This window comes from Felis catus, chromosome C2 (assembly GCF_018350175.1).
Source record: "Felis catus isolate Fca126 chromosome C2, F.catus_Fca126_mat1.0, whole genome shotgun sequence".
Taxonomy (NCBI): Eukaryota; Metazoa; Chordata; class Mammalia; order Carnivora; family Felidae; genus Felis; species Felis catus.
In genome coordinates, this window is record NC_058376.1 from 106,090,665 (window position 1) to 106,162,753 (window position 72,089).

Below are 72,089 nucleotides of genomic sequence, written 5' to 3' on the forward strand. Positions count from 1 at the left end.
AGGCTTTAACCCTAATGTTAAACCACATGACTACTGACCTGAGAAACATGGTTAGAAGGAAACATGGGTGGATAGAAGGTCTCTCCCAAAGCAAACTTCTCATGCAACTGACAAGACTGAGGAAAGTTTTCACAGACAAATAATATAAGATGGTGGGCAAGTAGAGGATAGGAGATGGTGTTTAAAGTCAAATTCACGAGAGGACACCAAAGTCTGATCAGAATCCCCAAACCCCAAGAGACAATAAGCATAACACTGGGGACTAAGAGATCATCAGAACGCGAATTTACTGCAAGATCCACGTAATCAGGGACAGAGGGTTCTCAAGAGGTCTCAGATATGAACATTACCAAATTGAAAGTCCTAATACACTGCAGTCAGGGTCTTGGTCACACTTCAGTAGAATTTCCAATTTGCCCTAGCCCAATCAGCCTAAGACCACTGTCTTGGTCCATTCAGGCTGCTACGATAAAAATATCATAAACAGTCGGGGTGCCCAGGTGGCTCGGTTCGTTGAGTGTCTGACTTCAGCTCAGGTCATGATCTCTCGCAGTTCACAAGTTCGAGCCCCATGTCAGGATCTGTGCTGACAGCACAGACAGAGCCCGGAGCCTGCTTCCAATTCTGTGTCTCCCTCTCTCTGCCCCTCTCCTGATGGCACTCGGTCTCTCTCTCTCTCTCAAAAACAAATAAACATTAAAAGAATACCATAAACAATATATTGGCTTATAGAAACAGAAATTAATAGAAAGGGAAAGGGAGCTCTCTGTAGTCTCTGTTATAAAAGCACTAATCCTATTCATGAGTCTGTACCCTCATGACTTAGTCACCTCCCCAAAGCAAGATCTCCAAATACCATCATATTGCCACATTTAGGGCACCATCTGATTCCAGTGTGCTCCTGCCCTGCCCTGTAATAAAGGATAATGGAGTCATGAAGGCAGAGTAATGAAAACCTATTACTGAGACTGCCAGGTACCAGGAAAAATTCTAATGTGGCAAGGAGCCTAAGTAAGCAACTTGGCCTTATTGTCAAGGCCACATTCACCGAATAGTTACTATCTTTCCATTCCCAAAAGATCCAGGGTTCCAGAAAGATCAATTGTCATCCCCAAAGAAAAAATAATATGAACTACAAGCTACAGACAGCCTTCCTTCCTATACTGGTTGGCCTCAGCAGTATATGGTAAAAATAATTCTGAAAAGAAGCGATTTCAGCATCATGTGAACATAAAGAATTGACATTTAATCTCCATATGTCACATATTTTTACAAGTGGCCCCTTATGAAGCACTGTGGCATAAGAAGAAATATATAATTTAATTTTTATTTACTCTCTATGGTAAACAAATTGGGGGGAAAAATAGCTATGGATGCTCTAATTGCTATATGATGTATAAAAGTTATACTGTTTTAATGTATTTATTAAAATGTGTTTTCATACTTGAATATAATGATTAAAGTTATCACCAATGTAAGATTTAGGCAGAAGGAGAATAATTACAGTGTCGAGTCTATTGGGATTTTGCTCTATCAACTGAATTTACGCAAAAGTGTTATTTCAAATTTATGCCTTATGACAACTTCCCAATATGTTATATTATTAGTACACTAAATTACGCATAACAGGAGAATGTTAACATCTTTAATACACACTCACTTTTTGTTATAAAAATGAATTGACATGTATGCATCTTATTTTGGTAACTAATTAAAAGTATGAAACACCCTGACTGATATAATACAGACAATCAGGAGAGCATAAGCACAATCACATAGGTCTACTTCCAAAGTTAAAAAAAACAAGATGCTAAGATTATGAAGTGATAGTGGATTTTCTGTTCTTTTTTTCCCCCCTTGAAACAGAACTTAAGAGTTAAGATTTTATATTCTCGTAAACTTCAAATCTAACTTCTATAAAAACAGATTAATGTTTGAATTCTAGAATAAAAGAGCTAAAGCTGAATTTTTAAATGGTATAAAAGAGAACAACTGATTTACTAAGTACCTTGCTCAAACACACAATCTCCTGTCTAAGAAATTTTGAGACAATCAATCATTCAAGTTTACAGAATACCAAATGCATTTTTCTAAATGTCACAAAAGGCTGAGTAGAGTTTCTCCAAGGACACTCCAACTTTAGAATGTTAACTGTGGAGACAGATTAAGCTGTTTGTAGGAAAGAAGAGCAGAAATATGCTACCTTAATAAGTTAAAGAGAAAGGTCAATATAAAGTCTGATGAATGTTAAAAATGTAATCTAGAACAAAAAAGAATATACTATAAAAGAAATTATAAGCCTAAAACTCATATATATTAGCAATTTTAAATCTCTTGAAATTCAGAATTGATTATTTTTCATGTAATTTATCAAAATAATAACTAATTTCTCATGAAACAGTACTAGGGTGCTTTGCTTTATTTTTTTTTTAAATCTTTAAGCTAGCTGGCTATATAACATAAAATTTGATTTAAATAATTTTATCTTTATTAACATCACTGTAGTATTGTTAGTGAAAACCAAGACTATTTTTTTTTACCATTTTACTTTCTTAAAATTAATACATATGACAAAACTAGTTCTAAATTCAATCTGGAACATATAAAAGAACACATAGCCAATAGGAAGATAACTGAGAAAGCAAAATCAGCTTTAAAAATCAGTATGTTTTAAAATAAAGAGTTTAATAAAAGTTTAGCAACTTACTTAAATTGTTGAAAATCAAAGTTTTATTCCTAAAGTAGGGACAATATAAAGCTAGCACTTCCAAGATCATTCAGATATCAGAAGAAAGTTGTTAAGTACAGTACTGATTTAACAAGGGATTGGTCTTATGTGTATTACCCAGCACCATTACTTTCTCTGTTAAAACAATCAAAACTAAACAAATCAACTGCAAGCCTATTTATTTTTTGTTGATTTTCACAGGTGATCCTTTGATGTTGAGTTTGTCCACAAAAACATTTGATCTTCTTCCATGTTCAATGGCTGGACTTTGATGAGGTTTCTCCCTGAGAAATATAATATGAACATTAATAACATTTTTTAAATGGCCAATGGTTTACAATTTAATACAAACATGATAAAACCACTGTAATTTATAGAGAGTTTTATCTAAAAATTCAATAATAGCTTTCAAAAACACATGGGAGGGGTGCCTGGGTGGCTCAGTTGGTTGAGCGTCCGACTTCAGCTCAGGTAATGATCTCACAGTCTGTGAGTTCGAGCCCTGCGTCAGGCTCTGTGCTGACAGCTCAGACCCTGGAGCCTGCTTCGAATTCTGAGTCTCCCTCTCTCTCTGCCCCTCCCCCACCCATGCTCTGTCTCTCATTCTCTCTGTCAAAAATAAATAAACATTAAAAAAATTTTTTTTTAAAAAGCAAAACACATGGGAGACTATTTCATTAACATTTAAGAAAGCAACAGCTACTTTCCTGAGATGTTTTCCGACATGCTAGCCACTAGCCACGTTATTTAAATTTAAATTAATTAAAATAAAACAAAGTTTAAAATTCAGTTCCTCAGTTGCCTCAGCCATATTTCAAGTGTGGTTTAATAGCCACATGTGGCTAGAGGCTACCATATTGGATGATATAGATACATAACATTTTTGTCATCGCAGGAAATCATTTCAGAAAGTTCTATTAGACAATACTAGTTTACAAAAAATGCCACTGATGGGGCCACAGATGTAAGATCATCTATAAAGAACATGTTTTCGGGGTGCCTGGGTGGCTCAGTCGGTTAAGCATCCGACTTCGGCTCAGGTCATGATCGCACAGTCTGTGAGTTTGAGCCCCGCATCGGGCTCTGTGCTGATAGCTCAGAGCCTGGAGCCTGCTTCAGATTTTGTGTCTCCCTCTCTCTGACCCTTCCCCGTTCATGCTCTGTCTCTCTCTGTGTCAAAAATAAATAAACATTAAAAAAAATTAAAAAAAAAAAAAAAAAAAAAGAACATGTTTTCTCTAACAGGGACCTGGATTTCATAATCATAATTAGCACTGTGAAGTTTTTATCAACAAACTTTTCAAAGTGAGACAAATATTGTCTAAAAGTAACATGGGAGCAAATTTTCTATAGAAAATATTAGGGCTCTAAGTTCCTAAATAAGTAATTTAAAATAAAAGATGCTGGCACATGACACTCTGCACAAGGCTTCTGATTTACTTGGTACCCACTTGTCCATCGCTGGTTCTGTGAAGCCCTCCACCTTCTGCAGCAATCCTCCACTCTCTTATGGCCTAGAATAGATTTCTGTTTTAAGGCCTGGTGAAGCCTCTCTCTCTCTCTCAAGTGTAATTTTAATAGGAATTAGGTATTGTTTTCCATTTTTTCCCCAGAGAACCAACTTAAATTCTAACTCTACCATACACATTAAATGTACAAAAATCTCTAATCTTTAAGGTATGGCTTCAGCATATTTATATTTCACAGCTATTCCAAAAGGTAATCCCAAAGAAGGCTAAAGTTTTTGAAAAATTCTTCCAAAATATCTAATATCTAATACCTAATATAGGTGCAGATATTGTTTATAATACAAGTGTCTAAAAATGCATTTGCCATTGACTTGTTAGGGAAGTTTGTTAAGCCTTTCCAATAGAGCCCCTCTCCCCTTATCATATCTCTAGACACCAATATGTTCACCTGGCATGAAATATATGACTCCTACTCTATCTAGACTAAAAACTGTTTTACAAAAATAACTATAATATATCACACTTCCTTAGAAGGATTTTAGCCCCTATCTTCTGAGGCATAATTTGCTAGTGAGTTACTAGTGATACAATCTTAAAATATTATTGGTTTTTAGATACAAATTCAAATTTGTGTGGCATACTCAGATATAATGTAAAATTATTATATTCTTCACAAAATATACTGTTGATATAAACAACAGATGTTAATCAAAACTTCCTGATACAGAGGTAAAATTTCATAACTTTTCTTCTAATTCTTCTTTAAAAAGCACAATTTATTTTAGAAATAACTTTTACCTTCTTTTAAGTTCTCGAGAGCCTGAATTCTCATGACCAACACTTCGCATCTTAGGGTTTTCCACATGGCGCCACTGTCCCGCTGGTCTGTACTTCAAAATCTCACTCTGCCATTCATCATCAAAAGCGTGAGCATCACCTGCATTAAATATCAAAATAAAGGGGCAAGTATTAAGATATCAACTGTCAGTAAATGCTTTGTTTCCACATACTTGATTCTGGCTTTGTGCTTCTATCATCTAACCTCAAGATAGATGCAGGGAAGTGCTCCAAATATAAAGGTCTTTGACTCAGGGTAATACTTCCTTTTTTGTTTGTCCCTCTTTTATTCCTATTGACAATTTGGTTATTGACGATCTGGTCTTTCATGCATCTGCCTGGATATCATATTATTCCACCCAGTGGACACTTTGACCAAATCATACTGATTCACAGTCTTTTCTGGGGGGTCATCTCCTGGTGAACATGCTTTTCCTCTGTACTTGGAAACTCCTTCAATAACAAGCACTTCCTATTAACCTCACCATTTTCCTACATAACTTGGCCTAACACACAAGCTTCTGTTGTCAGTTTCCTGATAGGTTGCACATCTTGACTGTCAATTTATGTTGCTATGAAGTAGGTAATCTGACTTTGATAATAACAGCTGTTAAATGGTAATACTGTTCTTCCAGATGGCCTTTATAATGTATGTGTTCTTTCACTAAATTTTTCCTCAACATGTTAATTATTGTGAAGTACTCTTCATATGTTTAACTGTGACAAAACTACAAAGGTTAAAATTAAAGAAAGGTTAAGATGTAACTTCCATCTTATCGCCGAAGAATAATTTTATCAACCCAACATTAAGAGAATTTCTTTTACTAAAATGGTAATTTAAACCCTTTATTAAAACAAAACACTTTTTGAAAATGCTTTTTGAAAATGAGAGATGAATATAACCCAAAAACTACAATGACAAGAGTTAGGACACTGAAAGGACTTAAATGCATTGAAGAATGAATATAAAATCTAGAAAATGTAAAGACTTATTTGATATATACATGATATACTATCTAACAGTACAAGGAATTAAAATCTTATCTATACAAAACTTCAAGTGTCTGCCAGTAAAGAATGGTTTAAATAAAATATAGCCTATTCAGGATAAAACTTTTAGGTAACCATTTAGAATATTTTTGAAAGACAACATCATAGGTAATTGCTTTCACAATTATAATGGTGAATTAGGAGCGCTTGGGTGGCGCAGTCGGTTAAGCGTCCGACTTCAGCCAGGTCACGATCTCGCGGTCCGTGAGTTCGAGCCCTGCCTCGGGCTCTGAGCTGATGGCGCAGAGCCTGGAGCCTGTTTCCGATTCTGTGTCTCCCTCTCTCTCTGCCCCTCCCCCGTTCATGCTCTGTCTCTCTGTGTCCCAAAAATAAATAAACGTTGAAAAAAAAAATTTAAAAATATAATGGTGAATTAAAATAAGCACAATATAAACTAGACAATAAAATACTAATTAAAAAAAGTTTATGTGTTTATATATACATAAAACTATTAAGAAGAAATATAGTAAAACAGTAATAATGGTTATTTGAGGTTGTGATTATAGATAATTTTAATTTTCTTCTTTCTTCATTTTTTAAATATACCCCAGAAATATTAAAAAACTCATTTTGCCTACTGACAGTCTTACCAAATGACAATTCAAAAGATTCCATTTCCAAGTATAAAACAAAAAATAAGTAACATTACCAAAACCACTGTAAAAAACAGATCTACTATGAAACAATGAATACACAATTTCATTACTTTGATAAGGTAGTCCATACACGTACTATTCATAACCTACCTCAAAAGGACATCTTATGAAATGTTTCTACAGAAAACATTCAAGTTCTACCAGTATAGCTGCTGTTTTAAGAGGAAGAATGCTACTTTCTGTGACAACTTACTTTCATTCATATTGATGAACTCTTGATTGACCTCTTCGTCTCCAGTTTTGTTGTTCTTTGACTTTTTAATGACATGAGCTCTGTCGTGAAGATGATGACCAACAGCCATTTTTTCTAGTCCACTGTCAGAATCTCTCAATGCTCTCCTAGTTTCCTTTATCTATAAAAGTGAGTTATTATTTAAATATATATAGAATATTTATAATTCTAAATTTCTCAGGACCTCTTTACCTATAGAGGTAAGACCATAAATCTACAGCTGCAAAAATACTGGGTACTCAGTTCGCCTGCTAAGTTGCAGTGAAACTGTGATAATAGTTCTCTGATATTTCCTGGACTGCTCAAAATTAAAATGTCTAGGGCAAATAGAACCAATATAATCTAACCTTTTTTTTCTAAATTGTAATCAAATATTAAAACAAATAACTTAATTACATAAAACTTAGTGCCTTAAACACTGTCCTTAACAAAGTAATAGTTAGGAGTACATGCTAGCATTCCTACAAATAAAGGCAACTAATTATTCAGTAGTCATGTTGATGGGCTTGAAATCTCATGGCTCCTACATATCAACTTTATGGGTCATTAGAATATTAGTGATAGCCAAAGACTATTAATAGTAGCATGGTTTGCTGTAGGATGTCTATAAATAAATTGCTTACATTTAAGATGCATGTCACTTATAGCAAGTTAAAATGAAAATGTCTGCCCTATGGCAAGAGCATTATTAAAAGGTATGTCTTCATATGTAAGAACTAAAAAATGAACTACTCACACCTATTAAATAGGCAAACCTAATTTTTTTTTTACTGTAAGTACTAACAAGGAAGTGTAGGAATGGGAAATCATTATCAGACTTTCTGGGAGCCAACTGTTTCAATCGCTGTGTGATAGTAACTTAGTAATTCCTAGGTAAAGATGAAGGCACTCACCTCCTACAAACCAACAATAACATTCCTAGACCTTTTGCACAAGGAGACATGTATAAAGATAAGTAAGTGAGAAATTAGAAATATCTATCAACAGAAAAATAGATTCAAAACTGTGGTATATTCATATTTTAGATAATATATAGAAGTCAAAATAAAGAAACAGCTGCACGTATCAACTCGAATAAATCTCAGAAGCATATTACTGAGCAAAGTCAAGTTGCAGAGGACACACGCAGCATGAACCCATTTATATAAAGTTTAGAAACCCATAAAATAATTCATTATATTGTTTTTGAAGCATATGTAAGTAATAAAATTGTAAAAATATACATCAGAAAAAGTTCCAGATATAGGAAAATGGTTATTTTGGGGGGAGAAAGTAAAAGGGAAAAGGAACCAGGGAGGGATGAGTGCATGGAAACTTAAACTGCATCTGTAACATTTTTGCTTAAAAAGAAAACAAAGCAAGAGACAACGTAAAGCAAATAGAGAAAAACTTTATGATTTAACTAAACTGAGTGGAAGGAATATGGGTATTTATTATATTATTTTCTATATATTTTCTGTACACTTGTATTTTATGAGTTAAAAAATTCATTTACTTCAGATATAAATTAAAAATTGACACTTATTTCACAAAACAAAGACTTTTTTCAGGTCTACTTACCTGGTCAAGATGTAAAGGTAATAACAAACATCAATAATAGAAATTTACATGAAAAAGGCACCTGAGGTGGGGTTGGGGAGACAAAAATTGCCTTAAACTAAGGAAAGGCAGCTAGCATTACTGTTTTTCACAGTGATATGGTGTCTTCTCCCCCTCATCCCTACTCCCAAAGAACTGTATCAAGCTTTAATAATTAAAATATGATATAGGTGATGTATCATTCCAAATTTTATAAAGCTCCAAGAATGCTCAGAAAATACTTACTCCTCCTGGAGCCCTACGGGTTTGAGTTGAGGCCTGGAAAACCTTTGGTGGTTCATCTCCTACTTTGGAATAAGTCATAATTGAGGAAGAACTAAATGAATGTCCATTTGGATCCACTGAAAGGTGACCCTAGAGGTAAGTATAAAATGTAAATCCAGAGAGTTTAGTTAAATATGAAGACTTATGTCAGAGGATTCAGGTAAGTAACAATACTAGCTAGACATTCTACTAAGGCTATGGTGTATCCAAATAGCACCTCCAGGAAGGTCCTAATCTCCTTCCATTGTAGGTACCAATTTTCACTCTTCTTGTGAGGAATAATAACAAGTGATTCACTCATAGACCCCGAAGTCTTTGAGATCACAGACTTGTAGCTTAGATTTAAATATAAATGCTGTGCCCTGAGGCCTATGATACTATTATAGTTAGTGGTTGACCCTTGTGTGTAATTTTGCCAACAGTGAACCAACTAGCCATATACCAAGAAGTTTTACACCTCCTGTGGGTACCAGATTGCTAGATTACTAATGTCATTAATAATGCCCTAGATTTGGATATTCTGAAATGATCCTTAGATTATAAACTGGATGACTAAAATAATATGAGTCTTCTTCATCAATATGAAGTTATTATTTTTTTTTTTATGTTAATAGTACAAGTAGAAAAGTAAGAGTATTAGTACTAGCTTGTAACTATTTGGATTGCATGGATCTAATCCAGTGATTAACATCACTCCTAAAATGTCTGTTTTCAGTTTTTTAAAAAAACAATACAAAACACTAAAAATTTCCTAGGTGCTACAAATCCTTTTAAGTAGACAAGTTACAAATAATTTAAAAATCTAAATTCATATAAAATGTCCATTTACAATAGTGACCTTCAGCAGAACAAATGTTTTTGAGGTTGTTTAATTTTGAAAGTTAATTAACGCTATTTTTCAAACTCATAGTTTGTAAAATCAATTTGGTAGGTTGTGACCAGGATTTTTAAAATATGAACTAAAACAGAAAATATTGGCACACTCTGTAAATAGTATGATCATTTTCTCACAAAACTTTTATTTCAGGTATATTTTTATAGTACACAAGTATTGTGTACTGGGTCATACTGTAAGATATATTTTTCAACCACTGTGGACCATGACTAAAAAAAAGTTGAGGGGTGCCTGGGTGGCTCAGTCAGTTCAGCGTCCAACTTCAGCTTAGGTCATGATCTCATGGTTCGTGAGTTCGAGCCCCATGTCGGGCTCTGTGCTGACAGCTCGGAGCCTGGGGCCTGCTTCAGATTCTGTGTCTCCCTCTCTCTCTGTCCATCCCCCACTCATGCCCTGTCTCTCTGTCTTTCAAAAATAAATAAACATTAAAAAATTTAAAAAAAAATTGAAAGCCACTATAATATGGGTACCAATAACTGAAAATAATGTTCTCATCAATTTTTTAGTACTTACAAAGTTTCTTTGTAATTCCTGCATACTGTTTCGCATATTTAACATCATTCGGTCCATTGCCTGAAAAGGGTTGACATCTGTACGCTACAGGATATTAGGAAGTATGTTATTAACTATATGTACAACACAAAAGAAGCAAATTAACCTTCCCAAAACAGCTGAAATTTTTTTTTCTTGATTTTTGCAGTGGGATCTCATGCAGTAATCAACCAGGCAAAGATAATTTAAGGACTATACAAAAAAGTGATTTGTTAAGGAAAAAATGGAAGCATATATACAGAATCCCAAACAACCAACATATAAATAGAGAGTTGCAACACTATAAATTCATGCATACATACATGTATATATACATATACACACACATATATAAATGCATGAACATATACAGATAAACACACATTCATCAACTTTCTCAAAACACAATTTAGTTAATATTTAAATGCCGAGCAGTGTCTGGGCTGGGACAGCTCTAGAATAGAATAGTTTTCAAGTTTTTCCTTCCTCCCTCTCAATACATCAACATGCAAATAAACAAAACTTGGGTATAAGATACCAATGTCACTTCCACTAGTACAACACAGGTGACAGAAACTGCCTGAGGGTGCAGGCTGTCCTTACATCATAAGAGGATCCAAGGGATAGAGGTTAATTCACTCTACTAGTAGGCCTGGAATTTGCCACCTACCATGGAAGACTCAGTAGGGCATTCCCTTGAAGCATGACATATGCTTCTTTAGAATAATTAAGAATTGCTCTAGAATAGTGGTTTCTCAGCCAAGATTGACTTTGACTCTCTGGGACATTTGTCAATAATTATACTCATTTTTGTGTGTCACAACCAAGGAGGTGTATGACTGTCATCTACTGAGTAAAGGCCAGGGACACTGCTAAAATCCTACAAAGCATAGGACAGTCCCCTACTCCCTAGAAAAAGAATTATCTGGCTTCAAATATCAATGGTGTCGGGTTGAGAAGCTCTGCTCTACAAAAATCAGTCACTGATTTTAGTTTTTATCACTAGAACACTCACCAGAACTTAAAAAATGAAGCACACATTTTAGTGTGTCACCCAATGCATTATTTACTATTATAAAACAGAAGTGTTTGATTCAAGGAACTTCTCCACTTAAACGGGAGTCTTCTGAATTCTGTAAGGGACTATAGTTTAATGCTAGTATTTCAGTCCCTCTGGAGATTCTTTTGCTGTGTGCCAAGCTGGGACTCAATAAAGAATTATCAAAGGCCTGTCTCTATCTCTGCCTTCCATTGGGTTTTTAATACTTGTAACAATGGGAAATAGATAGGAAAACTAAATTCTTCTTTAGAACTTGCACTTATCACATCAGGGAACAAAGACACATTTGTGAGATACTGATACATGTATCTTTGGGTACACAATGCACAATCTGCGTTTCAGGGATTCAACACAATTCAGGAAACATTCTGAATATTTTGTTTCAACACCAGGTTGAGAAATCAGGGCTGTATAAAAGACAAAATTCATGAGCGTTAGAAGGACTAGCCCAAGTAAGAAGACGAGAAGGAAGAAAAGATCAGATGTTTGGGTACATTCTGCCGTTTTCTCAATTCACTGTCACATCAGCCATTTAAAAATTTATCTGTACTTGCTGTGGGGTGGCCCAACACCTTGGAGTGACAAAAAGTGGGGGGTACAAATTAGAGCTAAGATTCCAGTGAGCTCCTAAGGACTTTGGGAACTTTGAACACATGCTCTTCTCTCTGCCTGTAATGTTTTTATACTGGCTCTCAGCATATCCTCTCATGATTCAAGTATTACCTCCTCAGAAAGGCGACCGGTCTAAAGTAATCTCTGCTTCACCTTCCATCTGTCACTATATCGTTACCCTGCTTCATCTCCTTTAGTGTACTTCAAAGTACTTTATCTGAAATTATTTTGTTATTTATTGCCTGTCTTCCTTCTATAGAAATAATTTCTGTGAAGGTAGGGTTATCTTCTCTGTTTTATTCACTACTATATTCTCAATACTTTCAAAATAATTCCTAGCACACAGGAGGACTCCCTAAACATTTGATGAATAAATGAACAAACTATCTCTAACTCAGCTCAAACTCATATATTCAATTGATACCAGATAAATTGTAAACCAGATAAACTATTGCCTCAAATGCAAAATATCCCAAACAGAAATGATCCTTTGACCACCCCTGTTCTCTTATCTGTTCATATGAGTATGAATGCTCTGTTCCTTAGCTCAATGGCATTCCCATCTAGCTAATTTCTCATGTCAAAAAATGGGCATAATACTTTCCTTTTCTCTCTTTACTGTTCCTTCAACACAAGAAATCCCCAAGTTCTACCCATTCACCTCTTTAACTCTCTTTAAAACGAGATTATTTCTCTTTATCACCATGGGCATTACCCAAGTAGAAGCCATTAGTAATATTTCCCAGAACACTTTAACAGCTTCCTGGCCTCTCTGTCTCCACTGTGGTCCCTTCTAGTCTCTTTCCCCTATAGGCACAATAATCTTTCAAAAATGAGAACGTGACTCTATTGCCATTTTGGTGAAAATTCATCAACTGCTTCCTTATTCTTCAGATAATATCCCCAGTTCTTACCAGCACAAAAAGAAGTCCCTGATTACCTCCGTATCTTTATCTGTATCTACTCTCCAACTCGTGCTCCAGGGCCAAGTGATCCTAAACATCTTCGAGCTTCCTAGCTAACAGGTCTTTGCACATGTGTTTTCTTCTGTGTTGAACACTCTTGTTCTCCCCCTCTCCCTGCTTTTCCTGGCTAACTCCTAATAATCCTTAAGGTTCTGGAAATCTCTGATTAACTTCCACCCCAACACCACAAAAGGTCTAGGTACCAGGCTTTTTTCTATCTGTGCTTCCACAGCACGCTGAACTTCTTGATCATTTTACTGATAAGTGAGCAGTTATAGCAGAGTTAATTTGTTGTTTGTCCCACTAATAACTCTGGTGAGGAAGGACAAATATGGTATGTCAAACTTTAAGGAGACAAAGGGCTAAAGTCTAAAAAAGAAAATAAACAAACTTTTGCATAAGAGCATAGATGCGTCCAAAGGAAATGTTCTAAGGTCATGCTATTCTCTGCTACTCCTTAGACTGCCTTTAAGTATGTTAGAAACTAGCATCACAGAAAACAAAGAAATAGCAGGAGAAAAGCTGGTTGCAGAGTAGCCATACTTGGACATGGGAAAGGAAAGCAGCATGAGTAAGTTAACAACAGAGTGCTAGAAAAAGCAGCCAATCTGAGCTTCTGCAAATGTGCTCTTCTAGCTACAGTTTGGTACTTTTTTATCTTTTGGAAAGTCACCACAGCATATGGAAGTGTCCAAACTTTCAAACACAACTATGGGGATCCCTTTTGTAAATCAAATGAATATTCATCTATTAAAATGCATTTTTTCTCTTTGAAGACTGATTTTATTTATGTTGATATGACTTAATTCAGAAAAAAACATGACTGAACACTCTAAGATCAACACATGAAACAGGTTTCAGTACAAATTCTCAAAAGCCATTTTGAAATTAAGTGAAACTGCATGCCAATTCACTTTGCTTGAGTTAATGAAAAGTACTTGTCAGAAAATACTGCTAAAATGGTTTGTGTCTCATGATACGAACCATACCACCAAAACTGCCAAAAGGCATAAGAGAATTCATTACCTAGGAAAAAAATCCAATTAATTTTGGTTATGATATGTATAATGATAATCCCTGAAAAAGAAATAAATATACTACATAATCACATAGTTCTGAGCTGATAAAATTTTTAAACCATTTAATAAAAAATCCTCAACATAGATTTTAAAAATTACCTGCTTATTATTGTTATTCAAAACCATATACCACTCTTAAATATGACTGCTATATACTATTTACCAAAAACAGTTGAAAGAAAAAGTCTTTGTTATAGATTAAGACAAACATTTCTCAAAGGAAATGCAAATTCACACCAAAGGTATAATGATTAAAGTATCATTCTTCCTTTGCTCAACTATTCCATATTTTTAAAAGATGAGTTGGGGCGCCTGGGTGGCTCAGTCGGTTAAGCGTCCGACTTCAGCTCAGGTCATGATCTCACAGTTCATGGGTTCGAGCCCTGTGTCAGGCTCTGTGCTGACAGCTCAGAGCCTGGAACCTGCTTCTGATTCTGTGTCTCCCTCTCTTTCTGCCCCTCCCTGGCTCGCACTCTGTCTCTCTCTCTCTCTGAAAAATAAATAAATATTAAAAAAAAAAAGTTAACCTACCTATAACTGATTAAAAATAAGCAATTACCTACATTAATAACATTTCAAAAGATAAGTAGAGACATTGGGCAAAAAAATTAATGAGAATCTCCCAAGAACTAATATATAGAATAAAAAATATAGACTTCAGAAAGGATCACAAACACAGATTTAAAAATATATAGGGTCTTTGATAAAAAAATGTTAAGTATAATAAATGGAATTATCAAAACTAATAGTTCACATATTGTATTCCTCAGTAGGTACAGATAAGTAAAAATAAAATTTAGGCAGATAAATATAAAAATTAAAAATTTTCATTACTTGGAGGTTTCAAATATTGAAAGTAAAATTTGAATTTTTGGGTAAATGGTATATGTAAGGTTTTACCATCATTCAGTGAAAATTTTCTCCCTATGTAAGTTATGGTGAAAAATAGAGAAAATGTGTATTTATGTTAAATTGTATAATAAATTCTATCAGATGATATATATGTATACTATATATTTAGAAGAGTAATCTCCAAAGTGCACTGAATGCACAAATAAAATTTCTCTATTTCTTTTCGCTTCAAAGAAAAATATTAAATTTTTTTTATGTTTATTCATTTTTGAGAGACAGAGACAGAGTGAGAGCAGAGGAAGGAAAGAGAGAGAGGGAGACACAGAATCAGCAGGCTCCAGGGTCTGAGCTGTCAGCACAGTAGCCCTATGCAGGGCTCAAACCCACAAACCATGAGATCATGACCTGAGCTGAAGTCAGATGCTTAACCGACTGAGCCACCCAGGCGCCCCTAAAAGAAAAACATTTTAGATTGACTCTGGTGCCATCACTCAATCTAAATGTCTGATGGTCACATGTCATACCTTGAATTATAAATTGCTTAATTAAATATATTTACAGATTAAATTATCTAGTTTTAAACAAAACTAATCCTCCCAAAATGGACAACTGGCTTAAAAATATCCCTATAGGAGCACCTGGGTGGCTCAGTTGGTTAAGTGTCCGACTCTTGGTTTCAGCTCAGGTCATGATCTCAAGGTTCCTGAGTTTGAGCCCAGCATAGGACTCCATGCTGACAGTGCGGAGCTCGCTTGGGATTCTCTCTCTCCCTCTCTCTTTGCCCCTCCCCCATTTGCTCATGTGCTCTCTCTCTCAAAAATAAACTTTAAAAAAAAATAAAAAATCCCCATAAAATTATCATGAACTGAAGAAAATGCTAATACTATAAATAAGAAAACAGCATAGTTAGCTTCACTTACTTTTGTAGGAGTCTCTACTTTCTTCATAAAATGGCTGATACAGATGACAAATGTCAAGAAATGGGCCAAAAATTAAAAAAAATATATCAAGTAGCTGAAATGTAGATTTTCATCCACCATGCTTAAAAGCAACAGCTAATGGCTCACTGCTTAATCAAAAAATTTATAATTTCATGAGAAGAGAGAGAAGCTTTATACGAATTTTGATGAAAGTTCAAATGGACTAGGATAGCTAACATGCTCAAAAAGCCTACTGTTTTCTTGGCTGTGCTCTTTTCAGATAGTAGCAGTCTTTTCCATCTTCTGCAGTCAATTTCTATTTGTTCCTACCTTCACATCTAGTTATAAAACACTGACTTAGAAAAGTTCAAGCTGGCAGAGAGGTCTTTTGTTGCTACTGTTTGTTTGGTTTTGCTTTAATTAATTTATTTTTGCTATTACATTTAGTCTTTCACACTTAGACATACACGTGTCAAATATATACACCCTACAGGATATAAGGAGAGCCAATCCTCACCAATATAAGTTATAAAGGCACACACACAAAAAAATGAGTCTTGGCTAAAAGAGAGGCTAAATGTTCCTTGGAAAAATCTGCTGTAACCAATTTTATTTTTTTTTATTTATTTTTTTTAACATTTATTTATTTTTGAGACAGAGAGAGACAGAGTATGAACGGGGGAGGGGCAGAGACAGAGGGACACACAGAATCGGAAGCAGGCTCCAGGCTCTGAGCCATGAGCCCAGAGCCCGATGCGGGGCTCGAACTCACAGACCGCAAGATCATGACCTGAGCTGAAGTCGGACGCCCAACCGACTGAGCCACCCAGGCGCCCCACCAATTTTATAATTTATAATTATATTACAACTTATAAATTGTAATATTTTAAAAATTATTACTTCCCTAGGAAAATATTCAGTACTCTTGGCTAGCAAAGGATTTCTATACAGTTTGAACAACAAAAAGTGGATTGGTGTTAGCATTCTAAGATAGTTGATAGGATATAATGTCATTTTCCACTGGGAATAAAATTGCCACTTCTTCCTTCTTCTATAAAAGCTACAAATAGCTCATTTATGCACATAAATACAAAGTACTATATACAGCCCTATTCTTGTCTTGCTATGGTTATAGCAGATATACAAAATATTTCAATGCTCATATGAAAGATAAAATTTCAGAATGTGTTAATTGATTTTCTCTGCACTCCTTGATAATTTTTCCTTTGACCTTAATTTTAGACTTTCATAGAAACTGATAACCCTAAAAGTAAAGTATATATATATATATATATATATATATAATGTATATGTTAAATGTATATATTATTTATATATTTAAAATATATTTAAAATATATTTATATATTTTAAATGTATATATATTTATATTTTTTAAAAATATATATATATATTCACTAAATGAAAAAAAGCAAATTGGAATAAAAGTAATATATATTGGAATAAGATGAAAAAGAATGTGAAATTTTCATTTAAATGGTAAATGTAGGAGTATCTGGGTGGCTCAGTCAGTTAAGCTCACTCTTGGTTTCAGCTTAGGTCATGGTATCTCATGGTTTCGTGGGTTCGAGCCTGCACTGGGCTCTGTGCTGATGGTGCAGAGCCTGCTTGGAATTCTCACTCTCCTTCTCTCTGCCCCTCCCCTGCTCACACTGTCTTTGTCTCTCTCAAAATAAATAAATAAACTTAAAAAATTAAAAACAAATGGCAAATGTAATTTTATCCTTCAAACCCCTTGAAATATTCAGCCTCTCTTTTAGCCAAAACTTATTCTTTACTACATATTTATAATTTATACTGGTGAGATATGGCTCACTTTTTTCCCCTAGGTTGTGACACATATGATATGTTTATATCTAAGTATGAAAGACTTATGTAATAGCAAAATTTAATTAATAGAAAACAAAAACAAACTGCTGTGGACTTTTATTCTAGAACTGCCATTCTGAAGGAAAAAGCAAGAGAAATGAAATTAACAGGGAAGAAAGTAGTTAAGGTATGTAAACATCCTAGATTTTTTAGTTGAGTACATTTGTAACCTCCTAGCTTTGCTCTCAGATAAGACTTATGAAAATATACTGCAGTTATGCAAGATTTTTAGATACAGTTAAAAGTTAATCTAAGTTTTGAAGGTCCAAGGAAGCCATGCAGAAGTCTGTTTTTTCCTGGTCCTATAAAGTATTACACTATAGCTTTCGCTGCTTTTTTAAAGTGGGAAAAAAAAGTATTGCATAGGTTAGAAAGGATAGTCCCCTCACCTGTTCTAACTTAAGACACGGGAGGAAATTCTAAGATGACAACAAACTATATGCACATATGAAAAATAATGCTTTAAGTTTGGCTTATAATATATAACCCTATGGTCTTAAAGTTTTGGTAGCACAGTGGAATTCTATAGAGTTAACAATTCATTGTTAAAAAATTTAGCTTTCCAACAGGTTCCCCCTTTTATATATAACAATTATCTCTATAACACAAACATTATTAATAGCTTAACATCATAGATATATTCTTCTGTAATAATTTTCCTCAAATTCCCATAGGACTTTCTCGCTAAGTTTAAAATAAAGAACTTACAGTCAAAGAATTTTCACCATCATCATGTCTCATGTGATTATGAGCTCTTCCTCTGCCATCAGAGATGCTGAGCAAATCTCTTCCAAAAGGTTCAGAAAAACTTCTCATCATCTGTCGCATACTTTCTCGGTGTGCAATAAAAGAATCACTATTGAAAATACATATAATCATTCAAGAGTAAGTGTTGGAATTTAAATAATTAATACGTAGGCAGCTAAATACTACAAAGAATTATTTTGGTCTAATATTCTTGTTGAAGAGACAAAAGAAGAGTTTAGGCAAGTAGAATTATCTCGCTAAGACCCACTAACTCATAAATACAGAAACTGTTCCATTTGCTATCTACTATAATTCATCTATGTATAAATACACCTTTATTTATCCTTTATTGTATAAAAATGACAAACACAAACTGACACATCGTGGGTAGCTTAAGCCAGCAATAAGAAAAATGGCAAAAAAAAAAAAAAAAAGGACTGGAAAATTTTGCTACCAGGTAGAGGTCATTCTAGGTAGCCACCAATATAACTTCTACTGAGAACTAATAAAGAACTCTGGCTTGGGGCACCTGGGTGGCTCAGTCGGTTAAACATCTGACTTCAGTTCAGGTCATGATCTCATGATTTGTGGGTTCGAGCCCAGTGATGGGCTCTGTGCTGACAGCTCAGAACCTGGAGCCTGCGTCAGATTGTGTCTCTCGGTTTCTCTGCCCCTCACCCACTCACACTCTGTCTCCCTCTCTCCCTCTTTCTCAAAAATAAACATAAAAAAAATTATGCTGGCTTATTTTTTAACTCTTACTTATGAAATATGAGCATTGAGAACTATAGCTATGTTACAACACTGTAAATATACATTATCTTAATAGTCAAAAATAAAGCTACAGATCACCTTTATGAGGATAACTTTTGTTTCTAAGAACTCTTAAGTTCTTAGAACTCTTTTTTTTTTTTTTTTTTTTTTTTTTTTTTTAGTTTTAGAGAGTGAGACCATTCATGAGAGGGGGAGAGGAGCAAAGGGAGAGACAGACAGAATCCCAAGCAGGCTCCACACTCAGCGTGGAGCCCGATGCAGGGCTGAATCCCACGACCCTGGATCATGACCTAAACCAAAATTAAGGGTCGGACGCTCAACTGAATAAGCCACCCAGGCGCTCCTGCTAAGAACTCTTAATATCAGAAATCACCGCATAGTAAAAATATTTTCTAGTCTTAAGATAGCTGTTCTCAAACTTTGAAATTACCAAGCAATTAATGAGGTTTGAAATGCAGATTTCTGTCCTCCCTCCCTCCCCCACAACATTCCAATCACATTTATTAGTTCTGGGTGTGATTTGTGGACATGCATCCCTGGTGATCATAACTCAAGCAGTCCTTTCACCAACCTTTGAGGAATAGTATCCTTTCTGTGTACACAGTACCCAAATTAATTAGAACCCAAGCCTGCTTTCTGAACCTGTTTCCATAGCTGTAAAATGAGGATAATATTGCACATCCCTGTTGCTGAGATTAAAGCATGTAATCTGAAGGCACAAAGTACAGTATCTAGCCCATATAATATGTTAAATGTTAATCTCCCTTACCTTCTCCTCTTCTTAGCCCATGTATGAATGCTACTTCCTATTATTCTATTATTAATATTAAATACCTCTCATTGAGAAAAGATATGTATTTTATTTAAAAATACATATAGCAATAACCATGTTCCAGGCTGTTTTCTATTTGTATAAATATCAGTGTTCTTAATCTGATGTTATCCCAATCACCCCAAGTCCCATTCAAGAATGTAAAATTTTAGGGGTACCTGGGAGGCTCAGTCGGTTAAGTGTGTGACTTCGGCTCACAGTTTGTGATCTCACAGTTTGTGAGTTCGAGCCCTGTGTCGGGCTCTGGGCTGACAGCTTGGAGCCTGGAGCCTGCTTTGGATTCTGTGTCTCCCTCTCTCTCTGCTCCTCCCCTGCTCATGCTCTCTCTCTCTCTCCCAAAAATAAACATTAAGGGGCGCCTGGGTGGCTCAGTCGGTTGAGTGTCCGACTTCGGCTCAGGTCATGATCTCACAGTCCGTGGGTTCGAGCCCCGCGTCGGGCTCTGTGCTGACCACTCAGAGCCTGGAGCCTGTTTCAGATTCTGTGTCTCCCTCTCTCTCTGCCCCTCCCCCACTTGCTTTCTGTCTCTCTCTGTCTCAAAAATAAATAAACATTTAAAAAAAACATTTTTAAAAAGAATGTAAAATTTTATTGCCTTATTATAGTGGTTTCTTAACCTCATTTCAGTTTGAAAATCACTGACCCACTGTTCACTTCCTTACTGCTCACTCTAGAAGTTAAGGCACATCACCACTGGAGTGTACTTTACCAAGGCAATCTTACTCTTCCCTGTAGTCTACTGGAGCCCCCTAATAGTTTGTCCCCCTTTCAGACTTCCCCACCTTAGTTTCATCCTCCTGGGGTTACCCTTCCCACTTCTCATTCTAAACTCCAACCTTCTAATGTCATCATGAGGAAGCTCAAAAATTCTGTCTTCCTTCAGTAGTCTCAGGCAGAAAGAGCTTTCCTTTGAATTGTGCAGTATTTGTATACATAACCCTATCTCAAAGGAGCTCAGATTGAGTCATATTGTCACCTTGGAGGTTAAAAAAATAATAATAAAAACTTCAAGTGCAAATGATTAGTAAACCACTCAACTGGATTATGCTTATGTTATAAAAGAGGTTTTCATTTTAATTCAGCTTTGTTTAGGTTTAATTTAAATATGAAATTTATCCATTTTAGTCATACTGTTTGATGAATTTTGAAAAATGCATTATAGTAACAACCACCACCACAAAGGTGTAGAACATTTCTACCCCCAATGTTCCATCCTGCCTCTTTGCAGATAATTAGCTCCTTCTAACCCTAGTTACCACTGACAAACTTAAAAAAAAAAAAAAGAAAAGATAAAGAAAGCCTATTTATTTATTTTGAAAGAGAGCAAGTGGAGTAGAGACAGAGAGAGAGAGAGACAGGAGAGAATCCCAAGCAGGTTCCTCATGGCCAGCACAGAGCCCGATGTGGGGCTCGAACGCACAGACCGTGACATCATGACCTGAGCTGAAATCAAGAGTTGGATGCTTAACCTACTGAGTCACCCAGGCGCCCCACCACTGACAGGCTTTCTGTCACTATAGTTTCACCTTTTCCAGAATTTCATATAATGGAATCATACATTATGTTGTCTTTTGTGCCTAGCTTCTTTTACTTAGCATAATGCTTCTGTGATTCATCCACGTTGTTCCATTTATTCAGTTTTATTGCTAGGTACATTGTATGTATATGATTATGTCACAATGTAATAATAAACAGTTTCTAGTTTTTTGCTATTATAAATAAAGCTTCTATGAACATTCATGTACTGTTTTTTATGTATATATGGTTTCATTTCTCTTGTGTAAAATAACTAGCAATAGGATTTCAGAGTTGTGCGGTGATTGTTTAATTTTATAAAAAACGTGAACTTAGAGTTCTAGTTGTGCTACATTCTTGCTTGATAATTGGTATTATCAGTCTTTTTGATTTTATTCATTTGAATGGTGGTGTAATAGTATCTCACTGGGGTGTTATTTTGTGTGTCATTCATATATCTTATTTGATAAAATGTGTTCAAATTTTTTCCCTATTTAAAAAAACCAGGTTGTTTGTCTTATTGTTGTAGACTTGTAAGAGTTCTTTATTTATTGTAGACATAAGACTTTTATCAGATGTTTGTCTTATAAGTATTGCTTCCCAGTCTTGGACTTGCCTTTTCATTCTCTTAACATCAACTTATTCAGCCACATGGATCTTTGTTAGGTCTTCAGTTTCGCCAGACCTTTGCGTAGTAGTTTTATTTCTGACTTAGTTTTCTATCTGTGTCATCATCTTTGCATAACTAATTTCCATTCTCAAAACATTTTATATATTTCTATAAGCTGCTTTCAATTATTTTTAGAAGATGAGGCATAAGTACAATTTTTAAAATGAAGGAAAGAATTGAAACAGGAAGTTAGATAGAAGTAGACAATCTGAGGGAAGTATAGTTAAAAAAAGTAAACTGTGTTGATTATTTTAATGTACCTTCCGAATTTCCTGCCTAAAAGTTAAAAGGCTTATTTGTATTTTATATCTTCTAATATGAGAAATTTATTTTAGGTTTTCTTACAAAAATTTTTGACATTATTGAACTTAATTTCAGTTAGGAATATTATAAACTTGATTATCTAGTCTCTGGTAAACTAATGAACTCACTAATTTATATGTGTGGTAGGCAGCTTCTAAGATGGCCCCCAATGATCCCCTTCCTTTAAGTATGGGCTGGATTTACTGACTTGCCCCTAATAGAATGTGGATTCTGCTTGGGCACTGTATTAGCACGATGACTCATTCTGGAGCAAGCAGCTGCTATGCTGTGAGACAGCCCTGTGGACAGGCCTACCTGCATGAGCTTAGAAGCAGATTTTTGAGACGTCAACAACCACGTTTAAGAACTTGGAAGTAAATTCTCTATCGGTCAAGCCTTGAAATGATGGCAGCCTTGACTCACAACTTGATGCAGCCTCCTAAGAAGCCCTGAGTCAGAACCACCTAGCCCAGAACAGCCCAGAAAGCTGTTTCTGGATTTCTAACCAACAGAAATGATATAATAAATGTCTGTTGTTTTAAGCTACTAAATTATAGCAGCAATAAATAATACCTATTACATCCCAAAGCACAGCATATAACACATCCAAAACTATCCTCATTCTAATTCTTCAATTTTGTTGGTTTTATCTAAAGACTAGGAGCAAAATGAATGCAAATCTATAAAAATAGTTTGTCTGTAGGTCTGTTTGGTATCATGAAAAAATTTTTTTTGATTTTCACCAAATTTTGAGACTATGTTTGGGATGGTATGAATTAAAATATAAGCTTCCACAAACCTCAGGAGGATGGGGTTTCTCGGACAGGTGGTCTTACTCTAGAGCAGTTGAAACAGGCACAAGAAGCCCTTGAAACTGTTGATTAGAAGACACAAGTCTCATGTATTAAAGCACTTGAGCCAGAGAAAACCAACTCTGGTTTAAATGAATACCCTTTCTCCAATCAAAAGTCACTAAGGAAAAGCTTCAGAACTGCAGATATTGATTGCAATACAGATGCTTCTTTATGTAGCATGCACCCAGGTGAGTGGAGAATGGTAAACAACTCTCCCCAAAAATGGCACAGACCATCTGATATAGAGAATGGTTCAAATTCAATAAACATTTATCATGTATACTGAGTGTCAAGGACAGAGGTTGATTACTGGTCTAGAGGAACATATAGTCTGACACAAAAATGAGACTTGACATGAGTCTGACACAAAAATGTTTTAAAATTAAGATTATAAAAGTTGGATATTATATTAGTTTAGTCAATGTAAGAAATTACCATAAATTTAGTGATTTAAAACAAAAAATTTACTTTCTGACAGTTCTGGAGGTCAGAAGCCCAGAATGGGTACCACTGGGCCAGAATCAAGGTGTTGACAGGGCTGCATTCTTTCTGCAAGGGAAAATCTGTTTCTTTCCTGTCTCTTCAATCTTCTAGAAACTGCCCATGTTCTCTGGCTTGTGGCCCTTCCTTCCATTTTCAAAGCCAGCAACAAAGCATCTTTAAATCTCTCTAACTCTTCTACATTCAAAGAATGCTTGTGATTAAACTGAGCCCACCTGGGTAATAAAGGTTACTCTCTTAAGGTTACTGTAAGGTGATTCATAACCTTAATTTCATCTGTAATCTTAATTCCCCTTGTCATGTAAAGTAACATATTTACAAATTCTGGGGACTAGGACATGGATATCTTTGGAAGGAAGGGACGTATTCTAAATACTTCAGATATAGTCCAGATATAGTCCTAAAATCACAGTATTTAAAACAATTTCCAACTGTTCCTCCTAGTCTGCATAAAATAGTCTCAGAAGATTAAAATGCTAGAAAATACAGCCTGTGATTAACCTGGCACTAGAATGCTGAATGGGATTTCTATGACTGACGATTAAGTTAGTAATACAGAATATAAACCTAAATTATGACAAGTCAATAGAGATCTTGAAAGCATTAGCTCCTGAAGTACACTCCAATGGCAGCATGCTCTCGGCACTAAATGGCCTAATTTGTAATTATTATTTCCTCTTATAATTCAAGGTGACTTTTGATGTCCTTTCTTAAGACTACTAAATGATCACATGGGGCACCTGGGTGGCTCAGTTGGTTAAGCATCCATTCGGCTCAGGTCATGATCTCGCAGTTCGGGAGTTCGAGCCCTGTGTCGGGCTCTGTGCTGACAGCTCAGAGTCTGGAACCTGCTTGGGATTCTGTGTCTCCATCTCTCTCTGCCCCTTCCCCACTTGTGCTCTTCTCTCTCAAAAACAAATAAACATTAAAAAAGATTTTAATAAAAGACTACTAAATGATCACAAAGTTAAAAAAAAAGTAAATAAGAACAAAATCCATACTGATGAAAACTACTTTCTGTTCTTAATGTAGCAAAGTAAGTAATCTACTATACTTCCCCTCCCTACCCAACCCAACTCCTGATACTCTTTGAGCTACTGTCTTCTTCCCTTTAGCACTTAAAATCTTCCAATAGTCATCTATACTTGTATCCTTTACTTCCTTGTAGCTTTATTTTTTTAATTTTTTTTTCAACGTTTATTTTATTTTTGGGACAGAGAGAGACAGAGCATGAACGGGGGAGGGGCAGAGAGAGAGGGAGACACAGAATCGGAAACAGGCTCCAGGCTCTGAGCCATCAGCCCAGAGCCTGACGTGGGGCTCGAACTCACGGACCACCAGATTGTGACCTGGCTGAAGTCGGAAGCTTAACCGACTGCGTCACCCAGTCGCCTCTCCTTGTAGCTTTATTTTTTTACAAACGCCTCTTTCCTTCCCTTCACTTTCACATTAAAACGCCAAAGATTCCCTCAACCTTCCTTCCAATTACTGAAACCCAAAGGTCATTCCGGTTCCTTGAATACTCAGCAGCATATCTAACTTTGGAGACTTGTTTGACAAATGTCTCCTTTAAATTCTCCTTTGATTGAACATTTTCCTTCTCACCCCTGACAGAGCTTCCAGAGAGTCAAACGTTAACTAGCGTGTCAAGATGTTGACACGCTCAGCCTTGAAGCAGCTGGGTGGGACCCAAGCCTGCCAAAGCCACTGGCGCGGGTTACTTCCGGCTTCCATCAGTCTTTCCTTCTTCTACCCCAAGGTGCTTTGTAAATATTTTCTAATTGTATATGACATTAAAATGTTGAAAAGTACCGTCTCCTAAAGACATATAGTCCCCGACTTATGATGGCTGGACTGACGATTTTTGGAATCACAATGGTGTGAGAATGCTATGCATTCAGTAGAAGCTGCCCTTCGAATTTTGATCCTTTCCCGGACTAGCAACACGTGGTACCATACTCTCTAGTGATGCTGAGCAGCAGCAGCAGCTTCAGCTCCCAGTCAGCCTTACAATCACGAAGGCAAACAACCTGTACACTGAGAACCATCATGTACCCATACAACCATTCCATTTTTCATTTTCAGTACAGGATTCAATAAATTACATGAGATATTCAACAGTTTATTGTAAAATAGGCTTTATATTAGTTGATTTTGCCCAACTGTAGGCTAATGCAAGTGTTCGGAGCACATTAAAATAGGGGAGGCTAAACTATGGTGTTCAGTGGGTTAGGTGTAGGAAATGTATTTTCAAATTACACAATTTTCAATTTACAGTGGGTTTATGAGGATGTAATTCCACTGTAAATTGAGGGACAGCTGTACTTTCTCTAGGCTTTACCCTTTATCCATTCTTGTTTTTTTCTGGCTTCTGTGGGACTATTCCTTTTAACTTGAACATTCTTAAAAATCACGGGAGGTAAAATGCAGAGTCCTGAAACATACACCCAAGGATTTTTGATTTATTGTGTCTGGGGCATGGCCCAATAACCTGCATTTAAGCAAGGATTTCTATTAACTCTAATTCAGACATTCCAAGAACCTCACATGAATAAACACTAATCTATCCTCTTCAACCATTTCATCAGGAACTTCTAAGTTCAATTTCTGCTTGTTTTGATACAAATGGTCTCCATTTATTTTACAAATATTTACTGAATACCTATGTAAAAGGCACTGTGCCAGGCAGTGGGGATAGAGAGCTGATCTTTGTAGGGCTAAAGCCAATTTTCAACTTCATATTGGCCAAGACATTGTAATACTTTCCAAAATACTCAGGAGTATAAATTACAAATAATTATAAAGTAATTATTGGACATTTGCTTATTTCTATCCTGGTAAGTCTTTAACCTAACATTTCCAACACTTTTTCCTTAGTCTTTCCCCCCCAACTTTTTCCTTTCTTCCTCTTTACGTCCCTGTTTCTATTAAAGGCACAGTCATTATTCTCCAAGTCGTCCAAACTCAAAACTTCAGGAATGGGCTGGATATTAGTTGGGTTTTTTATCTGTCCTGTGCAAGCTTCAAGAGACGAAAAGGGTGAACTTTGGTTCCATAGGAAGAATAAAGAAGATGGCAAGTGCCATCAATCTCCCTCTACCAAGAAAAGCTGAGGTTGGTTTGCTTCTTAATTATCATTACTTCTTGAATTTTACTATTTCTTTTCTGGATTCTAACATCTATTAATTTGACCACAGTAAATTTTTAGTAGTCATGTCTAGTTTTCTTTCACACTCAAACAATGGGCATCTGGGCACACAAATCTGACCATTTCTCATCACTAGTTTGAGGATGTTGCTTCATTATCTTCCTTACTTAGTGTTAAGAGAAGTCTGATGACAATCTGGTTTTCATTCTTTCTAAGGGAGCTATACTCTCTGGAAGGTCTATGATTCTTTATATATTTTTTAATGTATCAAAATTACATTATTATTGGTCCAGGTATAGAATTTAAAAAATATATCCTGTCAACCCTCAAATTTCCCTTTTCAATATGTGTTCTAAGGATTTCAGTATTTTGTTAGTTTGCTCTCAACATATTTCTTTGCATATTTGCCATTCTATCCATTCCTTCCTTGTAGAACCTTGAACCCTCTATGATTTTGTCCTGCATATTGGAAGAAATCCCTTGGCTCAGTTTCCCAGGTTACTAGTCTTTGTGAAAATTCTCCTTATCTCATTTTTTTTCATTTTAAGATCAAAAATTTAATTTCTGGTATCTCTGGTTATTTTTAAATGACTGCACTATCCTCTGACATATCTAAAGTTTTTCACATTCAATACATTTCAACCTCTTATCAACTGCCTTTCCATACTTCAGACACTAGAAAGCTTAAGACTTGGGGTACCTAGGCGGCTCAGTTGGTTAAGTGTCCAACTCTTGGTTTTGGCTCAGGTCATGATCTCATGGTTTGTGAGTTTGAGAGCCCTGCATCGGGTTCTGCACTGACAGTGTGAAGCCTGCTTAGAATTCTCTCTCCCTCTCTCTCTGACCCCACCTTGCTCTCTCCTCTCTCTCAAAATAAATAAATAAAACATATATGTATATGAAAGCTTAAGACAATTTTGTGGACTCTACAGCAAAGTTTCTGGATTTAGGTTCTGGCACTTACGGGCCATTATCTGAGAATTGGAAGGTAGAAGTGCAAAAGAGTCTGTATGTACTATTCTCTTTTTTGGTAATCATGATCACAGAAGTACACAGTCTTTCCGTAGCAGTGTTAGCAGAACTCCAAGTGTCTGATCACTAGAGTTTATGAGTACTGGGGAACAGGAAAGGGAAATCCATTTTGCTAGTATGGGTCCTAGCAGGGACACCATGGCTTTGCAGCCAGCAGCAGTAGCAGCAGCCTTCCAATTCAACAATTCCTAATGGGAGAATTGTCGATTACGCCCTTGGTGGTCTAGATCTGTGACTTGGCTTTAGGAGTCATTCTTGAAAGTTTAATCTAGAGTCTGTTTCTTAAGCCATCACAACGATTCTCTAAGCTGTTTAATGTCCTGTGATAAATTCTTCCTAAAGTTTCTTCCTAAAGTCACCAGAGTAAATTTGTTTTCTGCAACTGAACTAATGTAGGTAGGAAGGTTTACTTTTGTCAGCTTTAATCCCATTCCAGCACTTCTAAGTAGTATTGACTATTCAAACTATTTTATCATTTTTCTTTTAAGTAGTCTTCACTATCTTCTTTTCTACTTTCTTTCCCTCAAAAAGAAGGCATAGGTTACCATTATTGAGAGTCAAAGGAGACTTTTTTTAAAAATTCATGCTAAAAATAGTCTTGTTATTTGTGAAAGCCTTCTTTATAAGTAAAGACTATTGGAAACAAAATAACATACAGAAAATATTGCTTGTCTTTTCCACTAGATTAAAAGCTTCTTGAGGAAAAGGAACAGATCTCTCTTGTTCACTCTATGTCCAAAATTACCTAGCCCACAGAGGTTTCTTTACTGATGGAACAATAATGAAAAACGGATAGGAAAAAAGTCATTAAAAAACTTTTCAGCACTTCTAAAAAGAATTTAAGTGGAATATTATGCTACCTTTAAAAGAGCAAGGCAGATGTTTATGTGCTGACATGGAAGGATTAGCAAGATATACAGTATACCTCCATTAGCAAGATATGTAGTATACCTCCATTTGTACAAGAAGTTCACGTATATATGCTTATAAATATATAGCATATATCCCTGGGAAGCAATGCGGCCAACTGGTTACAGTGGTTGCATGCAGGGAGGGTAACAAAGGACCAGAGGTGAGAGGGAGTCCTTTTTTTTCCTGGTCTCAATAAGCCATGTTATTGAAGGACAACACATACGGAAAAGTGCACATATCATAAGCATAAAATTTACTGAACTTTTTCCCCATCTTAACCATTTTTAAACACACAGTTTAGTGTTAAGTATATTCACATCATTGTGAGGAGGGAGTCTTTTGTCCATGTATTCTATACATTTTGAGTTTTTGCCATAAGCATGTATTACATATTCCAAAAACACCTTTTTGAAAATGTAAAGCACCTAGATACTTTATAAAATAAGGTATTAATTACCAAATGTTAGATGTTACTGAATTTTAAGATTTAAAAATTTTTAAAAAGTTTTAAAAAGTCTTATAGTGCATATGTAAATATGGAAAATTGATATGAGAAAAGACTTCTGTAATTCCAAATCAAATGAAAATGTTCACTCTAGGCTGTATAAATGCGTTTTTCTTTCTTAATAGTACTAAAGCTTATCTCTTGGCAAATCCCACTAAAATGCTGTAAAATAAAGTATGCCAATTTATCTTATTCTGTGAAAACCCTAAAGTTATTAACTTGTCAAAGTTTATGGTGAGATGCTGTTAAATTTTAATAAATTAATATTTCCCAGATGTTATTAATTAGGCATTAGTTTTAAAAATATGCTAAGGCAGAAACTGTACTCCAAAACAATATGTAGTTGTGAGGCCTTTTTGCTTTAATTAAACTTGGGACATAATTCCCGAAAATGAATGTAGAAATTTATTACACAGAATGTTGTGAATGATTGATTCTACCATATACGGTGCAAAGGTGAGTGCTTTTAACTTATCTAAAGGATTTTTTTTTACTGTGCTTAAGTAAATTAGATCACTGCTTTGCAGTTCAGAAACACAACATCTAAGCAGTGAAGTTTTACTAAAAATAAAGAACAAGGTGTCAATAATCCCATCAATCACAATTTAATCTTCTCAGAAAGCAGTGCCATTGCCCAGGTACACTTGATAATATTACAAAATATTAAAAAATAAAAAGATGAGGAGTGCCTGGCTGGCTCAGTCAGTAGAGTGTGTGGCTCTTGATCTTGGGGTTAAGTTTGAGCCCCATGCTGGGTATGGGTAGAAATTACTTAAAAATAAAATCTTAAAAATAATAAGTAATAAATATTGTCTACATGAACCTACAGGGAGGCTATATATGAGAGTATTTCCAGACTGTTTTATTCTACAGATCTGTTTATTCTTGCCCAATATCAAATGAGTAAAGAGACGGTTAAACAGAAAAATATAGCAGAAAAATAGCAGATCCTCTACATACCTTACCAACATGATAATTTCCAACCATCTCTGCATTAGGACCACTGCTGGTCTAGATGATTGATAACCACTTTACAAAACATGTTTCACAAATCCATATTCTAAAAAATTGTAACATGTTAGTATTCTTACTTCTCCATTTACTCTCCTGCCATAACTCTCTTATCCTTTACATACTGATCCACTTGGTAACACTGCTCTATTTTCCAGCCTCTTCCTTCCTCACTGACAAATTTTATGCAAAGTCCTAAAAGAAAGTGTTTTTTCCAGTGTGTGCAGGTTAAGGATACTCTTAATGAAACAGAATACAAAAAAATTTTACAGGAAAATTAAACTATTCTTAACCAAATTAGTAAATGAATCGCTCAGGATGAATAGTCATTTTAGATAAATGATAGGTAGTAACTTAAAAAACACGGTTGTACCAAATTCACTCAGAAAGTAAAATAAAATGAAGACCCCAGACATTAGCTTTATTTAGATAGTATACATATTTCGTCCTTTCCAACTAAAAACACACTAACATAATAAGAAACAAAGAAGTAAAGATATCATACATACAATGCAGAAAAATATCATAAATAAGGTCATTTTTCCATGAATTCTTGTGGCATTTTTAGTTTGGGATTTCTGTCTTATTGATAAAAGCGATAGGCACAGAAAATTAAAGAGACTACTATTCCTAAATTTTCCACCTGTTAAGGATTTCAGAATCACTATTTTAACAGTATAGGCAATTAGCATTATAAGGAAGTTGTAACAATTTAAAAATTAAATAGATCAATTGTACACAATGAGCACCTTAGGTTTTAACACAATGGAGAGCAGAAAGGGAGTTGTTTTATGCTTCAAAAAAACAAGATATGAAGATCAAGTTAAGTTCGTAATTAAGGAATCAGAATTTGGTGTCTGGATCTTCCACTTTTTACTTAAAAGAACAGAGTTTCAAGTAGTTTTTTTTTTTTTTAATTTTTTTTTTCAACGTTTATTTATTTTTGGGACAGAGAGAGACAGAGCATGAACGGGCGAGGGGCAGAGAGAGAGAGACACAGAATCGGAAACAGGCTCCAGGCTCCGAGCCATCAGCCCAGAGCCCGACGCGGGGCTCGAACTCACGGACCGCGAGATCGTGACCTGGCTGAAGTCAGACGCCTAACCGACTGCGCCACCCAGGCGCCACCTTTTTTTTTTTTAATTAGTTTTTTTTTTTAAACATTTATTTATTGTTGAGAGACACAGAGAGCAAGTGGGGGAGGGGCAGAGAAAGAGGGAGACATAGAATCCGAAGCAGGCTCCAGGCTCCCAGCTGCCAGCACATAGCCCCAACACGGGGCTCGAACTCATGAGCCATGAGATCATGACCTGAGTCAAAGCCAGCCGCTTAACAGACTGAGCCACCCAGGTGCCCCAAGTTTCAAGTAGTTCTAAGACCCATAAATGAGTTGTCTAAGAAACGATTTTCTAATTCTTAGCTCAAAAACTAGGTTATTCCAAAATATTTCATATCTAGATGATACTTAATGTCAAATGATACCAAGTAATTGAAATTCTTTTAATTTTATTACATGTGATATGGTACTGTGTTTATGTTAGATGACCATATTTTTCAGAAATGTATTTGGAAATACATAGGGGTTAGATGACAAGAAATCTGAATTTGCTTTACAATACATTAGAGACACCAGCAGCAATAGAGACAGATAAAGCAGGTATAAATTTTGAAATTCTGGGTGACAAATACACAGAATTGCTTTTTAAGTTTTTTTAAGTTTATTTATTTTAAGAGAGAGGGTGAGCAGGAGAGGGGCAGAGAGAGAGAGAGAGAGAGAGAGAGAGAGAGAGGGAGAGAGAATCCCAAGCAGGCTCCACACTGTCAGCACAAAGCCCATCTCGGGGCTCAATCCCATGAACTGTGCATAATCATGATCTGAGCAGAAAATCAAGAGTCAGATGCTTAACCGACTGAGTCACCCAGGTGCCCCAATACACAGTATTGTTATACTTCTGTAGTATGTGTTTGAAAATTTTCATTAAAAAAAATCTTAGAAGAACAAAAAGAAAAAGAACTATGTGGAGTTAAAGGATTTCACACTACCTGATATTTTAAAGTGGATGATCCAAAAGACAGTCCTTTTGCTTAGAGCTCTATATTCACTGGATATTTACAGCTTAGAACATGGGTACAAGTGTAGATATTAAAATATTCATTCTTATTAATATGCAGTCATGTGAGAAAACCAGTCAACTTTCCCTTTAGATATGTGGATGAGCTTGAACTGCAATGAAGAAAAATACTTCAAGGGTGCCTGGCTGGCTCAGTTGGTTAAGAGTCCAACTCTTGATTTTGGCTCAGGTCATGAGTTTGTGGTTTGCGGGACTGAGCCCGCCGTGGGGCTTTTTGAAGACAGCACGGAGCTCTTTGCAGACAGCACGGAGCCTGCTTGGGATTCTCTCTCCCTCTCTGCCCCTCTCCCACTCACGTGAGCACACACTCTCTCAAAATAACCTTAAAAAAAAGAAAAATACTTCAGAGAATACTAGATTTTGTTCTATGAATAAGTGAGTATTTAACAGCTATTATTTTCCTATAGAAACATAAAATTTAGTAAGATTTATTATTCTGATTGCATTATAATTGGGCTACAAATTCAATAACTAAATGTGGCTCATTTAATATGCTGTCCATATCTCTTTATTTAAATAAAGTAGATATATTTATATATAGAACAACTGTTAAAAACGTCTTTGTTTTTTGAGTGACATGAACAAAAGGCTGCCTGTTGGAAAAAGCATTAAGACAAAATTGGGCTCACAGTCTGGCTTTTGCACCTGTCCGAACCATTCAGGAAGAAATCTGGATGGGCCCTCCCTGAAGTGAGTTCAATTCTTGTCTACCCAGAACAGCAGCTGCTCAGAGATAAGACTAAAAGTTCTCTTGTTCAACCTTAAAGTCTTTTTTATTAAAGCCAAAATCTCTTGTGGTAGCAAGGAGCTATTTTATGATTTTAAAAATTAACCTAATGCAGAGTTTGTTTTCTCAGGTGAGAAGTCAATTGCTTTTATATTTTTCTACCTATTCATATTATTCTCTTGAAAACTGATGTTTCAAGGAAAACAATTCTAGGAAAATAAATTGGAAATATGATGAAGCCTTATAAAGTTCATATATTACAAACCAGTCATTTCATACACATAAACTAGTTTAAAGTAATAATTTGAAACGTGATCAAAGATTTATATGAAGGGGCACCTGGGTGGCTCAGTCGGTTGAGCATCCAACTCTTGATTTCAGCTCAGGTCATGATCCCAGAGTCATGGGATCGAGCCCCATGTTGGGCTCCATGTTGAGTGCGGAGCATGCTTGAAATTCTCTCTGTTTCTTTCTCTTTCTCTCTCTCCCTCCACCCCCTCCCCAACTTGCACTCTCTCTAAAATAAAATTTTAAAAATATTCTTTGTCCATCCACAGGATGCAATACTTGCAGACACTAAATTCACACTTTAAAGAATATCTAAAGACTAGGAAAATGATTGTGGTATATGTTGAGGAAAAGAGTGTATTTATGACCATAAAGCTTTGTTCTAATATTGGAAAATATTTTTCACATATGGAAAATGGAAATGAAGTGCACCAAAATGATAGTAGCTAAAATCTTGGTTGCATGATTTCCTTTACCAAACTTCCTATAGTTTTCAGATTTTCCATGAGGATGCATTTTCATTTAAATAAGAAAAAATTTACTTATGCTATTATGATGGCCATACTACCTCTTTTAAGATTGCTAACACAAACCACAACCAAACAGGATGATGTTTGACACCAAATGTACTTTTTCTACTTCATATTATTTATCTATCACAAGCTAGGAAAAATAAATTTTTGCCCCCTGACCAAAATTAACTTAACTCAGACTGGGAATAATTTCTTTTTTTTTTAGATTGGGAATAATTTCAACATAAAAGGCTTTTTTTTTTAATGTTTATTTTTGACAGAGAGAGAGAGAGAGAGAGAGACAGAGCATGAGCAGGGGAGGGGCAGAGAGAGAGGGAGACACAGAATCTGAAGGAGGTTCCAGGCTCTGAGCTGTCAGCACAGAGCCTGATGTGGGGCTTGAACTCACAGACCGCAAGATCATGACCTGAGCCGAAGTTGGAAGCTCAACCGACTGAGCCACCCAGGCGCCCCAAAAGGCTTTTTTTTTTTAATTTTTTTTTCAACGTTTTTATTTATTTTTGGGACAGAGAGAGACAGAGCATGAACGGGGGAGGGGCAGAGAGAGAAGGAGACATAGAATCGGAAACAGGCTCCAGGCTCCGAGCCATCAGCCCAGAGCCTGACGCGGGGCTCGAACTCCCGGACCGCGAGATTGTGACCTGGCTGAAGTCGGACGCTTAACCGACTGCGCCACCCAGGCGCCCCAAGGCTTTTTTTTTTAATGGATAATATGTTTTACTTCAAAATAAGTTCCTGTTTTTAAGATATTCTCTCTCTCTCTCTCTCTCTCTCTCTCTCTCCAGGAATATATATATATATATATATATACATATATATATATACATATATACATATATATACATATATACATATGTATATATACATATATGTATATATACATATACACGCATGTATATATACATACATACATATGTATATATACATGCGTGTATATGTATATATACATATATATATATATATGGCCAGTTACAATTTCATTTGGCCAATACAATAATATAGTAAAAAGGAATATATTTTTCTTTAAACATATGGGTCTCAGATAATTGACATGGCAGTTCCATTCATCAAGGGAATGCCTTCCTTCCACTATACACAGTGATGGTAAAAAAGTTATTAGCAGATTGTTACTGCTCTCTTGATGATAAAGAAATGTTCCCTAGTTCCAATGAGGTATACAGGTCCATAAAGAAAATCCAAAAGTGATCCAAGTTTTAACACTAGAAATAATGCATATTACATTCAAAGGAGAATCTTGAGGGTATGGGCCATGACTTCTACAAATTTATAATACAGTCCACAGCATTAGGCATAAAATAGAAACCTAAGAAATATTTGAAGAATGAATTACATTTCCATAGGCAAGTCTTTATTTCCCCACTGTTTAGAAGCACAGTTTAAAATGGTGATGTGGCAGAAGCCTTTGATGTTAAAAGGGTTGTAGGAATGACTATGGCCTCTCCCATCCTTTAAGTACTCTCCTACTTCTGTGTGGATTTTTACAATGTTTCCTGATAAAACTAAGCATTATGATATGATTAGATGCTACCAAATGCCATTTCTTGACCCAGCAACTATGTCATATCATGTTATGCTCCTTAGCTCCTAATTCGATGGTTTGTACCTAATGAACCACAGAATGCCCCAAAAGTCTACTTTAGAAATTCTTTCAGTTCAAGGCTCATAGTGTCTCATTCCATCAAATATGATCTTAAAATCTGTGAAGTTCATTTATAATATCTATATTAAATATCTATATTAAAATATTTCTGAGAACAAACTTTTAGGTGCTAAAAATCACAATAGCTGTTAGGTCTTAACATGAAATGGGATCCTGAAAATCCAAACCTTAACCCAAACATTCATTGTTCACAAAAGCTTATTTAGAAAGGTGTTTTTGTTTTATTGCCTGTTTTATGACAATATTCTTATTCAAGAGAATATCAGTCAATGAAATGTCCATGGAATGTATTCACTTTCAACTCAGTGACTAAGTCAAAGCCAGGGTTGGGCTGCCTAGGTGGCTCAGTTGGTTAAGCAGCCAACTCTTGATTTCAGCTTAGGTAATGATCTCACAGTTCGTGAGTTGGAGCACATGTCAGACTCCATGCTGACTCCATGTCAGACTCCATGCTGACAGTGTGGAACCTGCTTAGGATTCTCTCTCTCCCTCCCTCTCTGCCCCTCCCTTGCTCATGCATGCTTACTCTCTCTCAAAAATAAATAAACATTTAAAAAAAAAAAGTCAAAGCCTTCAACTTCCTTCAACTACCTCCAAAGAGCAAAATAATTTTTTTTTATTTAAAGAGATTATAGATATGTAAGTTTTAGCTCTTACTGAGAGCAAAGAGATGGGAAAAAGTAACATCCTGTGAAAATATGTAGGGGTTCTTTGACCAAAGACTGGTCATAACACATATGGTGCCCTAAAGGAAAGGCTAACTATTTATTTATTATTATTATTTATGTTTATTTATTTATTTATTTATTTATTTATTTATTTTTTAAAATTTTTTTAACGTTTATTTATTTTTGAGACAGAGAGAGACAGAGCATGAACAGGGGAGGGGCAGAGAGAGAGGGAGACACAGAATCTGAAACAGGCTCCAGGCTCTGAGCTGTCAGCACAGAGCCTGACGCGGGGCTCGAACTCACGGACCGTGAGATCGTGACCTGGCTGAAGTCGGACGCTTAACTGACTGCGCCACCCAGGCGCCCCAATGTTTATTTATTTTTGAGAGACAGACAGAGAGAGACAGAGCATGATTGGGGGGGGGGGGAGGTAGAGAAAGAGGGAGACACAGAATCCGAAGCAGGCTCCAGGCTCCAAGCTGCCAGCACAGAGCACGACGTGGGGCTCGAACTCATGAACCGTAAGATCATGACATGAGCCAAAGTCGGATGCTCAATCGACTGGGCCACCAAGGCGCCCCGAAAGGCTAACATTTACAATTAAAACTAACGCCAATAGATTTGCCAACTTGTTTCTGAGCCTTTAATATCTAACGGCTGATATGTGGTAACATAGCTGTTCTTTGTAGACTTGCATGATCAGAATTTCCTTCTGTAGTTCAGAAGATTCAAAGTTCATGTTTCTGCACAAAGTAGACCTATATACCAGATATATGTAAACTTCTGTACTAAATAATCAATGCTTTTAGGATACAGTATAGATGCCAGAACCCTTTTAACCTCAAATTAATTTTCCTGTCCATACATACGCAATTCTATTTCTTATTAAGCAAACATAAGTGAGAAGGGAAAGTGATATTCTTGAAAGCAAACTGCATGCCAGATATGCCAGTTTTCAGCTTTTATGTTCTGACCCAAATTACAAGTATTATTCAGTTAAGAAGGAACAGCAATTTTCACTGAATTTCAGTTTTGCAACATCAGATATTCCCCCCCAAAAAAGTTCCAAACATATAATAAAACACTAAACTTCAACACATATCTTTTAAAGTTTCCTTCTAATTTTCTCATGAAACATTTAAGACACACCATTTTTAGTAAACATTGAAAATGAACATATTTGGAGGCACCTGGGTGGCTCAGTCAGTTAAGCGTCTGACTCTTGATTTCAGCTCAGGCCATGATCTTAAGATCATGAGATCAAGCCCTGAGTCAGGCTCCACGCTGGGCACGGAGCCTGCTTAAGATTCTCTCTCCATCCCCACTCTCTCTTGCACTCTCTCTAAAAAATTAAAAAATTAAAAAAATTAAAATGAACATATTTGAATCAAGACTATAGATTTTAATTGTTTTTTTAACTCAAATCTTTTAAACATTTGACAATTTGATTACAGTATTTTACCAGTCTCAAATTATTTAATAATTCTAATTTTATATCCAAAAAGTATTTTTTGTTTGCCCACTTTTGAATAATTAGTAAATCAGACTGTGTGCTTATATTGGTATCCTTGAACTGAACTAATGGTTATTTAGACAATGGTAGTGTTCACAGTAGGGAGTGTCAACATCAACAACAGCATATGTTGAATGCAAATACTTTCAGCAATCAACTAAATACCAGATTAACTTTAAAACAGTGTAAAAGGGGCGCCTGGGTGGCGCAGTCGGTTAAGCGTCCGACTTCAGCCAGGTCACGATCTCGCGGTCCGTGAGTTCGAGCCCCGCGTCAGGCTCTGGGCTGATGGCTCAGAGCCTGGAGCCTGTTTCCGATTCTGTGTCTCCCTCTCTCTCTGCCCCTCTCCCGTTCATGCTCTGTCTCTCTCTGTCCCAAAAATAAGTAAACGTTGAAAAAAAATTAAAAAAAAACCAAACAGTGTAAAAGGACACCAGATTATCATTAAACAATATTTACTGAATACTTTCTACATGTCAGACATTAAATTAGCAACAAAGGACCCCAATGACACATAATGTTAGTAATAGGGCTAATATTTGTACAATAGATGGTGGGCATAGAACCTTTCTGTGTTCTTTAAGGTCAGTGGATGATTTGATAAGGAGTCTGCCATCTTTATGAATTCCTTATGTTCGACTTATATTGAGTAATGGATATTCATTTTGTTTGGGGTTGGGGTCAAGGGGATGTGTCAAATGACAGATTACTGGAAATAAATAGGAACTCACATTCTCTTTCTTCTTTACTCCCCTACCCACCCAATTATGTTTACTCTTTATATAGTTAAATGTGGAGCAACGAAATTATAAGCATGCATCTATTTTATAAAGTTAATTACAATAGTTTTATCCTCAATTTATATGAAACGGCTGCCTGCATTTGAAAAAGTCTATGGAGAGTTATAACTGATGGTCCTTTCCATCCTAAGCATGGAGAAGAGTGTTCTTTGATGTATGCCTACTATTTGTGATCTGTTACTATTTCTGACCCTGACTCTTGGGTTCATTGCTTTTGCTCAGACAGTTACCCAAGAGTTTAAATTACACTTTTGCGAGACGTTTTAAAGAAGGTACTAATTATACACTCATGGTTTAGTTAAGGCCATTGCTCTTTTTGATATAATCAAGGACATAATACAACTCAAAAGTTGTCTACCATAATCTTCTTAACTGTTACCCATTGTACTGCTGTCACAATTACTTAGGAACCATTTCAACAGCTCAACTAATCTATGGATATATTTAGTCCCTATTCTCAGAGGCTTTTACAAGAGCAAATCATAATATAGCACAAAACTTAAAATTTGTTAAAATGACATTAATTGTAAATGTCCCAACAGCTCCCAAACAAGTTAACTACAACAGCACAATAAATTTGCCTGAATCCATACACTCCTTAATTTTAATGAATAATCTTTAGAATAAAATATTAATCATTATATTTTTCTATGTTAATCATTTCATCTTTTTTGCCATTAATTATCCTTTCAATTATTATTTTTATGTTATTTGGTTTAAAATATTACTAACACATTTAAGCCACCATGATTTTTTTTTAAAAAACAATGAAACAATCTATGTAGTAAACTGTCAACATTTTAAACTTCTTAAAAAATGTCTCCAAGTTGCATAAAGAATTTAATTGATTAAAATAAATTAGGACACCAAGTCAAAATTCAAACTGGCCAAACATTTGGACAAAAAAGTATCACAAATCATCCTGTCTTGGGAATTCAACTAGATTGTACTACTTTTATATAATTGCCAAAGGAAGAACTAAAAAAACCCACAGGCAACCTACCCACCCCCAAGAAAACTACATTATAATGAAGTAACTAAGTTCTGGATGCCTTCTTCCTAAGGCATCACATTAATTCGCTTGGGACTGTCCACAGGGCTGATGCTTGTTTACCTGCGGTGTTAAATGCACCCTCTGCTTCCCTGTCCTATTTGCACTTTGACAGAAAAAGGAGTCCCTTTACAAACAAGGCTAGCTTTGTGACAAAGCAAGCTGAAACAAACCAACCAGTGAACATGGCAACTTCCAACCACTCCGTGGTGAGGGACAGCATAACTCTCCAACTTTCTTGTGCTCTCATAAGCACATACTATGAAAAATGCTATTTTAAAAATGTTTCCCTTTACAAACAATTGTCATCTTGTAAGACATTCCCTGCCTCTCATTTGGGATCGAAACAGGTGTGAAAAGGATCCTCTAAGCATAATTCTCACCAGAAATTCCACCTAAACGGCAGTTACCGTCACCTGCAAAGCTCTGCGGCTGCCAAGGCGGACCTCTGAACGCGGGAACTCGCTCGGGCACCCGAAGTCCAGTGCCAGGGGCCGGCTCGCAGCTCTCCCCACCTCACGCCCCAAATCCTTGTCTCTCCTCCCTCGCACGTCCCCAAGTCCTCTCCCTCCCCACGGCCCCCCAATCTTCTCCCCCCACACACCCCCAAGTCTTCCTCTCTCCCCCCAAGCCCCCCCAATTCTTCTCTCCCCAATCTCCCACACCTCTAAATTCTCTTCTCCCTTCCCTCTCACGGCCTCGAGCCCTTTTCTTCTCCAGACCGCCTCCCGGAGTTACTTAAATTCCCTCTCGTCCTCTTCAGAGTTTTAACTCGCTCTTGTCCCTTAAAATAGCTCCCTTCAAGATCCCTGAATTCCCGCGCAACCGTGGGCTCCCGCCCCTCCCTCCCCACTCACGAGAAGAAGGGATCATCCTCAAAGCTGCTGCTCAGCATCCCGAACATCCTGGCTCCGTCACGGGCGGCGGCGGACGCGGACAGATTGGAAAAGGATGTAAGTCGCCGCGGCCGCGACCCGAGCCAGCCTTCCCCACACAGTCAACGCTTCTCTCCCGGCTGCGAAGGCGGTGCCCGCCGGGAAAGGCGGTGCATGACGCCGAGCTGCTTTCCCATTGGATGCTGTTATCTTGACGTCACCAAGACGAGGCGTGGAACAACGCGCCGTTGCCATGGCAACTGTAGTCAACACAGTGGAGGCGAGAGGTTTGGCTTCCCTCCAGTCAGGCAGCCCTTCATGAAGACTCCTGAGGGACGAGATAGCTTGTTCCTTGGAACAAGGAACACAAAAATTAGACCACTCTCTGTGTGACCTTGGGCAAATCGTCCTCGGCATTTCGGCTGGATGGCTTCCAAAGATCCATTCACTTGCTGCATTTTGTGATCCACAGGAGTCATATGCAAAAACACTGTGGTAGTTGGTCAAAAGCTGGGCACAAATAATGAGAAAAAATGTGCAACGAGTTTTTGAGTACAGTTAATAAATAATGTACTCAGTGCTTGAAAGAAATGAGACTTATCAAGTTTCACAAACTTATTTGCCTTTTGTGAGTCTAAAATTCAACAAAGCAATATTTCCCAAAGTGGGAATGCTTGTTATATGTAGATATGGCATTTCAAAAGAAGATGAGAGAGTTGCTCTCGTTTTGGTCTTCTTTCCAGTCTCCATTTCAAGGCACAAGTCTCACTCTACTACTAATATGTCTTTAATACGTCTCCAGAATTCCTTAACCTAACAGAGTAGACCCAGTCATAAGGCCTGAAGCAAGCCCCCATATCCAACTAAAATTCCAGTACTATACAGTTTTGTTTTAATTGTATCTACATGTGAGCCTTCTGTTTATGGCAAATGAAAATGGTTTTAAATTTAAAACAGTGCAATACATTAATAGCTAGTGTCTACAAATGTAAGTGAAAAAGTGAGCTAACTTAAAGAAATAATACAGGTGGGATTCGGACATGGTGCAGGGGAAGGATATAGGACAGTGGTACTCACATTACTGAGTTTTGGAAAACACTGTCCTGAGACCTTCCACTAGTCTAAAGGCAGGTGGAGGAGAAGGTAGAAGAAAAAGAGGACATTAAAGAAAGTGAAGAATGATAAGAGTATAAGAAGAGATGCACCTTGTATGTCTACCTTAAATACAGTGCGCACCCCAGACTCTTTAGGGGGCTGTTCTGTGGAGACAGAGGGCCATCCAGGGCTCCACAGGGCTTCCTGGGACCAGGCCAGGGAGGTGGCACTCTTCCAGCATGAAGAAGCATGCAGGACCTGATTTGGAGGTGGCAGGAGTGCTCAGAGGTTATTTTGGGAGCTGGAAATTTAATCCTTTGGACCTCTTACCTCCCCACCTTTAGCCAAGTTCGCTGGCAGCCTCCTTTTCCTGAGACTGGTGGTGTGAGGTAGGGCAGATTTTACGCTGTCCAAGTGAAGATAGCGTAGCCCTTCCAGGAAGAGGATATTTTCTTCTCCTCTGGCCTCAGAATGAAGTTCAAAGAGCATATACATGTTAGGGATTTTATAAATTAGTTTCACGGTAAAATAAATGTTTTAGAAGACTTGAAATTATTTTCTCTTTAAAATAGTACAACCCAAGATGTTAAGGAGGGACAGGGTTTTTAAAAATCTAAAAACAAAAACCCCCTTAAATGAAATGGGGTAGATTATTGGTGATAAATGATAGTAAGTATTAGAATAGCTTTGGGCTAAAGTCGAATAAAGCTACTTGGAGGAAAAATTTCCCCCTTGTTTCCACTGGGGTTTTCCTTAGGCTCACATTGTCAAAACATGAAAGCTTTATTCCAGGCACAGGTTAGTGACAGAGTTACCTGGAGATCCAAAAAGCAATTTGGGCCTAATAGCAAATGCTTTAAAAAAAAAACATAATAATAATGGAGAAGAGTTGAAGCTGAAGAGACCTCATAGTTTCAGACCTGATGTGTGAGATATGGGAAATGAAAGAAGTACGAGAGGATGAATTTCCCAACAGGGAGCAGTAGAGGCTCGAGCAGGATTACAGGGGAGAGGGGCCTAGATTTGACTATAAATAGAATCACAATGGCTAATTGTAAGCACTTCATGTGCATTAACTCATTGAATCCTCACAAGATTTTTGTGGAGTAGAGATGGCTTTTATATTCAGTTATAAGTGAGGCAACCAAGAAACAGAGAGGCTAAGTAAATCGCCAAGATTCACACAGCTAGTTATTGAACAGGGATGGATGCCTGGCACTTCCCCTCGTGTGGCTGGTCGCATGAAATGTGGGTGATTGGTCACACTGAAAGATGCAGGATGAAAGCAGGTAATAATTTCTCAGAATCATACTGACAAACTAAATAGTGGGTCCAAACTAAAAAGCATAAGATTCAGTGGAAATATATTTAAACCAACAATTCAATTTTTATAAATATTTATTGAGGGCCTACCTTGGGTTAGGCACTGATCTAGACACTAAGGTATTGGAGAACAAAACAGACAAAAATCCCTGTCCTGGAATTTATATTCTTGTAAGAGCGGAAGAAAAATAAATGGCATGGAAAGTAGTATGTTAAAAGGTGATAGGTGTAAGGGGATGGACTTGTGAATTATGAATGGAAATTCTGTGTAGGACTCATCGAGAAGGTAAATCTGAGAAGACTCAGTGGAAGAAAACGGACATCTATCAGAAAAACACTCCAGGCCAACGCAAAGGTCCTGAGGTAGCATGTGTATGTAACATGAGGTAGTCTGGTACATATAACATACGATCTATTCATATGTCCTGAAATTTACCTTCAGAGGAATGAGATGAGCTAAGTAAAGTGAAAATTATGTTTTGGGATAATAGCTCCTATCTATACGTCCTATGTTGCAGGCACTGCATTAAGTTCTTTACATACATTTTCTCATTTAAGCCCTACAGCAATCCTATATGCTAAGATGTTTATACCCATATTACATGCGAAGAAGCTGAGACCCATAGAAATCTGGTGAATGTCCAGTCAGTTCAAATCCAGATCAGTCCAACCCCAAAGCTTATATCCTTGCCACCACCCTACTTTGCCTCCCTATAAAAAATCAATCATTTGCTGAGCACTTCTATGTACATACGCAATCTTTAACCACACCTCAACTTATGTTTCATTAGGAAGATCACTAACTGAATTGAGAAAATACAGAGAAAAGCGTAAGACCAACACTAACCTTACAACGCTATTAAAAACACCAAGAGTCAAAATGTCAATGAGTCTTCTTTTCTTTTATCCATTAATTCATCAACTATTTATTAAGGACCAATTATATACCAGGCACTGTTCTAGGCATTGAGGATGCAAAACTCCCTGGCCTCTTGGAGCTTACATTCTAGTAGACAGCTCTTTCAGCAGCTAATTCTGCAATTACCATTGTTACAGCACTTCAGAATTTTTAAAACGCTTTCAAAGACATTATCTCAAGTGCCCAAGAAGAAATAAACAGGCTCTTGAGTGCTGGACTTTCAGACTTAATCATAGATCACCAGAGCCATCAGTGGTAGGCCATTATAAACACCTTTACCGCAGTTACTTTCAATGTATCTAGGGTTTCATTGTCCTAATCCATTTGTCTTCAGCTGTGTTCCAGGAATGAGATGTTACAGCAAATTCACAGGGGGCATCATGAGACACTTAAAATTTTGAGAAACTTGACATCTTTTGGACATTGCACAAACTAGTACTTGAAATAGTTCACATTTCAATATTAGATTGTGCTGTATTCCTTTAGATGATGCGTATCTTTGGAAAGCTAGGGGGTTTTTTTTAATTTTTTTTTTTTAATTTTTATTTATTTTTGGGACAGAGAGAGACAGAGCATGAACGGGGGAGGGGCAGAGAGAGAGGGAGACACAGAATGGGAAACAGGCTCCAGGCTCCGAGCCATCAGCCCAGAGCCTGACGCGGGGCTCGAACTCCCGGACCGCGAGATCGTGACCTGGCTGAAGTCGGACGCTTAACCGACTGCGCCACCCAGGCGCCCCCTTTTTTTTTTTTTTTTAATTTTTTTTTTTTTTGGAAAGCTAGGTTTTTAAAAATTACTATGATAAAAAGGAAGTACCCAATGGAAATCCATGTGGAACAGGAATTGCTGGTGGCAGAGTTTACTCTGCTTCCAAAGTTTGAGAAGGCAAGTTGTGCTAGAGTAGAACACATCTGTTAGTAAGTATGATTATTAAAAAATGACATAAAATTATTTTTCTTTCACTTTATGTGCATTATTTTTTTTTAATTTTTAATGTTTATTTATTTTTGAGAAAGACAGATAGAGAGCAAGCGGGGAGGGGTGGAGAGAGAGGGAGACACAGAACCTGAAGCAGGCTCCAGGCTTTGAGCTGTCAGCCCAGAGCCCGACACAGGGCTTGAACCGACACAAGCTGTGAGATCATGACCCGAGCCGAAGTCAGATGCTCAACCAACTGAGCCACTCAGGCGCCCCTATGTGCATTATTTTTAAAAATGCTCCTGAGTTTTTAGGACTTAAGTTGTTTGGACCTTACTACATAGTTAACAGAATTGTTTGGTATTTCCAAACAGCTCTGAAGCACTAAGGGCTCATGGACTGAGATAGTTTGGAAACCTCTGTTCTAACCCCAGGATTTTTATTTTTCCAAATTTCTGTTTTTAAATTGAAAATTGTGTCATGAATACGTTTTCTCTAAAAGATGGGATTAATTTTCTTCTTAGCGTTTCTCTTCTTTTCAGTTAGCTGTCTTACCAGCCTCTGATAGGTTTACATCGTCCTCTTATGGTAGATGGGGGAATGGTGCATAGCAATGACATGACATCTAATAAGAGCATAGATCCCAAGGTCTTCAAACTCCCTGTCAGGGCCAAGTCTAGTCAGTATGGCATCATTGTCCAAATTGGGAACAGCTGCCTCTCTCTCAAGATACCTTTACTGACGGTAACATTGTTTAATAAATACACAAATCTGCAGTGCGTATGATATGCTTGGTGTCCCCTTAGGTGTTACACATTTGCCCATGGCAGCCCCACTCCCAAGCCTGAATTCCTTCCACCAGACAGGAGTTAATGAGTACCAAGCTCCATCCACAAACTCATGGGCTCTCTCCCCCTCCAACACTGCCCCCCCCCACCTTCTGTGCACTGTCCCTCTCAAACAAAAAAAATTATGTATTTTCCTGCAACTAAACTTAATTTACATTCTGAGTTCCCATTTCATTGGCAGTAACATCCCCCACCCCCAGGGAGACAATGCCAAGCTGTAGTTGGTTTTCAACCATGCTGCCTCCCTGAAGGCGTCTTTATTCCCCTCACTGGCTGGAGCCAAGGCCGCTAAGCACCTCACCATGTGCCGCGCAGTACAGTACAGGGAAGAATTGTCTTGCCCTAAATGCCAATAGGACCATCTCTGTGAGAAATACACTCACATTTATCCTCCAGTGCCATAAAAATCCAAAGCAAGTTTGAGTTTACAGAAAGAATTTTCCAATGTTCACTTCTTTTTGGTGCCTGCTACTGAGCCTAGGGCTGGAGTTTTATTCACACTGAACTATAAACAAGCAGCAGACTTCTTCAGTTACATTTATTTTCCATTTCTGTGGACGTGTACATTCATTCATGGCCGGCTGTTTATTTTTCACAAACTGTAACTGCGTTATTTTATTGGAAAAAAATGTAAAGAAGATGTCACTTTCTGGAGTATTGGTAACTACTATCTGCCTTGGTGGAAAGATGCTTCAGGCAGCCTCTTGGGGGCAGAAGCAGAGGCTCCGGGCCCTGGAGTGGGACTAACATTCAGGTGGTAGACAGGAAGCTCCTAGGAGAGAAGCAAAGGAATGTTTTGTTTTAGTAACGGAAGGCCAGAGAGGAAGGAGATATTAGAAAAGGCTGTGGAGGAAGTGAAGACCCACTGTAGGCTCAGGGCTGAGCCAGAGATTATACTATTGTTAATATATGTGGGCAAAAGTTTTGGTTTTCCTACATTTCTTGGAGGTAAATCTTTGAGGCTTGGCTACTTGGGACTGTATGTCATGATCTTTTCAAAACAAAGACTTAGATAAATGCTCTCTTTCATTTAGCAGTAGTTTCCATTTAAAAAGTGTGTACCAAGAGTTTTACAAACTTTCTCTCAATGGACTCTTTCAATAACCCTATGAGGGAGGCATCGTCTCCATTTTGCAGGTAAGAACACAGAAATTCAGAAAGGAGTGATTTGCTTCCCCCCTAAGGATTCCAGTACTGATCTAACAATTTCAAGGTCATTTTCTTCTCACTACCCCCATAGCCAGCTCTCAAACAAAAAAGGACTCAATAGTATGGAAGTACTTAAACGTGAGGCATCCAAGATCGTTCAAACTTTGATGTAGATTGTTTGGTTTCAGTACATGAAAAGGTTTTCCTGAAAAACAAACAACAAAAATATTATTTAATGAATAAAACCAAGACTATTACTCCAAGGACAATTTTAATGACAATGTAAAATACAAATATGTTATATTAATTTTTATTTGTAGTGACAAAACTCAAACTTTCTACAGAGCCCTTAATGGATCCATATGTAGTTGATAAACATCCACATCCAAAACCTGATTCATTTTTTAAGTTTACTTTTAATTGAGGTATAATTTAAATGTGATAAAGCACACTAATCTTTTAAAAATTTTTAATGTTTATAATTTATTTTTGAGAGAGAGAGAGAGACATTTATTTTTGAGAGTGTGAGAGGGGGAGAGGCAGAGAGAGATGGAGAGGCCTTTTGTGAAGCAGGCTCCAGGCTCTGACCTGTCAGCCCAGAGCCCGATGCAGGGCTCCAACTCACGGAATGTGAGATCATGACCTGAGCCGAAGTCGGACACTTAACTGACTGAGCCACCCAGGTGCCCCAAAGTTCACTAATCTTAAGTATACAGCTCAATACATTTTTACATACAAATAAAACAATGAAAACACAGCTCAGTTGAGGATATAAGACATTTCCAATACCCCAGATATTTCCTCATGATCCCTCCCAGTCGATCTCTTTCAAAGGTAACCAGTATTCTGAGATTTGTTTCTTTTGCTTAACATCATGTCTGCAAATCATTCATGTCGTTACATATAGCAGTACTTTATTCTTTTTCATTGCTGTGAAGTATTTTATTGTACACATTTACAAGTTACTCATCTACTGTTGATCAAGTTTTGTTCCTTTTCTTCCTTCCTTCCTTCCTTCATTTCTTTCTTCCTTTTCCTTCCTTCCTTACTACCTTCCTTCCTTCCTTTCATTTTTTGGCTTTTAAGAATAAAGCTGATATGATCATTTTTGTGCATGTCTTGATTCATTTTAAAAATCAGTTTAACATTCAGCTCTTTTGAATCTTATCATCATTGAGATTTGGGAAACTTTTCTCTACAGGAAATAATTTTATAAGGATTTTTCTATTGAGTCAACACTTTGATGTTTGTGACTGTCTCTATTTCTTTTGTGTGTAGAAGAAACACATTGCTGCTTTTCCTAAAAAATGAAAAATTTTAGAATCATAGAGCCTAAAACAAGTTGAATAGTAGAAAGTATTCTTTAAGAAATACTGTTGAGGTCATCTGTTCTCAGGAACTGTTTAATGTGACTGTCTAAAGTGCTATTTTAAAAGTTATTTTTAAATCTTTGATAAGATTTGGAGAGAATTCAAGCTGTGGGTGGATGTCTCACTATGAAGGCAATGATTTGAGAAGTCTGTCCAGGGGTTAAGGGAATTACTTTGGAAAACATCAAGAACTTGAAATGCCTTCATCCGTTTGTCTTATGCTTAGATACTTCTACTATTTGAACTGGTAGGGGAAAAAATGTGCTTCCATCTTAGAAGAGTTGTTTTTAATTTCAAGGCCATGCAAGTTTTAATACTATCCCGGGCATATATTTTGGGATAATAAGATAAAGCGGCGTCAGGGGGTTAATAAGTGCCTCCAAGTCATACCTAGTTTCTCCTTCATTCATATCTCCCATTGCTATTTTTCTAGAAGCAAGTAAACACAGGCTTTAGAGAGCTAAGTAATCTGTCTAAGGACATATTGCTAGGAAGCAGAGCTGGGATTGAAAGCCAGCTTGTCTGACTGTAGACTCTGGGCTCTTATTAATACACCACGCAAATCTTTGCTGGCACATGGTAGACTGTCTCCTTTCCCTCCAGATGATGGCAAGGCTATGACCTGGAACTGGAGTCAAGAACACAACAATAAAGGCCAGGCAAGGAATAAAAATGAGGGAAGTGGGATAGGTAAGATGGTAAGAATTAATAATCAAAGTAACAACAAACACTATTGTGTCAGGCACACTCAAAGTGCTTTACGTGTTTTAAGTCCCTCAGTCCCCTGAACCATCTAATGGGATGGACACTGTTATTACACCCACTTTACATGAGAGGAAGCTGAGGGTCACAGAGGAGAAATCACTTGCTCAAGGTCACACATCCAAGAGTCTGGACCGAGAACCCGCACTCTTAACCCTGTGCTGTAGGGCCACGGGCTCCTGGAGGGGTGCACAGTGGGGCACTGGGGGGCTTGCCCCCCAGCCAAGGGGGAAATTGCTATTCAGCTCCAGATGATTGCCCTGCAGAAATTCATGCCCACTGGTGATATGGAATTTCATATGGAATCTCCCAATTTTTAAAAGCTAGCCATTAATTAAAAACAAAATACCTGAGCAAGACAAACAGAACAAGCCTGTGGACTGGATCTGGCCCGCAGGCTTTGAGTCTGTGATCTAGTTACGGAGAGTGTGAGTTTTCGTGGCATGAAAGGATACCCGAGCCCGGTAACATCCACGTATTGTCTTCTGAACGTAACTCAGAACTGTGTTGACAGCAAGTCTTGTGCTGTGAGAGCTAAGTGTCCTGACTCCTCACAAAAGGCCTTTGTGAGTGGACACCAGTCACCACCACAATGCTGGCTACCCATATCTTAAAATACCAGGGCCATGAGGCAGTAGTTTCATTTCTGCAGGATCTTTAGATTGCAAACTAATATTTTCATCTGGTTTGCAAAAGTCCAGCATAAATTTATCAGGTTCTGGGTATTATATTAACTTTCTAATTCTGTGCAGTCTTTTTTTAAATTTTTTTTATTTTTAAATATATTTTTTTTAAGTTTTTATTTATTTTTGAGACAGAGAGAGACAGAGCGTGAGCAGGGAAGGGGCAGAGAGAGAGGGAGACACAGAATGTGAAGCAGGTTCCAGGCTCTGAGCTGTCAGCACAGAGCCCGACGCGGGGCTTGAACTCACAGACTGAGAGATCATGACCTGAGCCGAAGTCGGACGCTCAACCGACTGAGCCACCCAGGCGCCCCTCTAATTCTGTGCAGTCTTAAAGTGGTCCTGAAATCATCTTGCCTGTGCACTATTTACTTGTATTCCAATTTTCCCTTTTTTGAAGTCTATCCTCCCTGGATGGCTTTGGAAAAATTAGAATCTAACAATGTAGGTATTACAATTTCAAAAGCCCATTTATCCACATAAAAAGAATCTGTTAAACTAAATGGGATTGGGTGCTTCCAAGATCTCTTTTCCCTCTTAGTATTTGTCACTTGTTTACTTACATTTGTTCTGTCGCTAGCCAGGGTGTATAGGAGAGCCATAGGTTTTAAACAAAAAGCTTACTAGGCAGCATGGTTAGAATTTTGTTTCTTTTACTTCATTTTTTTTTTTCCTTTCAGGCCTTAATATTCACACTGGGCATGTATCCTAGGTTCTTAGGGGAAAAATATTTAAGCACTGTTACTAGTTTCTGAGGGCTCTCATAACAGACTAACAGCAAACTGGTTGGCTTAAACAATAGAAATGTATTCTCTTACGGTTCTGGAGGTTAGAAGTCAAGCTGTCAGCAGGGCCATGTTCCGTCTAAAGGCTCTAGGGAAGAGTCCTTCCTTGCCTCTTTCCTCCTGGTTGACAGTGCTCAGTGTTCCTTGGCTTATCCCTGTATTGCATCGATTTCTGCCTCTGCCATTACATGGCCTTCTCCCCTGTATCTGGATCCAAATCTCTCTCTCCTTACGAGGACACCAGTCACTGGATTTAGGATTGAAACTAAGCCAGAATGACCTCATTTTAACTTGATTACATCTGCAAGGAGCCTATTTCCCAAAAGGGCACCACAGGTTTGAAGTGGACGCGCATTTCGGGGAAACACTGTTCAACCCAGTGCATACGTCTATTAGTAATTTCTACAAAAATAATCAGAATAGGTACAAGACAAAATTCTTAAAATTAATCATTAAACACGACTTGAAATAAAAGCCAACAATGAGCTGGCAGCTTGAAAGTGCATACCTTCATAAAACTTTATGGTAGGCATTTTGGATATTAACGTGATTTCTTCCAACTTCTTCCTACCTTTTCCACCCTCATTATCTCTTTTGCTCTATTTTCTTCATTGAATTGTTAAAATTTCTCTTTTATCTTGCTGTATTTTATGAATTTTCATAGAACACCTGATGCTTTTCTGGAAGCAAGAATGGTAACAGTAAATAAAATAATAAAATAACCACTGTTAATTTGATGGTAGTGTTGAGATATTGGCTTCCATTTGAGAACAAACTCATTATGAGATGCTTTCTAACGTGATAAAATGCCAGTGTGGATCTCAGAGTGATGTCTCTAATTGCCTAGACCTTTTTGCATTAGGTATCTGCATGAGTTATAACTCCTTTGTGAAGATAAAAAGGCTGCTGCAAGAAATTGCCCCAGTGCTGTAAGAGCTGTCCGACTGGAGGGCATCTCAAATGAGATTAATGATGTCTGCCTTAATATAAGAAGATTTAGCATAACCAAGATTGTGGATTCTGCAGAAACCTGTCAGCACTCATTTATTTGGAATAAATATTATTTTTAATTAAAGTCCTAAGGTAGGTTATCCCTGAACTAATGAGATCTACAGTGATTTCCTTTGGGAATTAATTTTCTTTCTTAATTCTCAGTCATTTTGATGATTATGGTTCATTCACTCTTCCACATGGCAGTTTTATATGACATGCTGATTTCTAGCTAAAGGCACTAAATAACCCTGTATTTGTTTTCACATGGCACTCTCATTTTCTAATTATATTTATCATTTAACCCAAACCTTCTTATAGGTTTGTCTGTCCAACTTAGCTGTGTATGGTGAGTTGGCTTTATAAAATAAGATCACTCACAGGAGAATGAAGCTTCATTCTAAGTGAAAGGACAGGAAACATAAAAACATAAAATAGCATTGCTATTTTAAACTTTTCTTTTTAATCGATTCTGGGTCTTTGCTAGGCACTGTGCTGAATGTTTTATACACATCAACTCTAATCCGCATGGGAACTCTGCAGTATAGGAATTACCATTTCTGTTTAATAGATCGTGAAACAGAGATTTAGGAAGCAGAGCAGAGATTTAACTCGATAGCTCATGTTCATAGCACCATGCCATGCAGCCTCAATGGTGGCAACCACCCAGCTTTCGGCAGACCTGCATATAAACATCAGTGCTTTACCAGTATGTGGTTCAACCAGATTTTCAGTGACTCAATAGCACTGGTGTTGTGACTACTATTGCTAGGCAAAAACCACCCCAAAACTGTGTGGTATAGAAGAGCCATTCTATGACACTCATAGATTCCATGGGTAAGGACTTTAGACGGGGAAATGATGATGGCTAATCTCTGGACCCCAGTTAGGGTGATTCAGATGTTGGAGTTCACTTACAGGCGGGTTATTGACTGGTTGGGACTATGAACCAGAACACCAACCTGTGGGCTCTCCATATTGCCCGGCTTTTCCCACAACAGGGCAGCTCCTGGGTAGTTGGTCATCTTATATGGCAGCTCAGGGCTCCAAGGGTGAGTATCCTGAGAATTAGGCATGGGCCTTTCCTAAACTAGACTTGGAAGTTATGCCATGATACTTCTGATGCATTCTTTTGGTTAAAAGCAAGTCCCTAAGACTGACCCAGATTCAAGGAAGGGGACTTAGTCCCTCACTCCTCAATAGGAAATGTATCAAAGAATTTGCAGACATGTTTTAAAGCCATCACAGTGGAAACAAATACTCTACTACATGCTGCTATTTCTGGCTTACATGTTGGAGTTGGGGTTCTCATCTATTTCCCTTGTTGGACCCCATCCCCTTCTGTCAGTTCACTTGGTTTCCAGACCTATAAGCAAGGGCATGCTTCAGGCAAATGGGCCTCTATTACTAGTTGGGGCTTCTGCCCCTAATTTCTAAATGATCTGCTACCCCTGACACATTGACTGGGAAAGAGTAGAAGCATTAGTAGACCTGTTTTCAACCATTTCTTCTAAGGACAGAAAGAGGCAGACTGTGCCTCTCATTTACCTTAGATGGTTTCTCTTGGTTTCTCAGGAGCAAGAGAAGTCTAAAAAATTCAAATTTATTGCTTCACTCACATGCAATCATGCAACTGGTTAATTCAATCTTTAGCAAATTAAAATACTTGTTGACAGGACTCTGCTGGTGAAGACAGAAATCACCGATAGAAGGTTGCTTGATAAATGTAGAATTAGAATTGAATTCAGCGTTTTCCATGTGCTTACAATAGAAGATGAATGAAAGGGCTTTTCTTCCCCCCTCTAGAGGAGAAAAAGTTGAATAAAGACATGGAAACTACTTAAATGTAAAAGGAGGTGGTTGGGCACCAGAGTTAAATTGATGATTTGGTGCCTCCTTTCCCTGGACCCTCACCCAAGAGATCATTCCATTATGACATAAAGTCAAGCTGAAACATGCATGCCAGATCTCTCTTAAGGTGATACATTCAGGCTCAGAGAACTACTCTTAACTGATTAGTATTGGCCTGGAAGAAAGCTAAGGAGCAATAGTGATTAGGAATTCTTGGGCTCTAAATGCCACTTACTTCATATTTGAGATGTTTGCACATAAAGCTATTGCTGTTACTGCTTAATATAACTTCATGAAAAAGGTATCTAGCCTTTGGAGAGCTGGGAAGGGGAACATGCCCCTCCCCGCCCCCAGCTATGTTCCTTAAAATTGTTTTCTAAATTAATGGGAATTTGAATGTGTAGATGGTCTATGTAGCTGAGTTTTTTCAGGATTTTACTATATTTATATTATTTTCAGGTGTACAATACAGTGATTAACCAATTCTATACATTACTCAGTGCTCATCAGGACAAGCACCCTCCTTAATTCCCATCACCCATTTCATCCATCCTCCCACCCACCTCTCCTCTGGTAACCATCAGTTTGTTCTCTATAGTTAAGAGTCCATTTTAGGATCTTACTATATTTTTAAGGGAAATATTATCTTATGATTCATAATTATCAGAGTATTTTCTACTATGATGAGCTAACACACTACATTTCCTAATCTTTCTTGCACTAGGAAAGTAGTCATTTGATTAAGTTTTAGTTGGTATGGTATAAATTTTGAAGTTCTTTTAAGTTTTTAATTTAAATTTTAGTTAATACACAGTGCAATATTGGTTTCAGGAGTAGAATTCAGTGATTCATCATTTACAACACCCAGTGCTCATCACAACGAGTCCCCTCCTTAATATCCGTCACCTATCTAGCCCATCTTCCACCCACCTCCCTCCATCAACCCTCAGTTTGTTCTCTGTCATTAACAGTATCTTGTGGTGGGGCATCTGGGAGGCTCAGTTGGTTAAGCGTCCGGCCCTTGGTTTCGGCTCACGTCATGATCTCACGGTTTGTGAGTTCGAGACACGCATTAAGCCTGCCTGGGACTCTCTCTGCCTCTCCCTCTCTCTCTTCTCCTCCCCTGTACATGCTCTCCCTCTCTCTCAAAATAAATAAATAAACGTTAAAAAAAGGAGTCTCTTGTGGTTTGTTTCTGTCTGTCCTCTTACCCCCTTATGTTCATCTATTTTGTTTCTTAAGTAATCCATGTGAGTGAAATCATATGGTATTTGTCTTTCTTTGACTGACTTATTTTGCTTAGCATATACCGCCTCTTCTGTATCCATTTATAATTCATTGACCATTTGGGTTCTCTCCACAGTTTGGCTATTGTTGATAATGCTGCTATAAAAATTGGGGGCACATGTACCCCTCGAATCTGTATTTTTGTGTCCTTTGGGTAAATACCTAACAGTGCAAATGCTGGATTATAGGGTAGTTCTGTTTTCAGTTTTTTTTGAGGATCCTCTGTACTGTCCTCCAGAGTGGCTGTACCAATTTGCATTCCCACCAGCAGTGCAAGAAGGGTCCCCCTTTCTCCACATCCTTGCCGACACCTGGTGTTTCCTGTGTTGTTCATTTTAGCCATTCTGACTGGTGTGAGGTGGTATCTCGTTGTGGTTTTGATTTGTATTTCCCTGAGGATGAGTGACGTTCAGCATTTTTTCATGTGTCGGTTGGCCATCTGGATGTCTTCTTTGGAAAAGTGTCTATTCATGTCTTCCGGCCATTTCTTAAATGGGTTGTTTTTTGGGTGCTGAGATTGATAAATTCTTTATAGATTTTTGGATATCATGTGCAAATATCTTCTCACGTTCTGTAGGCTGCCTTTTAGTTTTGTTAATTGTTTCCTTTGCTGTGCAGAAGCTTTTTATCTTGATGAGGTCCCAATGGTTCGTGTTTGCTTTTGTTTTCCTTGCCTTTGGCGACCTGTCTAGTAAGAAGTTGCTCCAGCTGAAGGCAAAGAGGTTATTGCCTGTATTCTTCTCTAGGATTTTGATATTTTCCTGTATCACATTTAGGCCTTTCATCCATTTTGAATTTATTTTTGTGTATGGTGTAAGAAAGTGGTCCAGTTTCATTCTTTTGCATGTCGCCATCCAGTTTTCCCAACACCATTTGTTGAAGAGACGTTTTTTTCCATTGGATATTCTTTCCTGCTTTGTCGAAGATTAGTTAACTCTACGGTTGTGGGCCAAGTCTCTTTTAACTTTAACCTCTTGGTCTTTTTAAAAGGGAGAGCGTATATCCTTTATGCTGCCTGGAATGTGGGCATGTGGAATGTGAGAATGTTGGATACAGCTTCAGCCATGTTTGAAGCATGTGGTGGAAGCCATCTACTGAAGACGGTGGAACAAGAGCCCAAGTCCCTGACATATGAGTCCACCACAGCTGCCTTTAAATGTCCTTTACTTGAGAGAGAAACATTTTTCTTATTTGAGCCGGTTTGTTGTTGCTATTGCTGTTATGCTATTGTTATGAAACTAATATACTTAATTAGTCCTAATTGATACACTGCCCTTGAAGATAACTTTATCAGCTTTGGTCTCAGCAGGAAACAGATGACATACTAAAAAGAGTTTAATGAAGGTATTAAATACAGGGATGTGGGATGTGGGATGTGGGCAGGATTAAGGACCCCAATCAGGTAGTAGTAGCTACAGGAAACTGTTTCAGCCCCTGGGTCTGAAGGGATGACAGGAAGGAGCTGTTAGTATAACACAGTGAGAGATGCACCTTTGGGGAAGGGGCTAGCCTACAAGAGCTGTGGCCTTAGGAAACCAGCCACAACTGAAACATGGCCCAGCAAAGGTATAGATTTTCTCTCCTCCTTCTTCTGAAGTCCTGCTGGTGCTTCCTATTGGCTGAACCCAACCAGAAGCTGGAGGGCAAGGGAAATTGGGTGATGCAGTCTGTAAAGTTCAGCCTCCTGGGACACTGTGAAGAATTATTTTGAAGAGAATATGGAAGGAACTAGCTACATAAAATGTATTCTGATTATAAAATTATTTTTAGTTCTTAAATTATTTGAAGAGAGTGATACAATCTTAATTTGCATAAAATCATCTAATTTGTTTACTTACTGCTGCTGTTATAGTTGAAATGCAAAATGTGCATATTCTGTGACAGCAATTTCACTTTTAGGAAATCTATGCAGCCATTAAAAAAGAATGAGGCATGGGGCGCCTGGGTGGCGCAGTCGGTTAAGCGTCGGACTTCAGCCAGGTCACGATCTCGCGGTCCGTGAGTTCGAGCCCTGCGTCAGGCTCTGGGCTGATGGCTCAGAGCCTGGAGCCTGTTTCCGATTCTGTGTCTCCCTCTCTCTCTGCCCCTCCCCCGTTCATGCTCTGTCTCTCTCTGTCCCAAAAATAAATAAACGTTGAAAAAAAAAATTAAAAAAAAAAAAAAAGAATGAGGCACGTCGGGACGACTGGGTGGCTCAGTCGGTTAAGCATCTGACTGCGGCTCAGGTCATGATCTCTTGGTCTGTGAGTTCCAGCCCCGCGTCGGGCACTGTGCTGACAGCTCGGAGCCTGGAGCCTGTTTCGGATTCTGTGTCTCCCTCTCTCTCTGCCCCTCCCCTGCTCATGGTCTGTCTCTCTCTGTCTCTCAATAATAAATAAACGTTAAAAAAATTCAAAAAAAAAAAAGAATGAGGCATGTAGATGTATTGCTTCAAAAAAGTTATTGACGGCATATCAGGGAAAAAAGTTAATTACAGACCAATCTGTTTTCATGGTCTGAAAAGAGAGCCCATGCACCAATATCTCCACAGAGATATGTATTTTTAAACATAGGGCAAGGTTGGGAAGGACTGTTAACAATGGTCACTTTGCAGGGAAAGACAAAGCAGCAGCATAACAGGAGGGGCAGACCTTTCTTTACATTAAAAAACTGGTTGCATACGGATGGCTTGACTTTCCTTTTGTGTTTTTAAAAAATTTTTTTAATGAAAAAAACTCAAAAATCACAAAAATGTTGAACATATCACTTAAGAAAAATGCTAATTCTTTTTATTTACTTATTTATCTTGAGAGAGAGAATGTGAGCAGGGGAGGGGCAGAGAGAGGGAGAGAGAGAATCCCAAGCAGGCTCCACGCTGTCAGCACAGAGCCTGAGGTGGGGCTCGAACTCACAAACTGTGAGATCATGACCTGAGCTGAAATCAAGAGTTGGATGCTTAACTGACTGAGCCATCCAGGTGCCCTGTAAAAGGTTAATTCTTGATATAACTTTCACTATCTATATTCTTTTATCAAGCTGTTGCTTGTATTTATGCAAGGCTATCAAATGAGCAGATTTAATAAATTGTATGAGACCATTTGCTAGCAGGGTATATTAAATTATATAATTTATAGAAAACATATACATGAAACTTGAGAAAATTTTTAAGTACTTAGAAACAGAATTAGTTTAGTAAAATAGTGGCTGTTCATTTAGTGTACACATTCCACATTTGAACTAGAATCCAATATTCAAATCCCCCAATAACATTTAAATATTATATCATTTTTTTTTGACTCCCAAAGTAAAAATACATTTTAATATCATGCTGTCTTTGCTGGTAAGAGGACATTTTTTCCAGAGATTGTGAGAATTTTAAGGTAGCTTCTCAAAACAAATAATAAATAAAAAGAGATAACATATTTTTATAACTCTTTTAAAGCTAAGCTGTAAATGCCTTTCGAAGGGATTTAGAAATTAATAATGTCTCTTTGGAATTACATTGCACAGGTATTATCGCAAGATGAAAATGCTTTGAAATTGGAATTTCAAGTGAAGGACAACAAATAAAAATGGAGTCTCTGGTATTTTCTAGGCTGTGGTGAATGCTAACACATTTGTTCTTATTAATTATAAAGAAGGGAAGTTAAAAGTCTCTGAGCATCTTTTCTGAAAGTAGCCCACATGACCTTAAAACATAAGCTTGGTTGTAAGGAGAACAGTGTGAATGTGAATAGGGTTTCCCCTTGAATTGTTTTTGTGGAATAGCTATTAAGTAACACAGGACAGGCTGATTATGCTCTATGGTAGATATACAAATTTTACTTTTAATTTTTTAATGTTTATTTTTGAGAGAGAGAGAGAGAAAGAGAGAGAGAGAGGGAGGGGCAGAGAGAGAGGGAGACACAGAACCTGAAGCAGGCTCCAGGCTGAGCTGTCAGCACAGAGCCCAACGTGGGTCTCGAACTCACGAACCCTGAGATCATGACCTGACCTGAAGTCGGATGCTTAACTGACTGAGCCACCAGGCGTCCCTACAATTTCTTTTTAATGAAATAAACATGGAGAAAAGCATATTTATGGGAGATCATCGTTTTAGACGCCTCTCCATTTTCACCTCACACATTGAGATTCCAGGTGATTCATATACACAGCATTTTGAGCAGAGTCATGCAGTGGAAGTGTGCTGGGCCCATATACACAGCATTTTGAAAAAGGTATTTTTCAAATTATTAATAAATTAGTTGCCATAGGAGTTATCTTCTCCAGGTCAGTTAGACTTACTACAGCAGAAAGAGAAAAGAGAAAAGCTACAGTGCTGCTAAATAAACAATCCAGTGACAGAATTTGCTTAAAAAAATCTACCTAATCTTTAACAATAGTCATTCAGTTATTGTGCTGGCATTTGGAAAACATTTATTTATTTCTCAAGTATTTAAAATTTCAATTTCATTTTTCATTTTATGGCACAATTTTTGTGGAATAAGCACAGGCAGATAGACTGTAGTTATGGAGTTTATGGAAGACAAGGGATTTTAGCAGTTAATTTTTAAAAAAAGACCAAGAAGGGAGCCTGCACTCTACTATGTCTTTTACACTGTGGGATTTAAGCCCAAGTAGCATGTTGCAAGATGCTAAGAGAGGGTTAGGGTCAGTTCAGTTCATCATTCTGTCTGAGAGCTGTAGCAGGATCATTTTGCCATTCCTTCTCAAGATCTAAAAATAAAACGGTACATTGTTGAGTTTACGGTGTGTATTACTATACTGGTAGCCTTTATTTCTTGAACACTGGCCTTGCAAGGACAGCAATCATAGGAGCCAGCGGGTGGACCCTGAATGACCACATCCACATCATTTGCAATATCATTTAAGCAATAAAAAAATTAGACCAGAAAGTCTGGTGTAGGGTAGAACTAGTAAGATCCTTGCTTAAACTCTGCTCCATTTGTCAGAGTCCCAAATGCAACAGAAAGCACTTTCTACCTACTGATGACATTTTATTTTAGATTTTTTTTTACTGTGGTATAATAAACGTAACAATTACCATCTTAACCCTTTTTACTTTTTTTAAACAATTTTTTTCTTTTTTTAAATTTTTATTCATTTGTGTGTGAGAGAGAGAGAGAACAGGGGAGGAGCAGAGAGAGAGGGAGACAGAATCAGAGGCAGGCTGCAGGCTCTGAGCTGTCAGCACAGGGCCCGACGCGGGGCTCGAACTCATGGAATGTGAGATCATGACCTGAGCTGAAGTCGGACGCTCAACCGACTGAGCCACCAAGGCGCCCCCATCTTAACCATTTTTAATTTTTTTTTTTTCTCAACGTTTATTTTTATTTTTGGGACAGAGAGAGACAGAGCATGAACGGGGGAGGGGCAGAGAGAGAGGGAGACACAGAATCAGAAACAGGCTCCAGGCTCTGAGCCATCAGCCCAGAGCCTGACGCGGGGCTCGAACTCACGGACCTCGAGATCGTGACCTGGCTGAAGTCTGACGCTTAACCGACTGCGCCACCCAGGCGCCCCAACCATTTTTAAATGTACAGTTCAGTGGTACTAATACATCCACATTACTGTGAAACTATCACTACCATCCATCCCCATAATTCTTTTCCTCTTTTTAATTTTTTAAGATTTTTTTAAAAAAAGTAATCCTTCCACCCAACGTGGGACTCAAACTTACAACCGGAGATGAAGAGTTGCATGCTGTACTGACTGAGCCAGTCAGGCACCCCTCTTTTCACCCTGTGAAACTGAAATTCTTTACCCATTAAATAATAGCTCATTTCCCCCTCCCTCAGCCTGGGCAACTACCATTATGCCTTCTGTCTTTATGATCTTAACTACTCTGAGTATCTCATAAAAGTGGAACCATACAGTGTTTGTCTTTTTGTGATTGGGTTATTTTACTTAACATAATGTCCTCAAGGGTCATCCATGTTGTAGTATACTGTGGAATTTCCTTCCTCCTTTTAAGTTAGTTACCATATAGTGTTATATTATTTTCAAGCATACAATATACTGATTCAACAATTCTATACATTACTCAGTGCTCATCACGACAAGGGCACTCCTTAGTCCCCATCACCTATTTCACCCATCTGGTAAGCATCAGCTTGTTCTCTGTAATTAAGAGTCTATTTCCTGGTTTGTCTCTTTTTTTCCCCGTTTGCCCATTGTTTTTTTTTTTTTTTTTTCCTTTTTTAAGCTTATTTATTCATTTTGTGTGTGAGAGAGAAACAGAGAGCACGGTGTGAGCGAGGGAGGGGCAGAGAGAGGGAGATTCCCAAGACTCAGGGCTGTCAGTACAGAACTCGATGTGGGGTTCGAACTCATGAACCTTGAGATCATGACCTGAGCTGAAATCAAGAGTTGGACTGCCACCCAGATGCCTCTCCATTGTTTTGTTTGTTAAATCCCACGTATGAGTGAGATCATACGGTATTTGTCTTTCTCTGACTTATTTCACTCAGAATTTCCTTCCTCTTTAAGGCCAAATAACATTCCATTGTATATATAGGCCACATTTTACTTATCCATTCATCTATCCATGGACACTTGGGTTTCTTCCATGTTTTAGCTATTGTGAATAATGCTATTATGAACATGGGTGTGCAAGCATCTCTTTGAGACCCTACTTTCAATTCTTTTGGTATAGAACTTTTTTTGATTGATTAATTGTACTGGTTCGAAATAGCTGGAGTCATTTAATGTTTATTTATTTTTGAGAGAGAGAGAGAGAGAGAGAGCGAGCAGGGGAGGGGCCAAGAGAGAAGGAGACACAGAATCCAAAGCAGTCTCCAGGCTCAGAGTTGTCAACACAGGGCCTGACACGGGGCTCGAACTCATGAACGGTGAGATCATGACCTGAGCCAAAGTTGGATACTTAACCAACTGAGCCACCCAGGTTCCCCAATAGCCTGATTCATTTAAATAGCCAGACTATTAAATAGACTGCTCATTCAACATGGACAAATCCATTCTTCCTTCATTGGAAAGTATTTATTGAAAGACTTCTTTGTGTCAGGAATGGGCTAGATGCTGGGATCCAATGATAGTAAAAGATGTAAAAGATGATAGAGCATTTTCTTTGATTTAGAAAAAAAACCCCATGAATTAAATATATTGATCAACATCTATCCCTATGATAAAAGGTGAAGATGATTAGAGAATTCACAAAGTGTTCTTTCTTACCTCCATTTTTACTCCTGTTCTGCTGTAAAGACTCAAATATTTTCTTTTTTAAGTTTATTCATTTATTTTTGAGAGAGAGAGAGAGAGAGAGAGAGAGAGAGAGAGAGAGAAACCCAAGCAGGCCCTGTGCTGTCAGAGCAGAGCCCAGCATGGGGCTCAATCTCATGATGGTGAGAGCATGACATGAGCTGAAACCAAGAGGCAGTTGCTTAACTGAGTCACCCAGGCACCCCTCAAATATTTTCTTGAGAGGCAGGGCCACTTGGGTCTTTCATGAGAGAGATTCTTCCCTGCATTAGCACTGTGATGGTTCCCAGCCTTCTAGATCAACTATTAGGAAGATGGAGGGGGGTGGCTGTGAGTTCTTGTGGCTCCAGGAGCTATCTTGTTTTTCAAGTCTTTGTCAGTTGGGATTTCTTCCATGAAGTCTTCTTTAATTTTCTAACTTGGAGTAATTTCTCTTTCCACTACAACCATGCCCTCTCCTCTGCCACTAAGTATTCTATTAGTTATATCGTATTACATGTCTGGGCTTCATAGCTAAACCTTGAGGAGGCAGGATCCCCACTAGATTCACATGTGTATACCCAACTGCATGCACTGTGCCCAGTGCAAACTAGGTATTCAAAAAAAGATTAACGAATAAGTGGGTAAATTTGACTGAAGAAGACCTGAGGTCCCTCCAGTAAGTAGATGGCAGGTCGTTAACTGCAGAGCAAGTAGGATTTCCTGTGTTCTTGGCAGGGAGGGAGGGGATGCAATCCATTGGCTGTGGCATTTCAAGTGCATACATGTGGAGTACATGGATGTTGAGATGTAGCTTTTGCACCATAACATGCAACTATTTGTTCCGTATTTCATGAAGATGGCTACCATGCCAAAGTGTTATTTTGACAAAATAGTATACTTTTTCTATAAAGGGCATTCTTTTATGTTATTTTACTGAAAACCTAAAGAAAGCAGGTCCACTATTAGCATCCTCATTTTAATGTGAGGATGCCGAAGTGAAGCAGGTGAGTGACTTAGTGTTCTTATTCCATTTTCTCTGAGGATGCAGTCAGAAATGAAAAACCAACTTATATTACTAGCACTCATCATTTTGTATGAAATCAACGCTTCAAGAAACACTGAGGTCTCATGTTAAGTCCAAATTGTTATCATTAGTCAAGTGACATGAAAGGGATTATTCTGTTTTATAGACTCATTATATTAGGATATTAAAAAAAGCCAGGATGCATCACCTAGCTTGAGTATGGTGATATATTTGATAGTAGTCTCTGAGGTCTTTCTCATTAAATTTGATTTGGCTTGTGTGGTAATATTGTAGGCTTCAACAGGAATGTAAGTAAATGAAGTTAATAATATATTAAAATGAATCATACTGGCAATCAGGAAAGAGGGGAATAGTCATTGAGTTTCTGCAGGGACTAAAGTTTAGTTAATTAAAAAAAAACTTGATTCTTTATCTCTGTATTTAGCTTTAAAATACAAATCAATTGTAATTTAAACTTCTGTATTTGGGCTACTTGCCACAAAGGAACACTGGTGTTAAACATAATTAAAGTATATAATAATATTTTCACTATATTACAGGTAAGGAACATTAGGCATACTGAGAAAAAAATGCCTAGTCCAGGCTCTCTGGAGAGTAACTAGTGGCCCAAATGACAACCCAGAGTCTTGCCTAGACCACTAAGGTATACTTTCCAAAAGGGTGTACTTTTACTGTTTACCAGTTATGCAAAGAATGAAATACAAAATATTTCAAAAATTGTAAGCTCTTTTTTAGTCACTAAAAACGTGCCTATCTATATTAAAAACCACACAAACTTTAGTTTATGCTGGGCACTTTTACTGAGAGCTAAAAAGAAAAAAAAAAAAAAAAACACCCAGGCATCTATTTTAGAATGTGAACCATTCTTGTATGAAAACAAGTATTTTGTCATCAGTCTATTTTCCAGATCTTTTGCACCTGGAATCTTAATATTTAAAAAAATTTTTTAACAGGAATTAGAATTGTAGTAGTCTCAGAAATATAACAAAGATGGCTTTAAACTGTCCTAAATGTTGGTAATCTTCTCCCAAACACTTTGCGTGTGTATCTTGTATTCTGAGGTATAGTCTCCAGAGAGACTAAATTAGAGTGAGACCAGACAACAGAACAAAATAGAAAGGAAATATTCATGGCAGTTGTTGAAAACTAGTTTTGTAAGGCAAGGCCTAGAGAATCTTATCTCTGGCATGTGTAGCACGGACTGCATAGTTGATTTTCATTCAGCTACTAGAGAAAGGTATTCTACAATGACAGACAGCCTTATCAAAATTACAATTAGCTGGCTTCCTCTGCAGGGAACAGCAGTTGGTCAAGTAAGGCCGAAATGAGAGCTCTTTTTCAGTTTCCTCAGAAATGATTTCCCCATCTTGGGTATTTGGTCAACTGAGGAGGTCTAGCATGAACATATGATGTCTAGAAGAATGAGCTGGGATCTGCTAACATGTTTAAAAAGGAATACTTCGTAAATGCTGATCTCTAAGCAAAAATCATTATTTGTCAAGAATTTTTAAAAAATGTTTTTCTTTTAAGATTAAAATGCTCATTCTGCTTAGATTGGTTAGAGTGCTTTTTATTCTGCCTAAATTTTTATAATAAGGTGAAATAAAAGATTCAAAAATGGTTTCATAATACACGGAAGATGAAATCTCATATGTATAGGATATAGTTTGATTCTTACATATGCAAAATTGTGTTCTTGCATGACGACTGGTATCTTCCAAATTGTACTCAGAAACACTACTGTGTACCATTTATTTTTATTATCACTGATATTTTTAAGATTAGCTTTATTAACAGTATGACATTTTCATGCATTGTTAAATTTCACACTAGTTTTAATATTCACAATGTTTAAGTTCAAATCAACAAATATTCAAGCCTACGTGAGAAAAAAATGAAATGTTATTACCTTTTAATACAATCAGCTAACTGCTTTTTAAGAGTAAAACGTTAATACTAGGATTTTAAAACCTAAATTTCCAATGTTACTGTCAATTCAACCATATGTATTTCACTTAGGCCACAGGACTGCCCATTAGCCTTTCTTGTCGGAGAGCAATTAATCTCTTGAACCACTTTTCCTCAGCTTCAGCTTTCTCAATAAACAGCTAAAAAAGGAAAAGAAAAAGGAAAAATGTTATAGTTTGCCAATAACTTGGATTTGACCTTACATAACATGAATCATAGAAAACATCTTTATAGAATACATCTTTTAGCGCAAGTTTTGGCTACTTCTCAGTTTAACAATTGCCTTCTCAATTGAAGATATTCTATCTGGAGTTAATGTTCAGAAAGTCTTGGAGTAAAAGGACTAATATCAGCATCATGTGTTAACAATTTTACACCTTATTTTGTGAAGTGTATTTCCTATACCCTTTATCAGAGACACAGTGGAATGATACCACTTCAGAGTAGACAGAAAAATATGTGTGTCAGTGACATGTTCACAGTCAATGAACCAACTGGAGCTGAACCAGAATGAGATCTTTTAGTGCCAGATTAAAAAGAAAACAAAAATCTTTTTTTTTTTTTTGCTTATTTTTGTTAAGCATAGAAAGAATACTTCTAAAAGTCAGACAACATGATTTGGGCCACACCAGATTCAATGTCACTGCTCTAAGGGATGGGGGTTAGCTGTTTATTTGTAACGAATAGGAACATATGAATCCTTTTCTTCCAATGGTCTTCTTGTCATCAGCAAAAAAGGACAACAGTTTGAATTAATTTCAGTCAACTAGACTTCAATTGACATTCTTACGATTTAAGGCTCTTACATTTGGATGGGCCAGAGAATTGTCATCTTGGTACTTGATGGTAGTGGGGATGCTGCTAGGGTCTATTTCTTTTTCAGTACTGGGTGGATCAGCAACTACTGATGCTGGTCCTGACGCTGCAGTTGTGTGCTTCACGTCACCAGGTTCCACCGACTGAAACATAAAATATGCTATTAATTAGATCAAACACACAATTAAAATTTTGCTTTAATAATATCTCAGATTTTGAATTGTAATTGTTCGTTTAGTCTCCTTTGAGATAAAGCACGAAAAGACCCTAGGTTATTGAATAAGAAACAATTAGTCATAAAGTAAGCAGATACAAAAACATTGAGAGAATGTTTATCATTTTTTATGATCAGCATACTTTTCTTAAGAAATTGGTACTTTGAGTCCATACTATGGAAAAATATATTTCATAAATCTAAATTCTATTAGTTAAAACAAGCTTGTGACAAATCTCCAGCATTTAGTTGGCCTCTTCAGATATAAAAAGGAAATTCAAAGGTTATTTTGTTTTTGCTTTTTAAATAACAGCCTCAGTGAGATAAATTTCACATATCACTATTCATATAACTCTTAGCATATCCACAGGGTTTTGTAACCAACACCATAAGCAACTTCAGAATATTTTCATCATCCTCCCAAAAAACCACATACCCATTAGCAGTCACTGCTCCCCACTTCTCCCAGCCTTCCCATCCCTATGCAAACACTAATCTACTTTCTGTCACTATGGATTTGCCTATTCTGGATACCTCATATAAAAGAAGTCATAAAATATGTGGTTTTGTTTTCTGTGACCAGCTTCTTTCATTTATTATTATTTTTTAAATTTATTTTTGAGAGAGAGGGAGAGAGAGAGCGAGAGAGCAAGCACAAGCAGGGGAGGAGGCAGAGAGAAAGAGGGAGACACAGAATCTGAAGCAGACTCCAAGCTCTAAGCACAGAGTCTGATGCGGGGCTTGAACTCACAAACCATGAGATTATGACCTGAGCCAAAGTCGGACGCTTAACCGACTGAGCCACCCAGACACCCCAGCTTCTTTTACTCAGCATGTTTTCAAGGTTCATCTGTGTAAGGTTCAGTATATGTCAGGACATCATTCCTTTTTATTGCTGAATGATATTCCATTATGGAATATTAGGTGCCAGGCATTGTGCTCAATGCTGGGCACGTGAAGACTAATAAATCATTGCTGCTGCCTAGAAGGAGCCAGCAGTGTTATGCTTTCTCAGGTTAATTCCAGCACACCCCTCCCTGAGAAAGAAGGACAGGGAAGTGGCTGATTAGCAGCAAGTCTGCAGGGATAACATGAAATAGACTAGATGAGAAGTTGGAATTGAAGTTAAAGTACTGGTTCCGTACGTGTAGTTTTTGAACTTCCATTTTCTTTATTTTAGCTACTACTGAACATCCACTTTTCTAAAAAAAAATTTTTTTTTAACATTTATTTATTTTTGAGACAGAGAGAGACAGAGCATGAACTGGGGAGGGTCAGAGAGAGAGGGAGACACAGAATCCGAAACAGGCTCCAGGCTCTGAGCTGTCAGCACAGAGCCTGACGCGGGGCTTGAACTCACGGACCGCGAGATCATGACCTGAGCTGAAGTCGGGACGCTTAACTGATTGAGCCACCCAGGCGCCCCTGAACATCCACTTTTTAAATGAAGGGTAAAACAAACGTCACCAGGAAAGACATCTAGAAAATGAAATCTACATGGATTAGTTAATCCTTTCTTAGGATGATTTATCTTAGAACTGGTTATCCATCTATTTAGTACTTATTGAGTGCTAATAATTGTTAAGCACTGGGTACCAAGGGACAGTAAAATAGATATGGTCCCTGCCCCAACTAGAGATTATATTTTGTGAATGGGACCGACCAACAGATTACTAACAAATCAAAATAAAAATCAATACATAATCACAAATTGTAACAAGGGACATAGAGATACTTAGACAAATAACTGTTAAATTTGACTTGGAAGCTGTCTTCTTATACTATGAGGCCAATATTCCCCCCCCCAGGTATCAAACATTTCTATGTCTCCAACATACCGGGCCTGAGGCCTTGTGGTATTATACTCACCCTTTATAAAACTGAGGACATATAACAGTAAAGCCCAACATTCTGTATAGGGCAAAGTGGGAAAAATGCTAATCCAATGAGGTCCAGATATCATTTTTTGGTAGTCTATGCTGCCATGCAGAGAATAGAAGAGCATGCAATTCTGTATATCTTAGTCATGCTTCTATTTAGCTAGGAGGCTGGCAGTGTTGAACTGCCTTGAAAATAGTGAAGTGCTGTTACTTTAGTTGTCAAAGATGTGGATTGCACATATTCAGGTGGCAGAGATAACATCCTATTTATAAAAGTGAAATAATTTCTCATTCTGTATTTACCTATAGAACATTAAGGTTTTCTTTTGAGAAGTGCTTATACACATTTATGGTACAGTTTTCAGAGGTCAGGATGAGAGCATGGAAGTTATTATTATTTAATAATTAGTAATTAAAAATGTATGACAAGAATCATTAATTGCTTCTTTATTTGAGGAAAACTGAGAAAAATGCGACTTAAAAAAAAATCCACAGGGGCGCCTGGGTGGCGCAGTCGGTTAGGCGTCCGACTTCAGCCAGGTCACGATCTCGCGGTCCGTGAGTTCGAGCCCCGCGTCGGGCTCTGGGCTGATGGCTCAGAGCCTGGAGCCTGTTTCCAATTCTGTGTCTCCCTCTCTCTCTGCCCCTCCCCCGTTCATGCTCTGTCTCTCTCTGTCCCCAAAATAAATAAACGTTGAAAAAAAAAAATTAAAAAAAAAAAATCCACAACACGGTCACTATCAATATCCGGCTTTGAGTAGCACTGCCACCTGGTGGTTCAGTTTGGAAAACTTGGTTTAAAATGCACCTCAAGTAAAAGAATAAATGACCCAGCTGCTTAGGGTTATTTACCCTCTTTCTGAACATAGGTGAATATCTGTTAGCTACAAAAATTTTAGGGTTGAATAATTGGCAATAGGCTTATTTGGGACACAGACTGCATCTTGGTTCCAGAAGTTGATTATATAGTGGGAGCTATCAGATTATCTACTCACACAAGAGATACATGATTGCAGAGAGTTAAACTAGTTAAATCGATATGTGTTGACGGAGACACAATGTCTAGCATGTTATTGTAATAGCCACTTTTATAGTAACAGCTCCCTAGATTAATCAGTACAATTAACACAGCTAAGAGACTCTATCAACTGAAGGTTTTAGTATAGAGAAACCTTTTTTTTCAGACATACAAACTTTATACCAATATGTGTAGAACTGTCCAGGAGAGAAAGATGTTGAAACTTGGGTCATGAGTAATTTAGTCCTCAGGAGAGTTAGTCTTTGCTATGCATCAGGGATAGCCCGTATCTCCCCATGATTTGGATAAAATAGTCCTCCTGATAATTTACCTCCCTTTGCTAAGTAATCTCCTGATAAATAATTCAGCTTCTTGGGCATCCTGAATCCCTACCTTATATTGCAGACACAGATATTTTAGAAACTGGAAAGGGATATCATTTTCTAAACTAATAAATTGGCTCTCTGTTTTATATTACAATTGAGTGTAAATTTATTCATTGTTGGCCCATCAATTCTTTTCTGATCATTTTGAAATGCAGTGACTAATAAAAATCTGGTGTTGGATACAGTCTAATACTTTAGACTGTACATTCATCAAGGTAAATGCCATCTTGTTTTTTTAGCATATGTTCCAGTTAGTGAATGCACGCTTTCTTTATACTTCAATAGAAAAAATGCACTGAATTCATAATTATGAGAGACACTGGATTAGTAAAAACAAACACAGGCTCTGGAGCTGAATAAATATTGTTTGGATGCTCCTTCTTGTCATTTATTAGCACTTTGACTGTGGGTTATAAAGTTTGCTGAGCCTCAGCTTACTCAGCTGTAAATAAAGGTTACTGGTATATTAGACAAATCACATATGGTAAATGTCTAGCATTAAAGATAGCCATTATTATTTTAGTTACTTTAAATTATTTAAATATAAAAAACAAAGTGGGGCTACAATACACCATTGTTTTCCATCATTTTCTTATTAGTGCTTTAATGTTTCCCAATGCTGTGCTGAAACAAATTGGACCAAAGCTGATGTGTGTATACTAAACCAGTAAGTTTAGTAAACTGTAAAGCTGCGAAGTAATTTTTTAACCAGTTGCTTAGTAATACAATAGGTCACCAAGCCTCAAATGAGAATTTTAGGATCTATAGACCATAAAAAAAATTATGTAAAACAATCTGTGACTGAACCAAAATGAGAACCCTTGCATCTCCAATTTCTTTTAAGGAAGCCACAGACAAATGCAGCCCTCAGCATTCAGTAAGGGGAAGAGGTGGAAGCAGGAACAGGGAGAAGAGCAGTAACACTTCCATTTCTGGAATGCTTCCTATGTGCCAGGCGCTTGGTTGTTTTATGTAAAGCATCTTGCTTATCCTTATAAAAACTTCTGGCAGGGGTATTATCTTTCTTTCAAGATCTTTTTTTTTAGTCAATTACACATCCAGCTCTTGATCTTGGCTCAGGTCCATGATCTCATGGTTTGTGGGATCGAGCCCCACATTGGGATCTGCGCTGACAGCATGGAGCCTGCTTGGGACTTTCTTTCTCCTTCACTCTCTGCCCCTCCCCAACTTGTTCTCTATCTCTCAAAATAAATTTAAAATTAAAAAAAAAAAAGATATGAGAGTCATGAGTTTATCATACGGTTTAAGGACACAGCCAGTAAATGGCAGAATCAGACCTGACCCTACCTCTGTCTGACCTTATATCGCATGCTTTTGACCACTGCTTCCTAATTGCTAAACCTGAGATTTATTATAATTTGGGTTTAATTTTAGAGGAAAGAAAGAAAATATTTTAACTGAATATATTTTTAAGTGGCACAACTCACAGTGCTGGATCAATAATAACTTCTAGGCTGCTTTTGCTTCTCTGTCATACTTATCCAATCTAGAACTATTCAGTTCTAGGCTTTCCAGAATTGATTTTATTTCTTTGTGTGAATTACTGTTAACGGCCACCTCTTCTAAAAGCCAGTTGGAACCGTAGATGGATTTATTCCATACAAATTCATGAATGGTCCTTATGTTCCTTACGAGAGGCCTCTATTTCATCTGAATCCTCTCTAACAGTGGCATCTGAATTAGAAGTACAAGAAAAGCTGTATTAAAGGTGAGAGAAAATTCCAGCTCATCACTAAAAACTAAAGCAACAGAAATTAATTATTAAAATAATTAATAATGGTGGTCCCTTTGATCAGACATGTAGGTGAAATTCTTTTCTATTGGTCCCATGGAAAGCCATTTAGCTATATAGGGTTTTGTTGGAGATTTAGGAAGAAGAGCTTTTCTCTTGGATTTAGCCAGTTATCTTAACATTAATAACCTTAAGATGTTAAGGGAAATAATCTTTTAAAACTTTTCTAGGGGAGGGGCGCCTGGGTGGCTCAGTTGGTTAAGTGTCCGACTTCGGCTCAGGTCATGACTTTGTGGTTCATGGGTTTGAGCCCCGTGTAGGGTTCTGTGCTGACAGCTCAGAGTCTGAAGCTTGCTTCAGATTCTGTGTCTCCTTCTCTGCCCCTCCCTTGCTCACGCTCTGTCTTTCTCTGTCTCTCAAAAATAAATAAATGTAAAAAATAAAAAAAGTTTTAAAACTTTCTTAGCGGATACAGTGAGGTGAAAGCATTACAGATTCTGGAATTGAATTATACAGATATTAATACATTTATACCTTTCAAAAGACTTTAAAGGTAAAGCCAGATGTCTAAAGATTTTCTGTGTTTCTCAGCAAGAGGTCTGCCTTACTGGTGAGCATGGATACTTGGAGAAAATCAGGGGCATATTAAGAAATGTAATTGGGGTAAGATGTTTATACTTAAAAAAGACTGAGCAACTACAGTAGAAGTTTTTAAGCACTATGCTTAGTTTACAGAATGTACTTAAATATCAAATAATTTAGATGTTATAAAATGTTATTTAAAAATAAGCACTTATTGGATCAAGAACCATGTTAAGTATTTGATAATCATCATATTTACTTCTCAACAAATCCAACAGGTAGGTATTATTAGTTCTATTTTATGAATTTGGAAATTGAGGCCCAAAGAGGTTGAGAAGCTCACTGAAGATCATGGCAAGAAGTGTGGAAGTTAAGATTCAAACTTAGATCTCTTGGAGTTCAAAGCTCACCCTCTTTATACTACATCAGGTATACTTCTTCTTCTTCTTTTTCTTCTTCTTTTTTTAATCTTTATTTTTTTGAGAGGCAGAGAGACAGAGTGCAAGTGGGGGAGGAACAAAGGGGGAGGGAGACACAGAATCTGAAGCAGGCTCC

At 37.4% G+C, this 72,089-nt stretch overlaps 2 protein-coding genes and 1 long non-coding RNA gene across 7 annotated transcripts in view; all 3 read right to left on the reverse strand.

Moving 5' to 3' along the window:
* Positions 1-2,890: 2,890 nt before the first annotated feature.
* Positions 2,891-40,873, reverse strand: MLF1 (myeloid leukemia factor 1). Of its 5 annotated transcripts, XR_441149.4 has the most exons (9): positions 40,696-40,873; positions 18,347-18,494; positions 13,883-13,924; positions 10,244-10,327; positions 8,797-8,925; positions 6,934-7,093; positions 4,996-5,134; positions 4,180-4,242; positions 2,891-3,012 (listed from the first exon to the last, which is right to left on the reverse strand). XR_441149.4 is itself a non-coding variant. In XM_006936297.5 (8 exons), exons 1-8 carry the CDS (start codon positions 40,740-40,742, stop codon positions 2,907-2,909), a joined length of 855 nt encoding a protein of 284 aa, XP_006936359.1. In that variant the 5' UTR covers positions 40,743-40,871; the 3' UTR covers positions 2,891-2,906. The 5 variants fall into 5 exon arrangements, 4 of the variants coding, with proteins under 4 accessions (XP_006936359.1, XP_006936360.1, XP_003992001.1 ...); XM_006936297.5 differs by lacking the exon at positions 4,180-4,242 and having other exon boundaries at positions 40,696-40,871; XM_006936298.5 differs by lacking the exons at positions 4,180-4,242; positions 13,883-13,924 and having other exon boundaries at positions 10,244-10,303; positions 40,696-40,871.
* A 5,464-nt stretch (positions 40,874-46,337) lies between these two features.
* On the reverse strand, positions 46,338-53,859 carry LOC105260916. Its single transcript, XR_006584681.1, has 4 exons — positions 53,104-53,859; positions 51,074-51,245; positions 47,098-47,170; positions 46,338-46,588 (listed from the first exon to the last, which is right to left on the reverse strand). It is a non-coding gene; the product is annotated as an uncharacterized LOC105260916 (long non-coding RNA).
* Positions 53,860-64,655: 10,796 nt separating this feature from the next.
* Positions 64,656-72,089, reverse strand: part of RSRC1 (arginine and serine rich coiled-coil 1) — a 417,872-nt gene continuing 410,438 nt past the window's right edge. Inside the window, exons 10-11 of the mRNA XM_045037326.1 lie at positions 65,692-65,844; positions 64,656-65,025 (exon numbers count right to left, since the gene is read on the reverse strand). Coding sequence (XP_044893261.1) covers positions 64,933-65,025; positions 65,692-65,844 — 246 coding nt within the window. The 3' untranslated portion in view covers positions 64,656-64,932. The remainder of the gene's footprint in view (positions 65,026-65,691; positions 65,845-72,089) is intronic.

What these genes read in the sequence shown, in the direction of transcription:
- MLF1 (XM_006936297.5), bottom strand. Translation starts at nt 40,742, where the DNA reads ATGTTCGGGATGCTGAGCAGCAGCTTTGAGGATGATCCCTTCTTCTC. An exon ending in GAGGATGATCCCTTCTTCTC is followed by an intron (nt 18,495 to 40,695) that starts GTGAGTGGGGAG and finishes TATTTTCAATAG; the next exon opens with TGATTCTTTTATTGCACACC. An exon ending in AGGAATTACAAAGAAACTTT is followed by an intron (nt 8,926 to 10,243) that starts GTAAGTACTAAA and finishes ACTTACCTCTAG; the next exon opens with GGTCACCTTTCAGTGGATCC.